Below are 72,089 nucleotides of genomic sequence, written 5' to 3'. Positions count from 1 at the left end.
GTGGTCGCAACCATCGAATCATGCCGGCTCGCTATCAGGCCAACCGCCTTAAGCTACGGCATCCAGGAATTCACTCACACACACACACACTCCCCCCGCTCTCAGGTCGCAACCTTCGAGTCATACCGGCTCACTGCCAGGCCACAGCCTACAGCTACGGTATCCAGGGAGTCTCACGCGCCCACTCCCCCCGCTCTCGGGTCGCAACCCTCGAGACATACCGGCTCACTGCCGAGCCGCGGCTCACAGCTACGGTATCCAGGGAGCCTCACATATCCCGCTCTTGGGTCGTCACCCTCAAGCGCGCTCTCGGATCGTTATCCGAAGCAACATACCACTCCCACTCTCTGGCCACAAAGTCCATCGAGCTATCGGTATCACGTGAGTTAGGCTCGCACGGCCTTGAGCAAAAACAAACACTGATGCCAACGAGTATCTCCCGACTAGATCTACCTCACATTTCCACAAAACATTCCCATTTTAGAAACTTTCTATTTATGGAAACCTTCCTTTTGTGGAAACTTTCTATTTATGGAAACTTTCCAAAAATAGAAACCCGAGCTATTTCTCTTTTCCCATGACAACAACAGTCAAACATAAAGAAAAATACTCATCTTATTAATCTCAAAAATGTCATAATCGTTACAATCTCAACGAAATTACATCAGAAAAACCAAAAATACAACAACCGGAGCCAACAACCCGCATCCCGAGCACCACCTCATCTTGATACTTAGTCGCACAACCAACCACCCCAAAGCGACCAAATATCAAGAGAGATGGGCTGGAATACTCCGTACCCGCTCCAGCCACGGACTACAACTCGGACCCGGCTAGACAAGCTCAAGTCGCGGTCTGCTTCTCAAACCACTTCTTAAACCTTGCCTTCATCCTCGCCTCGGGCTCCCAAGTCTGCTCCTCTACTCCGTCACAGTCCCACAGGACTCTCATCAAAGGAATCTTCTTCTTCCGAAGTTCCTTGACTCTCCTCTCGAGCACCCTCACTGGTCTCGCCTCTAAAGTCATGTTAGGCTGAAGATCCTCAGGAATCTTAGCCAACAACTGATCACCCTCGTGAAGACACTTCGTCAGCATCGACACATGAAATACCTTGTGGAACGCACGCATAACCTCAGGCAACTCCAGCCGGTATGCCACTGGTCCCACCCGCTCAACCACTCTGAACGGTCCCATGTACCTCGGACTCAACTTAGTCTCTGTCAATGACCTGTTCGGACCCCGCAACATGGCCATCTTGAGGTACACTCTATCACCAACCTGAAACTCAAGATCCTTTCTCCTCTTATCAGCATAACTCTTCTGCCGATCCTGAGCCTCCTTCATGTTCAGCCTCAAAACCCGAATCTTCTCCGAGGTCTCCTGAACAAAATCTGCACCAAATATGCTCCTCTCCCCCACCTGAGTCCAACATAATGGTGTACGACACGGCCTCCCATACAAGGCCTCATAAGGAGCCATCCCAATACTAGCCTGGTAGCTGTTGTTATAAGCAAACTCCACCAAACTCAAGTGATCTGCCCAATGACCACCCCAATCCAGCACACACGTCTTCAATAAATCCTCCAAAATCTGGATCGTCCTCTCTGACTGACCGTCCGTCTGAGGATGGTAGGCTGTACTCATATGCATCTTCGTGCCCATCTCCGCCTGAAATGCCTTCCAGAACACTGAAGTGAACTTGGAATCTCTATCAGACACAATACTAGCAGGCACCCCGTGCAATCTGACTATCTCCCTCACGTACTTCTTGGCCAAAACCGCTGCTCCATCAGTTTTCTTGATGGCCAGAAAATGCGCGGACTTAGTCAAACGGTCCACAATGACCCAAATAGCATCAAACGTCCTCGACACGGGTAAACCTACCACGAAGTCCATCGTGATCAAATCCCACTTCCACTCTGGAATGGGTAAACTCTGTAACAAATCACCAGGAACCTGATGCTCCGCCTTCACCAGCTGGCAAGTATCACACTTCGCCACCCAATCAGCTACGTCCTTCTTCATCCCGACCCAGTGATAGTACCGCTTGAGGTCACGGTACATCTTGGTCGCTCCTGGATGAATAGAGAACTTGCTCGAATGAGCCTCTCTCAGTATCTCCTGCCTCAAATCCTCACCCTTGGGCACACAGATCCGACCATGCACAAGGATAGTACCATTGGCAGAAACCTGATACTCTGCACCCGCAGCCTTAGAGGCATTCACCAGCCCCTCATCACTCTCCTGAGCTAACCTCACTCTGCTCAACAAATCTGCTCTATCAACTGCCTCCAAACCCAAAGGTTCCTGTGAGATAGCACACAAACTCAATGCACTAATCTCACCTACCAACACCTCCATATCCTGCTCCTGAGCCGAAGCCACCCGCTTCCGACTCAAGGCATCTGCAACCAGATTAGCTTTACCAGGATGGTAGGCTATGTCCAAATCATAATCCGCTACTAACTCCATCCAACGCCTCTGCCTCAAATTCAGCTCAGGCTGAGTAAAAATGTACTTCAGACTCTTGTGATCTGTAAATACCTGTACCTTCCCACCATACAGATAGGATCTCCAAATCTTAAGAGCAAAGATCACTGCTGCCATCTCCAAATCATGAGTAGGATAATTAGCTTCATGCTTCCGCAACTGCCGCGAAGCATAAGCTATAACCTTCCCCTGCTGCATAAGTACACAACCCAACCCCACTCTAGAAGCATCTGTATACACAACATAAAGCTCGTCCTGCTCAGGCAATGCTAACACCGGCGTGGTAGTCAACATCTGCTTGAGACTTGCAAAACTTGCCTCACACTCTGGTGACCACACAAACGGGACATCCTTCCCTGTAAGCTTAGTCATCGGCTGAGCCATACTCGCAAAACCCCGAACAAACCTCCTGTAGTAACCTGCTAACCCCAGGAAACTCCGAATCTCAGTGGCACTCTGCGGCCTCGGCCACTCCCTGATGGACTGAATCTTCTCTGGATCCACTGAAACTCCCTCAGCTGAAACAATATGACCCAAGAACCCCATCTCACGCTGCCAGAAACTGCACTTACTCAGCTTAGCAAACAACTTCTGCTCCCGCAGCTTCTCAAACACTGCTCTCAGATGTACTGCATGCTCCTCAGGACTCTTAGAATATACCAGGATGTCGTCGATGAAAATGATGACTGACACGTCCAAAAACTCCTGGAACACGCTGTTCATCAATCTCATAAACGCAGCTGGCGCGTTTGTCAACCCAAACGGCATCACCACAAACTCATAGTGCCCATATCTCGTCCTGAAGGCTGTCTTCCTCACATCTGCCTCATGAATAGGAATCTGATGGTAACCTGAAGCCAAGTCGATCTTGGAGAACCAAGTAGCACCCCTCAACTGATCCAACAACTCATCAATCCTCGGGAGAGGGTACTTGTTCTTCACAGTAACTCGGTTCAAACCCCGGTAGTCAATACACAACCGAAAACTCCCATCCTTCTTCTTAACAAACAACACCGGAGCTCCCCACGGTGAACAACTAGGACGGATAAAACCCTTGCCCAACAAATCCTCCAGCTGCTTCTTCAGCTCTGCCATCTCTGCTGGAGCCATCCTGTAAGGAGCCTTGGATAACGGCATCGTCCCCGGTTCCAGCTCAATGGTAAAAGGATCCGACCGAGATGGTGGTAATCCCTGCAATGACTGGAACACATCCTCAAAGTCCTCCACAACCGGAATACCGCTAACCGTAGACTTCCCCACTGACTCTGGCATAGATATAGTAACCAGATAGGCCTCACGGCCCTTCTCGATCATCTTCCCTGCCTGAACGGCTGAGATCACGAGACTCCCCGAAGTCGGTCTAATACCCTGAAAAACCAACTTCCCTCCTGGACGCTCAAACTCCACTCTACCCCGATAGCAATCCAAATGCACCTTATACCGATGCAACCAATCCATACCAAGAATGACGTCATACAACTCCAGTGGGCTGATAAGCAAATCCGCTGGCCACGACTCTCCTGCGATCTGAATATCAACTCCTCCAGCTCGTCCAATAACCCTCAGGAACTTGCCTCCAGCAACTCTGACCACTCCTGATCGCTCTCCAGAATCCCCTCTGATCCCCGCACTCACGGCACACTCCGGAGTAATGAAGCTATGAGAAGCTCCAGAATCAAACATAACATGGGACTTAAACCCGCCCACCAACAAGGTCCCTACACAAACCTCATGTGTTGAGAACCTAACACTTGACCACAAACAAAAACAAATATAATCTGAACAATTGAATTGACTAAGTTCAAATCTCAGAAGTTATACCTGTGATCGCTCCTACACTAGTGCCACCGGGCTCCTGAGTCGAGTACACCTGAGTCGTTGGCTCAATCCAACCCACCGGCTGCACACCCTGCTGCACCCCTGGCTAAGCTCCAGCCTGCAACACTGCTACCGCCCTCTGCTGCAACTTGGGACAACGAGGCTTGATATGCCCCGTCTCTCTGCAGTAGTAACACACCCGAGTATCTGTCCGCGGCTCCGTCACCACCCGCTGCTCTGTCACTGCCCGCTGCTCACCTCTCTGTGGACAGCTAGACACCTTGTGGTCCCTACTACCACACCCAAAGCACTTCGCACCCCCGTGCCTCGATCTCTGTATAACATCAAACTTCCTCTTCTGCCCCTGCGCAGGCTTGCCGCCCTTGCTAGGAACAGAAAGCGGCTGAGACTGCTGTGGCTGTACCGAAGAACTGACCAAAACCACCTGTGACCTCAAGTCATCCTCTATCCCAGCTGCAACCTCAACCAGCTCTGCTCTCGTAGCATAGCTCCTCACTCTGCACCGAGTCCTCAAATCATCCCGCAGAGCCAACAAAAACCTCCGCACCTGAGCCGCCTCTGGCTCCCATGCCCTGCCTGCATACCCCACAAGCCGACTGAACTCTGCATCCAGCTCCCGCACTGTACGGTTCCCCTGAGTCAAACCCAAGAACCGTGCCTCCATACGATCAAGAGCCTCCTGAGGAAAATACTTGGAGTTAAACTCCCCCACAAAATCTCCCCAAGACATACCCCTCTGCACCCTCCGTGCTGTCACCGACCTCCACCACACACGAGCATCTCCTGACAAGTAAAACACTGCCAGATCCACCCTGTACCGGTCGGGACACCTAAGCGAAAGGAAAATATCCTCCATCCGCTCTCTCCACTCATCCGCTACACTCGGATCGGTACCTCCTGAGAAATACCCTGCTCCCACATACCGCAGCTGCTCCATCATCCGCACATACTGAGCATCCACAACCTCGGCCCCCGGCTGCACACCTGCCTGCAAACCCGCCACAGGCTGCACCGCTGGACCCTGCCCACCACCCACGGGCGGCACTACCAGATCCTGCCCACCGACCACTGGCGGCACAACTGCTGGAAGTCGCTGCAGAACCTAAGCTAGCAAGTCCATCAAGACATCCTCCCTGCCTGGAGCACCTCCCGCTGCAACCCCCACACCCGGGGCAACACCGTGACCGACACCGGGCCCATCCGCCCTGCCGTCACCCAAACCAGCCTGGTCTCCAGACACACTAGGATGAACCTGTGACTCCGCCACCTCCTCACTGGCCATGCTCTGGGTCACACTCACACTGGCCTCAGGAACCTGACCTCGTCCCCGACCCCGACCACGACCACGCCCACGACCACGACCGCGACCAACAGCATCCTCACCCCTAACCATCTGTATCATCCAAGAACAGAAGGCTAAGCAAACAATAATTCTATTACACAAGAAACACAACTTACCGTGGAATCACAACACATGCTCGAAGAGGATGTTCTAGGACTTCATGCCACACACAATTGCCAATCACACAATCAATTATAGCATGTAATCCTAAACATCAACAGCAAAAGCACAATGAACCCTAGACCTAGAACCATAAGGGCTCTGATACCAAAATGAAACAACCCTTTCCGTTTTTTTTTTAATACCTTAATTTACTAGTGGTCCCATACCCACTAACATCCTAACATCAACCAATAACCACGGATAACCAAATAAAACAGTTTCCATTCAATCCAATAGAATTCCAACTTTAATAACCCAATACTCAATAGCAACATAATCCAAATAAAGAAATAACCAAAAGCTAACATCCTACAATGTTCCACTGACTTAATCTAGCAACCTAACAACAGCTAGAACACAATCAATCAAGCCTCTAGAACATCCTCCCCCTCATCGCCTTTGATTCCACGATCACACTTTTCCTTTACCTGCACACCACAAACAACAATTGAGATGCGTAAGTATTATCATAAATACTTAGTGAGGCCATCCTCCCATCTACTAGGTTATACACACAAGCAAATGAGACCCTCAAGTTTAAGCAAAACAAACAACACACAACAATACATCGAACCAGGAAAAACAAGTCTCGGATAAGACTAGTGTCGACCGATGCCAAACGATGTCGATCGATGCTACAACAAAGGTGTCGACCGATGCCAAACAGTGTCGACCGATGCCCCTCAAAATGGTGTCAACCGATGCTCTTGAGTGTCGATCGATGCCTCCTCTGCAATCACGATCTGCGCGAATCCGAAAGTCGAACTCTCCTCCCAAATCATCTCGAATCCATCTCAAACTCAACCAAACGACTCGGAAATCACTGGGAATCACAAAAGCAACGAACCCAAGCAACAAAACAACACAAACAGCAAAGAAACACACAAAACAAGAGAGATCTCATGCTTAGATCAACCATGGTCAAGCACTCACCTCAAGAACAGGAAGATTGGATTGAGAAACGTGGAAAACAACACCTCCAGAAGCTCCCCCTTCGTTTCCAGCAACAGATAACCCTCCTACAGCTTCAGATCTCTCCAAAAACTCCAAGAACAAGCCCAGAAAATCCCAGAAACGTTTTCCTCTCTTTTCTCTCTTTATTTTCACTCAACGGCGACAAATGAGACTTTCTGAAACCCTTCTTTCGTCCCAGACACTTAACACACGATTAGGGTTTTAAATCAAACCAAACCGAACCAATTCGGCAATTAAATCAAACCCGACCAAACCGGAAAAACATGGTGTCGATCGATGCCACCAAGGGTGTCGATCGACACCCACACCAAAAATACACAAATTGGTTCGCGGGCGTTACAAGGGATTTCCCATGGCGTTATATATATGGGCCTTGAGTGCTGTTCCAATTTTTGGTGATACATTTGCGAGAAGATGTAATTTTTCCAGAACATTCTATCCACTGATTCTCAACTGGCAATCAAGTCGTTTTGCAAGGTTTGATGATATTGTTGAAGCTATTAAGACAGCAACTTGTATAAGGTTTGAATTCTATTAAAAGTGTAGTTTTGATTATTCATTGGTTATCTATATTTGATGAGTTTTGTTTTGATGGATTTTGATTATTTTTGTAGGTTGAAGTCAAAACAATAATTGGAGATCCACAAGAATATAAGCATTTGGTTGATAAAGATGACAATGATTTTGAAGAAGTTATTGTCTTGGTTATGAAAGGCTATAGGTTGAAGAAAGAAGAATAGTCTTCTAGATTAGTTGATATTTACTATGCTTTGGGAGAGTTGGGTGACAAAATGGGGGAAAAATTGCCAGTCTTTGAGAAACAAGAGAAAATGGAGAAAAATTTGTCAGATTCAGAAAAACTTGACATAATCCTCTTTATGTTAGATGACTTCAACAAAAGACTAGAAGCCATTGAAGAAGCTGTCAAAACCACATCAGGGGAAGATAAGGATAAAGGAGTAAGATTACAAGATCGCACCTTTTCGCATATATTGGACACTAAACTCTTTAAACTGAGGTCCTTTTTTTTCTTTTCCCTTTGCAGTCTCACGAAGATGAAGATGGACAGAATAAAAATGAAGAGGTTATAAATGAAGAGGTCAGTATCTATTTTAAAAGTTTTTCTGTTTAAAAAGTGTTTTTAACGGATTTACAGCATAACACTGATTAAAGGGCAACCATAGTGACTTAAACCTTTTAAAACCCTTTTGAAACAGAATGTAAAACCTTAAAAATGATGTTGTTATATGATCTTTTGTTTTGTGGCAGGCTGGCAAACAAAATGTTGATGGAGATATTGCTAGAGAAGATTTCGTAGAAAGCCAGTCTGCAGATTCTGTCCGTCCGTCAAACACACAAGATGGGAGCTACGCTGCAGATGATGAAAACACTCAAAAAATTGGTGGTGATGATGGTAATTACTTTGAAGAAACACCAAAGGTACATATATCTAGTATTTTTATAAGTTCTCAAATATCCTTTTAAAAGCCTGTTGTAAACCACAATTGTTATCATCTTTGAAGGATAAATCTCCTTCTCCACGCCCTTCTACACCAAAATTTAATCTTCTTTCTGAAGAAGATGAGGTTAGTGAAAAAGATAAAAGCATGGATAAAGAGAAGGGAGCAAGCAGTAAGAAGAGAGTTTTGAGAGAGAGAAAACAGGTAAATCATTAATTTTTTATATAGTTGTTATGAGTATTTTAAAAGATTTCATCAAGTAAACCAAGAAAATGATGAACTGCAGAGAAAGTGTAAGCAAAGCAATGATGGTGATGATGATGTTATGAACAGAAAAGAGGTTAGTAACTAGTTGTAGAAATTGTTATACATTTTATTAAATGTTTTACAAAAAATTGTGATTATCTTGAGGCACTACAGAGGAAGAAGCGTAAACCAAGTGACAATCCAGATGCTGATATTCAAGCTAGAGAAGGGGTATGTATCTAACTTAATTATTTCTATGAGATATTTAAAATGTTTTCCAGTGTATCGATATAAAGTGCGAAATTAAGCCACAGAAAAAGAAGAGTAAATCTGATGATGTTGGTGGTGTGCAAAGAAAAAGTGAACGAAATACAATTCCTTCTATTCACACTCAGCCGCCTTACACGGCCGAGAAGAAGAAGGACCCAATACTTTATCCTTTTTCCAAAGTTGATAAGACCCGGTTAGAAGTATTTAGTGAATGGAAGAATTCAAGGAAAACAATGTAAGTTTTAGTTTCTAGCAACAAAAGTAAAAGTTCAAATTAGTCTTTTAACAGATGTATTCATGGTTTTGTAAGTATTCATGGTTATTCTGTTTATTTTTGGATGTAGGCAACTAACAATTCTGGGTAAAAAAGTTGATGCCAAGTGGTTCACAACACTAGAGACGCCAGGGAAGTCGTTAACAACAATGGTATGATTACAAAGCTTAAGGTTTTACAAATGTGTTGTTAACGTTTCATGGGGTTTTAAAAAGGTTTTAAAAATGTTTTAAAGAGTTTTAAAAGGGTTTAAAAGGTCTTAAAAGGGTTTAAAAGGTTTTAAAAGGAATTAAAATATGTCTTCTAAGCGTTTTCAAAGATTTACAATGTGTTTAAATTGGTTTACAAGATGATGTGTGACCGGGTCTGAACTTGTTTATATGAAATATTTGAAAACAAGACTTGTTCTAATCTGTTTTTTGTTGTTGTTTAGCATGTTGATACAGTTGTGAAGTTGTTAAGCAGAAGAGAAGAAAGTCATCCGCACTTCTTTAAAAGCAAAGCATTGACATTGGCTGAAACTTCTTTTTTTGAGAGAGATTGATGAATATTACTCAATATTCGTTGACAACAAAGACGAATATGAGTTCCCTGAAGAAGGATTCAGTCAACTCTTCAAGGAAGCACCTACAAACAAAATACTGGCGCCAATGTTGGTTAAGGAAAGGCTTTGGATGCCATTGATGATCAATTTGGAGAAGAAGGAGTTGATTATCTACAACTTAGGCAAGCATTTCTACACCAACAAAATTAAAGACAAACAGGTGGGTGCATATGCTGTTGCAATGCCTTATATTGCCCAGAAGAAGTTTGGGATGAAAAATGATACAAAGAAATCTCCATTCAGAATCAGTATTATAAATTGCATACCTCAGGTAAATACTGTTGAGCTTGTTTTCTAGTTTTTTGATATGGTCTCTGTAAATACTTTGGACTCTTCACTTTGTTTTTTCTTGATAGGTTGATAAGATTGAAGATAGTGGTATCTTCATGCTGAAGACAATCGAATGTTTGGCTATGAGCATAACAACACATGGCAATCTTAAAAATGAGTCAATTGGTGATTTACGGAAGAAAATGGCGGTTGATATCTTTGCAGGTCAGTGTAGGTTTTTACATGGTTATTTAAACTGGTTTTAGATGGGTTAATAACTTTTGTATTGCAATGTATTTTAAATGGTTCTAACATCAATTATATTATATTTGCAGAATTACAAAATGACTAGGATAATGGAAGTTTGCATCTTGCTGGTATATGAACGTGATCGCAGGAATGGTGCTTTAGCTTATTGCATCAAGAACAATATTTTAGTTTTTTTACTGTGACACTATTCTAAAAATATGTTAAGTTACTCCTTTTATATATATACTTCGTTTAAGTTTTAGGTATTTACAATGAAGTTTAAAACGTTGTTTATCATTTCCGAATCCTTTTAAAAACATTTTAAAACTCTTGTAAAATCCTATAAAATTTATTGAAATACCCAAAAAAACTCTTTTAATCCTTTTAAAATACGTTTTAAAACACTTGTAAATCCTTTAAATTCATTGAAATACCCAAAACAAACCCTTTTAACCTTTTAAAATCCGTTTCAAAACGCTTGTAAAAACTTTTAAATGGTTTTAATACTATATATTTTAAATGATTTTACAATGTTTTTGTATAATAAGGGTGAAAGCCCTAGGCCTAGGCCCAATAGTAAAAATATAACCTTCACTCCCCCCCTGTATCAATTGTCCCTAAAAGCAAGGGGTTCTCTTTCAAAAAGTACAGTTTTCCGTCTGGGAGGTTGAAAGTCGCGAAATTCACTCAAATCTGTATTTGCTTAAATTGGGTTCTCAATTTTGTCGGATTGCAGACACGAAATCGTCGGATTGAAAGTAGGAGTCGGCTGATTGGGTACGCGAGGACTTCAAATTGCAATTTCTCTTTGTCGAATTACGGACTCTTCTTCTCCCTCGTTTTTCCTCTCAGTCCTGTATTCGAATTCGTCGTCTCTTCTTCTCCCATTTGTAAGTTTGGTTTGGAATTTAATTTTGACTTCAATTTCTAGTTCAATATGAAATTTTATGATGTTTTGGTGAACTCGGAATACGAAGGTTGGAAATTTATCAATGTCTTTAAAAAGTTTTAAATTGGTTTTAAAATAGGATTTATAAGGGATCTTGGGTGCATGTCTTGAATATGTTCTCTGTAAACAATGTTGACAGGTTTTGCGATATGAGTAATTTTGAAGATTCTGCGAAGAAACTGTGCTTTCCAAAAAGATTAATCACGCCAGGCACAGAGGGAGATACATTAGAAAGAGTTACTAAATATTCTTCAGAGCAAGCTGTTTTGGCGACTGTAAAGAATGCATTAAAAAGAAAAGAGTTCCAGAAGTTAGAGAAGTCTTTCTTGGGTCCAGTTATAGAATTTGTTAATCGGGAAAATATCAACTTCTCGAGTCAACTGGTCCACCACTTACTGCAGAGGAGGATTTTGTCTGCGAAAAACGAGCTCTGGTTTGCATTTGATGATCAACCTATGCGATTTTCGCTAAGGGAATTCGTCATTACAACAGGCCTTCCCGTAGGCACTGTTCCATCAGGTACTGTTACATCGAAAAAAGATTTGTGGATGAATGATAAAATGACCTGCAAACGTCTTCTTGGTACTTTGAAAGTTAAAGGAAAAGACATGAAAGCTGAGGAAAGAATTAGATTAGGTGCTTTGATACTAGTGGAGGGGATATTGATAGCTCAAAATCCAGCGGTTCAAATTCCCTTAAAGAATTTGCTGAGAGCCAGTGTTTTGAGAATTTCTGTAAGTATCCTTGGGGTGAAATTGCTTACGAATCATTAGTGAGAGATGTGAAACAAATGACTGTGGGAACGTTGGCAAAGAAACAGTATGGAATGGCTGGCTTTCCATTTGCAATCCAAATCTGGTTGTTATCTTCAGTTCGACAGCTAGGGGAACATTTTGGTGTTAGGGAAAGCATTTCAAGCCAAAATCAACATCTCCCACTGATCTTGCAATGGCAAAAGACATCTTCCCCAAAATTCAATGAAATAAAATTTGTTTTCGAGTCTTGCAAGGTACCATTACTTCTATAGAACTATTTTTTTTTGTTTTCCAACAGTTTTAAAACACATTGTAAACCCTTTTAAAAAAATGTTAGTAATGTAATTTAGATTTACAATGTGTTTTAAACTGGTTTACAAGACTTTACAACGGATTTACAAGGGATTTCTAGAGTTATAAAAGAGTTTTAAAAGGTTTTACAATATCTATATAAGACTTTTGATATATAATATGAATCGATTTTTCTTTGCAGTTTGAAGTGAAAACAATTGTTGGTGATCCCGATGAATATAGCCATTTGGTTATGCCACCGAATGATGAAGACAAGGATTTTGACGAAGTTGTTAAACTTGTAATCCAAGGCTATAGGATGACTAAGGAGGAATGGATTCAAGGATTTATTCAAGTTGAAAAGGGAGAACAAAATCAAAAAAAGCGTGTGAGAGAAGCTGCAGGGCCATTCTTGAATCAAACTAACAAAAAAAAAGAATATCTTTTAGTGAGAAAATTGACATGATTTTAAAAACATGTCAACTTACTCACAAAAGATTAGTGAGACTGGAGAATCATGTGGGGATCACTACTGCTGCTGCAACACCACAATGGGAATCAAGGGCATTTCAAGAAGAGGAAGTACCAGCCTCGGCAACTGCATTTCAAGAAGAGGAAGTACCAGCCTCTGCAACTGCTTCCCAAAAAGAGGAAGTACCAGCCTCTGCAACTGCTTTCCAAGAAGAGGAAGTACAAGCCTCTGCCACTTCTTTTCAAGAAGAGGAAGTACGAGCCTCTGCCCCCGATTTTGAAGAAGAGGAAGTACCACCTTCTCCAAGTAAATTTGTAAGTGAAAAAAAAACTTAGTTCCTTTTAAAATCATTTTAAAAGTGTTTTAAAGAGTTTTTAACAAAATCATATAATCGTTTTCAAAGGTTTTGCTAGTGTTTTAAATAGTATTAACAAAATTTACAACATTTCTAGGTATCTAAAGAAGATAATCAAGATTATCAACATGAGAAACATACTGACTTGAGAGGGGACCCAAGTGTTATTCCTGAAGAAAATACCCAGGATACTAATGAAAATGATCCACAAGAAGAGGATATGAATAATGATAAGGTATGTGTTACTTGAATATGATCGACAAATTTTAAAAACCTTGTAAAAACATATTTGAAAATAATTTACATATGGTTAAAAAACAATATCATTATTTATGCAGGATGAGAAGCCTAACAGTGCTGGTGATGTATACTCAAGCCAAGAAGAAGCGTACACTATTATATCGGATGACGAAGAGTGTATTAATATTTCAGATACTGAAGAAGACCCAAGCCAAGAAGAAGCTCCCACTCAACAAGAAGATCCAAGCCAACAAGAAGCTCCCACTCAACAAGAAGACCCAAGCCAAGAAGAAGCTCCCACTCAACAAGAAGACCCAAGCCAACAAGAAGCTCCCACTCAACAAGAAGACCCAAGCCAAGAAGAAGCTCCCACTCAACAAGAAGAACCAAGCCAACAACAATATCACACCAGCCAGGAAATGGGCAGTTGTAAGTTGTTGAAGTCTTTATTATAAATGATTTTCCCTGTTGAAAATGACATATAATATTTTGTTTCTTATGTTTGTATTAGTGCAAACACCTACTACGCAGGAGAACAATATAAGTGACGAAGAATTGAAACAAATCGAGGAAGTTATAACTTCTTGGTCGAAGAGCGAGGACCTCAAAACTATGCTTTCGTCAATTGATAAAGTAAGTTTGAAAAAATCATATACTTGTTATCATAGGCGTTAAACATTAATAAAATTTGGATGTTCTACATTGTAGTATCTTTGGCAAGGGAATAAGTGGGAAAAAGTCTATGCCATGGATTTGATGACTAAAGAAGATGTAAAAAAAGTAACAAGGAGGGCAATATTAATTCTTCATCCTGACAAAATTCCTAAAGATGTTACTCCACAAATGAGATACCTTGGTACCAGAATGTTTTCAAAATTAAAGGTTAGTGAACCTCGACTTTTGTTATTTAAAGATTTTATGCACATTTTACTGTTATTTAATATTAACTTATATTTTTGTTTTCTTTTGCAGGAGTACAAGGACAAATACTTAGGGTAAGGAAATTGGCATCTTGCTGGACGCATCAAGAAGAAATAATGAATGGCAAAGTATTTCAATGTTTAGATTTTTAAAAATTGTCTTTTTAATGTTATGTTATTTCTTTTCGCTTGTAAAACTTTTTAAATGGTGTTAATCCTATAAACAGTTTAGTTATACATGAGTAGTTTGTTTAAACTTGCCTAATATACGAGGTTATTGCTTAAAAAACTGTTTTTAAAAAGGGTTTTAAAACCTTTTAAAAAACCTTTTAAAACCATTGAAACTCTTTTAAAAACCATTTAGAAATTATTGCTGGTATATAAACGTGATCACATCAAGAAGAATATTGAATAGAATAGTATTTCAATGTTTTAGTTTGCAAGTATATTTAAAAAAATGTCCTTTTAATGTAAAGTTATTTCTTTCGCTTGTAAAACCTTTTAAATGGTGTTAATCCTATAAATGGTGTTAAACTGTTTATAGGTTTTAAAAGGTTTTAAAAACCTTTTAAAATCTTTTAAAAGGTTAAATCTTCTAAAACGGGTTAATATTATTTTATGCTTCAAAAGGTTTTAAAAGGCTTTAAGAGAGCTTTAAAGTGTTAAAAACCTTTTAAAACCTTTTTAGATGGTTTTAAAACCTTTTAAACGGGCATATAAATCTTTCAAATCTTTTAAACTTTTAAGATTATATCTCGTTTTTAGAAATTTAAAAGGTTTTACAAATGGTTTATAATGATATATATCAATTTAGTTTGCTTTTTTAAAAGCTTTACAAGTTTTTTCTAATATTAAAAAAATAAACTCTGAATAAAAAATATTTTTTAAAATAGAGTTTACAAGAGCAGAGACTGAAATATTTTATTACAAAGAACAAAAACAAGATAAATTATTCAAGAGTTCTTAAAAATAGATATGAACTATCTCAGTTTCCTCTCCCAGCATATTCATTAGTCATCTCTCTAGCCATGGCTTCAAACCTTCTCCTATCAGATTTGTAGAGGTTAGCAAGATATTCAATGGTCTGTTCCTCATCATTGACCTCTGGTTCAATCAACTTCTCCACTAATTCCTTGAAAACCTTAACAATGGACATGGGAGTCCAACAGTCGCGCCTCAAACGTTTTAGGTGAATGCCTCCCCTATCTGCTACATTTGGGTGGCAAATTCTTGTGATGAAAACAACCTGCATAATCAAGAAATTTTATTTAAAAAACTATTGAGTTGCTGCAAAAAAGGAGTACTAATAATCATGCTTGCTAAAATAAAAATAGATACCTTGGGGGGACTTCTTGGGTAATCAGGTGGAAAAGTAAGCCTAAGTTTAAACACTCCCCCTTCATAAGGAGTATTCACCGGTCCGATTAGAGTAGCCTCCCAACGGAAAATGTCGTCATCAACAGTTACTAAAAAAAAGGCAAACACTCAATCTCTTTTATCCTTAACAGTAAAACAAATCTACTCTGAAGATGTATGTGTTTACCTGCTGTGATGTTTGGTGAAAGATCCCTGTTCAGACATCTCAGATCAGTCCTTATAAGGCTTGAAGGAGAACGACGGGCCATTTCTGCAAATTGAGGAAGAATGTAAATAGATTTTCTGAATCTGGGAGATGATTTAGGAGACAAAGGTTTGATTTTTCGAATCTGAGAGATGATTGAGGAGTTATCGTGAGACAAAATGTATATATAATAGGTGAAGCGTCGCTTTGGTTTACAAAAAGAACCCCTTCAACGCTTAATTAAAACCGAACCAAAGCGACGCTTCGCTTAATACCCCTTCAATAAATTAACCCTTCGAAATCTTATCCATTAAAATCTTACCCCTTCGTGTGTTTCCAATTGACTCTTCGCATATTACCCCTTCAATCGTCTTCTACAAAAAAAACTTAAGCGATTCGAAATCAAAATTCGAAATCGTCTCTATCTCTTCAAATCATCTAAAATCGTTGGAGGGTTTTGATTACGAAGAAGTGAAGGAGACTGAAGGTGAAATCAGAAGAAATTTAGGGTTTTTGCAGTGAGAGAGAAGAGAGAGAGAGATGAAGAAGAGTAAGAGGAAGGGGAAGGGGAAGGGGAAGAGAGAGAGAGTGTGGCGACTTGCTTTTTACAAGAGTTTATATATATGTTTTTTAATCGTTGTAGGGTTTTACAAGAGTATATATGGATTTCAACATGTTTTAAAAGGTTATTAACATGTTTTAAAAGGTTTTACAAGTTGTTTTAAAAGGTATATATATATATGGTTTTTAATCGGTGTAGGGTTTTACAAGAGTATATATGGTTTTTAACATGTTTTAAAAGATTTTACAAGTTGTTTGTAAATGATTTTAAAACAGTACGACTTGCTATTTTAAAAGGCAGTACAAGTTGTTTATAATGATTTAAAACTGTAAAATCTGAAAAAAAAATTCTGAGAAAATGGAGTTTACAACACCACAGACTGAAAATATTTTATTAAAAAGAACAAATTCAAGTTGAATTAAAGAGAGAGAGAGAGTTAGATAGCTGCAACACAACTAGATTTGTTGTGTCCACACTGACCGCACCTACTGCATTTGTATTGTTTTGAATTTGTCTTATCCTTTCCATACTCCCATGAACTAGCTATTCTCTTTTTCTTTCGCCTGCCACTAGGTATACGAGTAGAAGGTGGCCGAATAGAAGTACTAACACTCTCTGGAATCTCCCAATACTCCATATCACCTACTGGGTGAATGCTCTCTGAATATGCTAAACGCCATCTGTAAAATAAAAAAGAGGAAGATAAGACTAATATAACTTTGATAAACCTTTGAAAAACCTTGTAAAACCTTGTAAAACCTTTTTTAAACTGTTTATAAACCTTTTAAATAACTTGTAAAACCTTTTAAAACCTTTTAAAACATTGTAAAAACCTGTCGGATCCGTTACTTTAGCAACCTTTTAAAGACCTTATTAAAAAAGAGAGTTATAACCTTTCAGTGGAATGATAATCATCAACAAACATGTTTTCATTGAGATTGACATGTTTGGCAGCAGCAATTCCATGTGCACAAGGGAATTTGTCAATATCAAACATACAGCATGTGCATTTCCTTGTGTCCAAATTCACCATATATGTCTTTAAAGCTGCTTTAACCTCAAAGATATTTTCATTTACTTGACTAACTTCAAGCCAGCGGGTAGTATTATTATAAGATTCATTCATCTTATTTCCAACTTTTGTAGTAACAGCATATGGATGTCGACAGCTCTCCTCACGTCGTTCATTAAACCACCTAGTCAAAATAGACCTGATTGTATCAAACAGGCAGACAATTGGATACTCACGAGTCTCTTTTAACCTGGAGTTAATGGACTCGGCACAATTAGATGTCATAATGTTGTACCGGTTTGAAGGAGAATATGCACGTGACCATTTCCTAATATCAGCTTGCCAAAGATATTCTCCAAGATCCGGATCACCATTGGAAATTTGAGTGAACAAATAATCAAAATCATACTGAGTGTAAGCTCTTGAAGCATCATGAACAACTGGAAGAAGAGAAGCCGAAGCTCTAAATCGTGTTTCCAGGTTCTTTTGCAAGTGGAAAGTGCAGATCCCGTGATGAGCATGTACATAATTTACTGATAGCGCAGTTGCAATTGAAGAAGCCCGATCAGACACAAAAACTAGATCCTCTTCATCAGGAATAATAGTCTTCAAACACCGCAAAAACCAATCCCATGATGCATCATTCTCAGAATCAACAACAGCAAAAGCAATAGGATACAACTGAAAATTACCATCCTGAGCTGATGCAGCAAGCAAAGTCCCTTTATATTTTGATTTCAAATGGGCGCCATCAATAGAAATAACTTTTCTCATCAACTTAAAACCTCTAACTGATGCACCAAAAGCCAGAAAACCATATCTAAACTTATTATCAGAATCAGCTTTGATGTAAGTGATAGTACCTGGATTCTTCTTTTCTATCATGTGAAACCAACTCGGTAAAACCTCATAACTATCAGCAGGTATACCCCTAGCAAGTTCTGATGCATGTTCTTGAGCTCTCCATGCTTTTGAGTATGAGACACCAACTCCATGGTCATTCCTAAAAATTTCCATGAGCTGTTTGGGTCTGAGAGGAAGCTTTCCTCCTGCAAAATGGTTACTAACCAAACCAGCCAAAGTCCTTGCAGATGCTTGACGATGACTAACATTCCTTAAAGCAGAGTCACAGCTGTGCTGACTAATATACTTTCGAATAACAAAGCTATCTGATGCTTTAGCCTTAGTTGCACGTAGCCTCCAACTACATTTTTCATCAATACACTTAAGAACATACCTCTTGTTGTCTGACTTAAAAGTATGAAACTCAAAACTATGCTTGACTGCATAAATCCGCATCTGACTTCTCATTTCTGTTTTTTCTTTGAATAACTTTCCACAAAACAGTGAATCAACATCGATTAGACCAGTTGAGTGTGAAGAACCAGATGGAAACCCAACAGAGGTTGTCATGTTACGAGGAACACCCTCGACATATGGATTTGGTATTGGTTGATCCTGAAAGTACAAATCAATGGTTATTTAAAAGATTTTACAAGTTATTTAAAAGGTTTTACAAGTTATTTAAAAGGTTTTACAAGTTATTTCAAAGGATTTAATAAGGTTTACAACCGTTTTCAAAAGGTTTTTTAAAGTGTTTAAAATGTAAGTTACCTGAGTATGAGTAGAAGTAAAATCACCAGAATTGCCAGTATATTGACTTGAAGAAGCAACAGGAGAACAATAAAAACGAGGAACACCCTCGACATATGGATTTGGTATTGGTTGACCCTGAAAGTACAAATCAATGGTTATTTAAAAGGTTTTACAAGTTATTTAAAAGGTTTTACAAGTTATTTCAAAGGATTTAATAAGGTTTACAACCTTTTTCAAAAGGTTTTTTAAAGTGTTTAAATGTAAGTTACCTGAGAATGAGTAGCAGTAAAATCATCAGAAGTGCCAGTATATTGACTTGAAGAAGCAGCAGGAGGATCACTCTCGACATATGGATTTGGTATTGGTTGACCCTGAAAGTACAAATCAATGGTTTTTTAAAAGATTTTACAAGTGATTTCAGAGGATTTAATAAGGTTTACAGTTTTTAATAAGGTTTACAACTGTTTTCAAAGGTTTTAAAAACGGGTTGAAAAGGCAGTAAATTACCTGAGTATGAGTATAAACATCAATAGCATTCCCAACTAACAGATTTGAGCTTGTTTGATCCTGAAAGGATTTGTAAAGTATTTAAAACGTTTTACAAGTGTTTTCAAAGAATTTTATAAGGTTTTGTAAGCAATAAATAATTTAAAATTACCTGAGTAACAGCAGTAACACTCTCAATAAAAGGAGTAGAGCTAGGTTGACCCTGATAAAGAAACATTCCTCAAATCAGTTACTTTTCTAAAACAATATTAGAAAGAACAAGAGAATGAGTTTACTAAAAATACCTGCTCTACAATCTCACAAAAATCCTCAACAGTAACACATAGATGAAGAACTCCTCCACTTTGTGCATATTTGAGTTTAAAAGCTTCAAGCTGCCTATCATTTCTAATAAAGATAGGAATACTACCTATAGTAGAAGACTTAGCAGGCAATGAATAACTAAGCTTTAAACATTGTGCCTGAATATCAATGTCAAAATCTTCTAATAGAATTTTTACCAACTCACTAAATCTAGTATTCTCATCAATGTTAATCAAAGAAGCTCCCCTTTCATTATCCATCTCAAATTCCCAATGAATGTTGTTGTTCAACTTCCACAAACCACATACTGAATACAATTCAATCATTTGTACACCCAAACAAATCCTGACAAAACAAACCAATAAAACTACATTAAAAGAAGAGAGATCCGAACAACTATATCAAAGAATAACAGTAGATGTCCAAAGATCTAATAAAGGACATTATTATCACGAACAGATCTAAAAGAGCAAGTGTTAAGACCTAAAAAAATTCTGACATCAAATTTGAAATCGAAACAACAATCTAATAGCTAACACAAAATTGAAATTGAAATCAAAACAAAAATACAGAAACAAGCTTACACGATGGGAGAAGAAGACTTTATTATCACGAACAGATGTAAAAGAGCAAGTGATTAAGACCTAAAAAAATTCAATTTATAACGGCGGAGGAGAGATTTGCTTTATATCTCCTAAAAATTCAATTGCTCAATACGATGGGAGAAACACTTACACGAAGGGGGTAGAAGAGACGACGAACTAAAAGAGAGAACTAAGACGACGGGAGAAACAGTGATAACGGCGGACGAGAGATCCGACCGGAGAAGGAGAGATGTCTCCGGAGAAGAAGAGACGAAGACGAAGACGATGGGAGAAACAATGATAACGGCGGAGGAGAGATCCGACCGGAGAAGGAGAGATGTCTCCGGAGAAGAAGAGACGATGAGGAAGACGAAGAAGGTCGACGACGAAGGTATAATAAGATTGTCGGTATAATTATAAAACAAGGGCAAAAATGTGTTTAAAAAATAATGGAAGGGTATAATTAAAAATGATCATCAAAGGGAGTATTATTAAAAAGGGGTATCAAAAAAAGGGCATTAGTAACAAATTCTCATAATTTTAGTATTGGTTCTATATTCTAAACCCGCCATGCTAGGCGGATCAGACAACATATTCAAAGATTTTTAACCCGCAAAAACTCATCATATGAAACCCGTGAAAGTAAAAATTATTTTTAAATACGTAATACAAAATTACAAAAAATCTGTGAGCAAGCAATATCTTTTATATTTTATTATTATTCTTTGAATAAGATATCAAATTGAATGGTAAATATGTTTGTTACCTTTTAAAATCATACCGTTAGTTTTTTTGAATGATATATTTTATATTTGATTTTGAACATTTATTTTAGGGGGAAATCAATGCGTTGAGATCAAAAATCTCAGCCACAGATCCTCCTCCAAGATCGGAAATCAATTTGTTTCTTGGTTAGACTGATTGTTTAGGAAATTTGTGTATGGAGAAAATATTGTTTTGTAAAATTGGAAACTTAATATTAATTAAATCAATTATAAAATTAATACTTAATATTAAAGGAAGTGGTTCCAATTGTTTTTGAAATTTATTTAGGACTGGAAATCTTATTTTCAAAAATAGAAACTTAATATTAATTAATTAAATGAAAAACAAATTAATAATTAATGCTAATGGCAGTCTTGTAAATAGGTGGCAACTTCAGGATTTATTTGCTAAATGTACTTGAAAAATGTATATATAGATACATTTTTCTCAAAATTATTACTACAAAATTTTTACGTTCAAAAAATCACAAACTTTAAATAACAAAGCATAATTAACCTAAAGCATGATTTTTGGGTCTTTACAATGATAAAATTTTGGGGTTTTGTTTAGTATTTTTATTATTAAGGTTTAGAATTTAATTTTTAATATTAAATATTAGTTTTAATTCTGTGGTATTTACGAGAAAAAACAATATTTGTGATATTTTTAGTCAAAAAAAAACCAAGTGATGATATTTTTGGAACAAAATCTCATTTTAATGGTACTTTTTGATAATTTCCCAAAAAAAAAAAAGTATATAATATCAAAAATATGAACAACATAAAAAAAAAATTCCCTCTTTTGGGCTTAGTACCCTCTTTTCTGATAGAGTATCTCAATCTATAGAAAAACGAGGTTTTGGCTGGAAAAACACTTTTCCTTTGTTCGAAACACACCGTTTTTACTCGTTTTTATCTTATTTGGGTAAAACCTTTCTGGTCGGCTAGGGTTTGTTCTTCTTTTCTATCAGAGTTTGAATAGTCTTGCCGGAGTGTCTACTTCCTTTTGCTTCAGCCTCCGCGAGGCTTGGCGGGTTCTCTCTCTCTGCTCCTCTTCTCTTTCTCTTTCCTCCTCCTCGGCGTGTTGATCTTCTTCCTCAACTGCTCTCTCAACCACCTTCTCAGCCTTCTCCGAAGCTGGTCTCTTCCCCCTTACAATTGCGGCTCTACTCCTTGATCGAGAGGTTTGGACCTTACCTTGTTCTTCTCCTACAGCATCAGAATCGACCTCCATAGGGTCGGTAAGTGTCTTTTCGGATGTAGACAGGTCCCTACGTCGAGGAGAACGGCGGACAGCACTCGCCATTGGACTCGGTGAGCGAACTCGGTGGCCTACTCGATCGGTTACACGAGCATCAGGTCGGGTGGTGGATCGAGTTGTGCATTGGGTTGGGGAGGCTAAACGTCCACCCAACGGTTGGGAATGTGGAATGTTTCCTCTCCCTTGTGATTCTCGAACTTCGGCAGCGTTTCCTCCGGTTGTAGCAGCGGCGGAGGTGGATCTTCTTCCCTTCCTTTGGTAGGTTCTAGCGGTTGGCTCCATGTCGATTCCTTTAGAAGAAAAAGAAAGTCTAGTTCTTGAGGTTAATAGGGTTAGCCTCCAAAGAAAATCGAATAAACTTGGAATTGAGAGAGAAGAATAGAAACTTTATGTAAAACGAAAAGTTTAAGGGTTTAGGAGAGTCTTATCAGTGATGAAGAGGGAGAAGGATTCGACTCCCTTAAATAGGCTAGGGTTTCGGTTGGTGGGCTTCACCGAGAGTGGGCTTCCTTGCTGCATTCGGACTTCACTCGCTACCCGAGCAGGGACACGATCAGGCGAGTCGAGGGTTTACCAATTCCCTCTTTCCAATTTTTGTATTTTTTTTTTTTTTTTTTTTTTTTTTTTTTTTTTTTATAAAATTGCAAAAAGAGAAAAATTAAATAAAAGCAAATAAAGCAAATAAACAAAAATTAAAGGATACCTTTGGGACTTCCTCCCAAGTGAGCTTGTTTAAAGTCACTAAGCTTGACTCTTCATGCTCCTTAAGCATGGGATCCATGTGGAAAAGGTTCTGGAATCCTCTCCACTACAGCAGGCTGGTTCAAAAGGTCTTCCAGATTTTGTCCAGGTTCCATGGCAAATGTGGTTTTGACCTCTTCAAGATGTAGCACTTTCCTTTGTTTGGTCTTGGTGAAAAAAGCTTGACCATCAATGGTTGGCCTCTTAACCCCTTTCTTCACATCAAACTCCATCTTGAAGTGCTCACCATGCTCTATCTTGATCTTGCCTTGTTTCACTTCGATCACAGCACCAACTGTTGCCAAGAATGGTCTTCCTAGAATCAGTGGATCATCTGGCAAGGTGAAAGAGAAAGGATCTTCAAGTTTTTCCTCAATTCTCACCTCCGGATCCAAGCAAACTCCACTTCTCAGAATCTCAAATCTGATCTCCTTGACAGCTTCCTTAACCTCATCCTCCAATCTAGCTGCTTCCTTTGCAGCTTCCTGCTGAAGCTCATGTGGGGGTAAGAGCTTAGGTGGTGGAGCTTTACGCTTAGCCATTCCTCTGTAAGCGCCTCCAACTAGATGTCAAGTGCAGCATTGAACCTTTCCTCAAACTCCCTTCCTTCCAGTGCAGATGGTTGAGGCTGATCTCCCTTCTCAACATCTACTCGATGCATCATCCGATCAACACCATCGTGTAGGTTATCGGGTTCCACTTCGGGTTGTTCTTCAGTTTGTGATTCTCGAACTAGTGCTCGATCATCAACTCGATCAGTCTCTTCGGGTGAAGGCTCGGGTTCATACTCAGATATATAGTATTTGGCCTCATTTTTCATTGAGTTCTCCACATCCTCCCCATCTTAATCAACACTGCCCCCAATGAGGTAATCCTCATAATCATCATCTAGGAAAATGGCCTGAGTAGTCACATAATCCTTGGGTTTTGAACAGTTTTACCTGGGAGTTGATTGATCTTTGGTGCGGGTTGGTTGTTATGGTGGCCTTCTAGGTATCAAACCTTTGTGTTGAGTGATTTGTACTTGGCATTGAGGTCATTGTATCATGAGTCGATCTTGTTACTCATCTCTGCGAACCGTTTCGCGATGTTCATATAAGCTGTAGCCTGTTGCTGAATCATTTGCTGAATAAGACCTCGTAACTCAGCTTCTTGTGATTGGTTTGGTGGACCTTGCTGTTGTTGAAATCCAGGTGGTTGGTTGTAGGTCCCTGTGTATTGCTGCTTAGGTGCATAGCCTTGGTTATACTAGACAAAAGGCTTTTGTTGGGTCTGGTTCCCTTGAACTGCAGATGGGTAGGTTTGATCCTAAGGATTCGCAACATTCGGGTTCCGATAAGACAGATTCGGATTCGGCTTGAAGTTGTTGTACCCTCTATTGTAACCTCCTTGGTTGTTGTTGTAGTTAACATCCTCTAGCTGCATAGTCTCCCCATCTTGTTGTTGAAACTGCTCTTCCTCTGATATAGCATGTACATGCTTTTGCTGGTTGAGGAGCTGATCGAGCTTGTCGTTGAGGACTTTCATGTCCCTCTTATACTTGGCATCTTCCTCTCCTGTAGATCGCATCCTCATTATAGTTGCCATCAGATTGAGCCAACTTCTGAACTAGGTCCCAACCTTCATCAACATTCTTGTTGAGGAAGTTACCATTACTTGCGGTGTCCAGCAACATCCGTATCTTGGGGACTACTCCTCTGTATAGTGTGCTCAGCAATGAAGCATTACTAAAGCCGTGATGTGGACATCGAGTAGTGTACCCCTTGAAACGTTCCCAAGCTTCGTTGAACGTTTCATTGTTCTTCTGTACAAAGCCGGAAATCTCATTTTGCAGCCTTGCGGTTCTGGAGTTGGAGAAGAATTTGGCGAGGAATGCCTTCTTGCACGCTTCCCAAGTGGTGATGGACTCCTTAGGGAGCGATTTCTCCCAGATGTGTGCTTTATCTCCCAAAGAGAATGGGAAAAGTCTGAGCTTGAATCCATCTTCACTGACTCCATTTATCTTAGTGAGGCTACAGAGCCTATCAAATTCATCCAGATGATCCAATGGGTCCTCCATTGGCAGTCCATGAAACTTGTTGCTCTGTATCATCTAGATGAGACTACTCTTGATCTCAAAATTGTTGTTCTGCACAGCTGGTGGCACAATGTCATTCCTCTGAGTGTGAGTAGTCGGAGCATCTCCTGCTCCTATGTTGGTCCTTGCTTGAGGAGCTGGTGGACCGTTCTGATTATTCATCGTCTCCTCAATGATTGCTGGTTCTGGTTGAACTTGCTGTTGTCTGAGTAGCCGAGGTCTGTCGATGTTGTTGATGAAAGGACTCATGTTCTGGCTACCTCTGGATTGTGTTTGGATGCACAGGTAAGTATCCGAGTGTGTACACGAGGATCAACTCGATCCAGGTGATCGAGTGACGGGTCAGGTGGGTGCTCGGGTTGTACTTGAGATTCAAAACAAACAATAGCGAAAGCAAACAAGTCAGTATCCGAAACAAATATAAACAAACGAACTTGATCTAGCATGTCCTGAAATCCTAAACGTAGAAAAATTAAAACAACCAAATGGCAACGGCGCCAAATTGATAGACAGGTTTTCACCCAGGGTATCAATCCCCTATGCAGTTGTAGTACAAAGGGTTATAAATCCAAATGGTTGTTTATTGCTAGCAGGAAGGATATGATCAGTACAATACAAGTCAGGCCAAGCAATTAAGGTTTGGGTTCTAACAGTCCTAAAATAAACAAAGTAAAAGAATATAAACAAGTAATCCACACGACCTAAGCACTCGATGCAAGCAATCGAGTACAGGATCGAGTGGGGGTGATCGAGTATCCAAATAAGTTATGAACAGCTTGAGGTATTACTCCATGCAGGTTATCGAGTACCTGATCGGGTAAGTGGTCGAGTAAGTAAAGAAAATGTAAACAAATAAAATACGAAAGTTCCTAAAGATGGGGGTAATCGAATCCTAAGTGTTCTAGACCAGTACAGATGCCTTACATGCCTCAAGCTAGACAATGACCCTCTAAAACCTTGTCACCACACTTTCGCACTAGCAACAATCAACCTTGAACATACTACCACATTGTCGCACTAGCAATATGAACAAGCAGGCATTAAGAACAATTCGTTTTTGTCAGTAGACTTAAACTCATCTGATTTTGTCACTCAGAGCTAAGTAAACCTCTAGCATTGACCTAATCAAGCATTTTATCTACTCCTTTCGGCCTGTAGCATTATAAACGCCCTAGATCTAATCTCAACCTTTCGGTCTGTTGACAGCATTAAGAACATCAACCTAGAAGGAAATCTATCAATCATAACAATCAACTAAAGCATCCTAACCAATCAAGAACACCTAATCATCTATCCTATCCCTAGAAACTTTGCTACACTACTCGGACATAGAAACAAATGAAAAGGCAATCAAAATAAACGAAAATGACATTGTATTAAAAGATAGAGTAGAGTAGAAAAAGTATGGGATACAGATCTAAGAAAACTACAAAATAAAAGTGCAAAAACAAGAAGAAAATGTTGAGTCGCTCAGTTCTCTCACAGAAGCTCTCGCTCTCTGATTTGAGGGTCTGCGACGTGCTAGTTTGCGAGCTAGGGAAAGAGGGGGTTTATATATGGAAACCGATTTGCCTAGCTTCCCAGACTTGCCCGATGGTCTACTCGATGGGGTACACGAGGGTGAAGTTGGGTAACTCCTCGGGTGGATCTTCGGGTTGCTCTTCGCGATCTTGGATCCTCTTCGATCGTGTTGGGGTTCGGACTTGTTCTTGTAGCTGGATGGCTCCTTCGGGTACATGCTCGAGTTGTCCTTGTTTTTTCCCCATTTTTGGCTCTTTAGCACATGTTTTCATCCAAAATATGCAAATGCAGAAATGCAACACTTTAAATGCTCTAAAAGTTGATTCTTACAGTAAATGACCTAAAAATGCTAAGTTAGATGTATGAACAATGCAAAATATGGATAAAAAAGGATGCTAAAACATATAAATTAAAGTGTTATCAGACCCCCCGAACTTAAATCTTGCTAGTCCTCTAGCAAGGAAGTAAGAGGGTACTGTTTGAAAGTGGGGACTCATAACCTTAAGATGCTAACCGAAGGATTCAAGCTATAGTCCTTAAAGATAGTTTAAAGGTGCTAAGATCAATCAACATACTTACAAATATTTTTCTATGCTTATTACCATGCATCGATCTAGCTCAACCTCCAACTAAAGATAAGGAACATCAGATAGAACCAAATACAGACTACTCGGTTTAAAACTGCTGAAACCCATCTTGTTATGATGCTGACTGAAGCTCCCAAATCGCACAAGCATTTGTCAAAAGTTTGAAATCCTATCGAACATGGCAAAGTAAAACAGCCGGGATCTTCCAATTTCTCCTTGATTCGTAGTTCAGGATCTAAGCACACTCCACTCCTCAATATTGCATTCCCAATCTCCTTGACAGCTTCCTTAACCTCAATCTCCAGCTGAGCTGTCTCCTTGATGATTTCCTCTCGAAGTTCATGTGGTGGCAAGAGCTTAGGAGGTGGAGCTTTTTGCTTGGACATACGCTCTGTGACTGCCTCTAATAGGATGTCAAGAGCAGCCTTGAACCTTTCCTCTAATTCCCCTTCCTCTGCTGCAAGCAGTTGAGGTTGATCTGTCATCTGAATATCTACCCGATGTATCATCCGATCACCATCATCGGGTGTGTCATCGGGTTCTGCCTCGAGTGGTTCTTCGGTTTGTGAATTTCAAACTAGTGCTCGATTATCAACTCGATCAGTCTCCTCGGGTGAAGGCTCGGGTTCATACTCGGATATGTAGTAATGAGACTCATTCATCCCATAATGATCCATATCCTCCCCATCTTGAACATCGTCGTCCTCAGTGAGGTAGTCCTCATAATCATCATCAAGGAAGATGGCTTGCGAAGTGGCATAATCCTTTGGGTTCTTAACAACTTTACCTGGAAGCTGGTTGATTTTTGAGGTGGTTGGTTGTTGTGGTGGCCCTCTAGGTACCTCAGCTTAGTGTTAAGGGAATCATACTTGGCATTCAAGTCATTATATCCAAAATTGATCTTGTTTCTCATTTCCGTGAATCGTTTTGCATTGTCCATAGCAGCCGATGCTTGGTTTTGTGTCATCTGTTGAATTAGGCCTCATAGGTCAGCTTCTTGGGATTGGTTCTGTGGGCCTTATTGTTGTTGGAATCCAGGTGGTGCAATTGGTTGGTGGTAGTTACCGGAATACTGCTGCTTAGGAGCATAGCCTTAATTGTATTGGACAAAAGGCTTTTGCTGGACCTGGTTCCCTTGTACTGCTGATGGGTAGATTTGGTCTTGAGGATTGGCAACATTTGGGTTACGGTAGGACAGATTCGGATTCGGTTTGTAGTTGTTGTACCCTTTGTAACCTCCTTGGTTGTTGATGTAGTTCACATCCTCTAGCTGAGCATTCTCCCCATTTTTGTTGCAAAAACTGCTCTCCCTCTGATATTGCATGGACATTGATAAGCGGGATTTTCACCCAGGGTATCAATTCCCTATGTAGTTGTAGTACAAAGGGTTATCAATCCAAATGGTTGTTTATGCTAGCAGGAAGGATGCAATCAGAACAATGCAAGTCAAGCTAAGCAATTAAGGGTTTTGTCTAATAGTCCTAAAATAACAAAAGAAAAGAATATAAAGAAAGAACCACACGACCTAAGCACTCGATGCAAGCATTCGAGTAAAGGATCGGGTGGGGTGATCAAGTAAGCAAATGAAGTATGAACAACTCGAGGGGTTACTCGAAGCAGGTGATCGTGTACCTGTTTGGGTAAGGGATCGAGTGATGAATGAAAATGCAAGCAATTAAGATACGAAAGCTTCTAAGGATGGGGTAATCGAATCCTAAGTATTCTTGACCAGTACAGATGTCTTACATGCCTCAAGCAAACATTTCCTAGACAATGAACCTCTAAAATCTTGTTAAAACACTCTCGTGATAGAAACAATCAACCTTGATCACTCTCCTACCCAACTCTCGTTGGAGAAACATGACCAAGCATGCATTAAGATCCGATTCATTATTGCAGTAAACCCCTTACTCATCTAATCTCTTAGGCTAAGTGAGTAAACCTCTAGCATTGGTTGATTCAAGCATCTCATCTACACCTCTTGGTGGTAAAACACCTTAGATCTAATCTCACCCTCTCGGTTTCTTGACAACATTAAGAACACCAATCTAGAAAGAAATCTATTAAACATATACAATCAAACGAAGACATCCTAACTGATCAAGAACACAAAATCATCTATCCCATCCCTAGAAACTTTACTACACTACTCAGAAATCATAGCAAGAAACATAAAAGCATATATGAACAAAAATTGCATTGTATTAAACGATAGAGTAGAAGATAGAGAGTACAAGATAGAAATCTAAAGAAATGATAAAAAGTTATGAAATAAAATCTAATAAAAAGTGAAAAGTGTTTTGAGTTGCTCAGTTCTCTCACAGAAGCTCTCGCTCTCTGGTTTGAGGGTCTGCGGTGTGCTCGTTTGCGAGGAAGGAGAGGAGGGGTTTATATATGGAAACCCTTTGACCTATCTTCCCAGTCCTGCCCGAGGGTCTACTCGATGGGGTACACGAAGATAAGGTCGGGTTACTCCTCGGGTATATCTTTGGGTTGTTCTTCCAGTTCTTGGATCCTCCACGATCGTGTTGGGGTTCAGACTGTTCTTGCAGCTCGATGGCTCCTTTGGGTACATGCTCGAGTTTGTCCTTGTTTTCCCCCATTTTAGGCTCTTAAGCACTTGTTTTCATCCAAAGTATGCAAATGCAAAAATGCAACACCCTAAATGGTCTAAAAGTGAATTCCTATAGTTAATGACCTAAAAATTCTAAGTTAAGAGTATAAACAATGCAAAATATGGACAAAAAAGGATGCAAAAAACATGTAAATTAGAGAGTTATCAGACATGCTGCTGCTGGTTGAGGAGCTTATCTAGCTTGTCATTGAGGGATTTCATGTCTCTCTTGTACTTGGCATCATCCTCTCCAGTAGATCGCACAGTGCGATCATATTCCTCATTGTAGTGCCCATTAGATTGAGCCAAGTTCTCCACTAGATCCCAACCTTCATCGACATCCTTGTTTAGGAAGTTACCATTGCTTGCGGTGTCCAGCAACATCCTGATCTTAGGGACTATACCTCGGTACAGAGTACTTAGCAATAATGCATTGTTGAAGCCATGATGAGGGCATCTGCTTGTGTATCCCTTGAAACATTCCCAAGCTTCACTGAACGTCTCATTGCTTTTCTAAACAAAGCTAGATATGCCATTTTGCAGCCTTACGGTTCTAGAGTTGGAGAAGAATTTGGCTAGAAACGCTTTTTTGCATGCTTCCTAGGTGGTGATGGATTCCTTGGAGAGTGATTTCTCCCAGATGTGTGTTTTGTCTCCCAAAGAGAATGGGAAAAGCCGGAGTTTGAATCCATCTTCACTAACTCCATTGATCTTGGTTAGGCTACAGAGCTTATCAAACTCATCCAGATGGTCCAATGGGTCCTCCATTGGCAATCCATGAAACTTGTTGCTTTGTATCATCTGGATGAGACTAGTCTTTATCTCAAAGTTATTGTTCTGAACTGCAGGTGGCACAATGCCATGTCTTTGAGTGTGAGTAGATGGAGCGTCTCCTGCTCCTATGTTGGTCCTCTCTTGAGGAGCTGGTGGACCATTCTGATTGTTCATTGTCTCCTCAATTGTTGGTGGTTGTGGTTGCTGGACTTGTTGTTGATGGAGTAACCTTGGTATGTCGATGTTGTCGATGAAAAGACTCAAGTGTTGGCTACCCTTTGATCGTGTTTGCATGCAAAATCAGTGAACCGAGTGAGTACACGACGGTCAACCCGATCCAGGTGATCGAGTGACTGGTCGAGTGGGTGCTCGGGTTGTACCTGAAATGCAAAACAAACAAACACGAAAGTAAACAAGTCAGCACCGAACAAAAGTGTATAATAGAACTTGATCAAGCATGTGCTGAAATCTTAAACGTAGCAAAGAAAATTCAACCAAATGGCAACAGCGCCAAATTGATAACAGGATTTTCACCCAGGGTATCAATTCCCTATGTAGTTGTAGTACAAAGGGTTATCAATCCAAATGGTTGTTATGCTAGCAGATGAGATATGATCAGAACTATGCAAGTCAAGCCAAGCAATAAATAGTTTTGATCTAACAATCCTAAAATGATTAAGAGAAACTAATATAAACAAGAACCACACGACCTAAGCACTCGATGCAAGCAATCGAGTACAGAATCTGGTGGGGTGATCGAGTAAACAAAGAAACTATGAACAACTCGAAGATGTACACGAAGCTGGTGATCGAGTACCAGTTCGGGTAAAGTGTTGAGTGATGAATAAAAATGTAAACAATCAAGATGCGAAAGCTCCTAAGGATGGGGTAATCGACTCCTTAGTGTTCCTGACCAGTATGGATATCCTACATGCCTCAAACAAATATTCCCTAGACAATGAATCTCTAAAATCTTGTTAAAACACTCACGTGATAGAAACAATCAACCTTGATCACTTCCTTACCCAACTCTCGTTGGAGAAACATGACCAAGCAGGCAATACAAACTAATTCATTATTGTCAATAAACTCTTTACACATCTAATCTCTTAAGCTAAATGAGTAAATCTCTAGCACTGATTAATTCAAGCATTTCATCTATATCTCTCGATGGTAAAACACCCTAGATCTAATCTCAACCTCTCGGTCTGTTGATAGCATTAAGAACACCAATCTAGAAAGGAATTTATAAAACATAAACAACCAAGTTAAGACATCCTAACCGATCAAGAACACATAATTGTCTATCCCATCCCTAGAAACTTTGTTTTACTACTCAGATCTCATTGTAGAAAACATAAAAGTATAGATAAACGAAAATTGCATTGTATTGAAATATAAAATAGAAGTGAAGAGTACAGAGTAGAAATCTAAAAGGATAGCAAAAAGATGTAAAATAAATCCTAATAGACCGATTTTATATCACCCTTCAATTCGAATTAGCAAAAGCAATGTCTCCTTGCATAATATGGATTCCAAACATTCATAATCTTGATGTAAATGAGTCGAGTTACTTAGCCCTCGGTCTATTGGTGAACTCGCTCTCCAGGGGTTGTGAAGTCGCTCAAGATCTCTCTCAGAAGCTCTCGCTCTCTGGTTTGAGTGTTTGCGGCGTGCTAGGGCGAGAGGAAGAAGAGGGGGTTTATATATGGAAACTCCTTTAACCTAGCTTCCTAGTCCTACCAGAGGGTCAGCTCGATGAGGTGCACAAGGATGAGGTCGGGTTACTCCTCGGGTAGGTCTTCGGGCTGTTATTCCTTCTCTTGAATCCTCCTTGATCGGGTTGGGGTTCATATTGTTCTTCCTGCTCAATAGCTCCTTCGGGTTCATGCTCGGATTTGACCTTGTTTCTCCCCATTTTAGGCTCTAAAGCACCTGTTTTCATCCAAAGTATGGAAATGCAAGAATGCAACACCCTAAATAGCCTAAATGCGAATTCCTACAGTTAATGACCTAAAAATGCTAAGGTTAGGGTATAATCAATGCAAAATATGGACAAAAAATGATGCTTAAAACATGTAAATTAGAGAGTTATCAAGGCAATAAGTGGACCACTCGCAGTTGCCGAAAGACTTATGACCAGAGGGATACACCTAGACTCGAGATGCCAAATTTGCGGAATGGAGGGAGAATCCATAAATCATTTGTTGTTCATCTGTCCTGTAGCTCGACAGGTTTGGGCACTATCTGATATACGCTCTCCAGAATCGGGTTTTATTGAAAACTCTCTCTATCAAAACCTATACTATGTGTTGATGCAAGCAAAAAAGGCCACATGTGAAGGAAATGTGAGGCTTACAATCCCTTGGATCCTTTGGACTCTTTGGAAAAACCGCAACAATTTAGTCTTTGAAGGTTGGGCCTTTCTGATCCCTTAAATGATAGAGAAGATAAAGGAAGACTCGGCGCACTGATTCCTAGCAAAGATACTTAAAAAGGAAGACGCCCAAAGAGAAGTTTCTCATGACAAAATCTCAAAACCTCCCTGGCGACCACCGGATAGATCATGGCTTAAATGCAACTTCGCCTACTCCTGGGATAGAGACAAGAATCTTGGAGGAGCGTCCTGGGTTCTCAGAAATTTCAAAGGTACGGTTTTGCTCCATTCTAGGAAAGCTTTTAGTAGAATGGATACAAATCTGGAGACGGAATTGGAATGTTGGCTATGGGTACTCGAAAATCTCAGAAGCCTTAAGATTAGGCGAGTTATATTAGCAGTTGAGGCTACAGACTTGCTGCAGGCCATACAAAGACCAGAAGCTTGTCCATCTTTTAAATTCCACTCTGAAACTTTGCTTTTGGCTTTAAAATTGTTACCATTTTGGAAAATACAAAAAAAAAGGATAGAAGCGCTAACACAGGAGCATCCTTGATTGCTCAAAGCGTTACTAAAGAGGATCGGTTACAATCATATATAGCAGTTGGGCACCCACGGTGGTTGCATGAGCTTTTCACTCAAGAGAGTTTCATTACTCCTTTGTAATGTCTTTTTGAATTCTCTTGTTTAGCTGTGTTGATTGTTTAGGATCCTTAATTTTTTGGACATGTACTAATTAAGGGCTTTGTACCTTGTAAAAACTCTCAGAAGCTTAATATATGGAAAAAAAAAAATGTCAAAAATATGAACTGTACAAAATTGGTAAAAGATTGATATCATATAAATAAAAGTAAATAAACTTAGTGTTGGATCGCCTCAAACCATAACTGGAGAAAAATTATTGAAGCATTTAGTCGAACTAATCGCTCAGATCGATGATTTTGCTGCTGAGCTACGATTGTGTGCTTCGCCATCGCTGTTCAAATCAACTCGTTGTCAGGCTTAACTAGATATCGAACTCATATGTTCATGTTCGTGATTGAAAATGGTTGGGGGCTTTGCAACAGATTGCTGCTCCATTTCGTTCGTTCGAGAGTACATACGAGGTACATGTTTCTGGTCTTTCCACAACCGTCGTGAGTTTGTGACGTCACTTTATGTGGTTTTACAAAGTTTTGACTCTGAGACAGTAACTTGATGTTGAAGACAATAAGATGATATCAACATGAGTCTGTATCTATGTATAATAGGAACCTACAATTGGTTGGTGTGGTTCTTCTCTGATAAGTTGTATGTTTTATATGAATAATATGGACGATGAGCCATTGAATATTCTATATTGGCTTTAAGTTTAGCATTATAGCATTAGAGTTGTATCCTATATATATATCCTCTTTTTAATAAAACAGAAGTAAACGACTCCAAATTGATAGACCATATAATATTAATATAGGTTATGACTGAGATTAATTATTTGATCGGTTATATGAATTAATTATTAGATAGGTTATATAGATTTAGGATTATGATTCTCTTAAAAAGGATATCCCAAAGAATAAAATAAAATCTCAAAGAATATTTAACAAACCATATATAGACAAAAAAATCTCAGAAATTAATAGAAATTAATCACTATTCGGTAGATTACAAGTAATTTCTGATTATACTAAAAAATAAAATCTTACCTAACTTTATCAGAAAATTTTGACTGAGTAGCGGATCAAAATTTGAATATTTAAATTCATTTCATATATATTTTTGTTGAATTGTATAGTTTTATATACTATAATAAACTTTTAAAATAATTTAATTTGGAATCTTTTAAAATAGCTTAATTTGATATTTTTAAAAATATCATAAATATATAATAGATCAAAAAATTAAAAATTATAAACACTCTAATGTGATTTGTTGTAGCATGGGTCAATAATATGTCACTATAATATAAACAAATTCAGAAATATGATTTCTTGCTAGAGCACGGGTTAAAATTTTAAAAGTATATTTTCTCGGATTAAATTTAAGTTTGGAATAATGTTGTTTGGTAGGCTTTCTCAGTCACGATGATTTTGATAAACATACGATACATATTTGCTCTTAAAATTAATATGCGCTATACTATAGGTTAAATTATAGAATTAAAAATCAAAATACAATATATAATTTTAAACACGTAACAAATCAAATAATATTAACAAACAAGAATTACTTTTTTTATCACACAACTTACGCGTTATACCGCGGGTCAAAATCTAGATATACTAAAATATATCTTACAGAATATATGTTATTTTCATAAGTTATATTTAGTAAATGATTTCATATCATAATATTCAATCCAAAAAAATTATTTTAAAACAAATAAAATAATAACATATGCGATGTTTTAAACAAAAATTACCAAAAAAAAAAAAAAATTCAATTGTGCTCTAATATATATACACATACAAGAAGTATACTACCGTATCAACATATGTCGTAGTAGTATACTATCATATCTACATTTTTAAACTATCTATCACTCCTCCTGTACTCTCGTTAGTCTTTAATTAGCTCTCATAAGATATACAAACTCTAGTTGATATACAATATTCAATGTACTCTCGTTAGTCTTCAATGGTTCATGGTCTATATTATCTATAATACGTTTGGGCTTTGAGGTATTATAGATAGCTAGATTAGGACCCGTCCGATGTGTAGATTTAGAGTTTTTAAAATAAAATAAAATTTAACAATTAATATAAAGTAAATATTTTTAGTAAGTAAAAACTATTTATAAAGGTAAATAGATATACCGAAATGTCCAGCGTGATATTTGGTATAAAAGGTGCGACTTTGCGGTTGATACTATTAATCACGTTTTTTGAATGCTCTTGCTTGTGTGAAGTTTGGGATTTATCTCCGACTCCAGTCTCATCAGAGGGTTTTTCATATGATTCAGTGTACTTGAATTTGTATTTTATTTTTTGGAGGGATGCCTCTCAACAGGGTGATCCTGATCAACTTCTTCAATTACCATGAATTTTATGGGCTATCTTGAAGGCACTACAAGAAAACAGGCAGTTAGCGACTACACTTAGCGACTATATATGTAGTCACCAAATTTGCCGACTGAATTGCGACTATATGATGACTTCTCTGCGACTGATACAAATTAGTCGCAATATCGTCGTCAAATTACGACCAAGTTCGTAGTCGTAACTGTGGTCGTCAACTGACGACTATTTTATGACTAAGTTGTTCCTTGAAATATTTAGTGGTAAATTAGTCGTTAATTTAGCGACTACTCCGCGACTGCTAGTAGTAGTCGCTAAATTAGCGACTACTCAGCGACGGAGAGTAGTAGTCGCTAAATTAGCGACTAATAGGTGACTCCTTTGGCTTGTTTTTCATTTAAAAACTCAAACAGCAAATTTTTCTACCACATGGTCAACTAAGTGATAATCTATTAGTGAAAACCAAAGGAAAATTAAATGACATGTTACCTTGAGTAGGTACGATCAAACATCAATATTAGAAATTGTGAAATTTACAACTTTATATCGAAATAACATTGAAACTGAGACCCAATATAATATATTCAAAACAAATTAAAGAGAGAGACAAAGCTTCCTTAAAATCTTAAAATGTTGTGGGACAATTTAATATTGTGCGAAAATAATTATTTGGGCAGTTTGTAAATTTTTTTTTTGTAAATTGTGAGTTTGCCACAAATTCTTTTGCTAAACGTTTTTAATTGTTTTTTTTCTCTTTTAAATTTGTTCTTTTTATGTAAAATAAAAAGTGATGAATGAATTATGTTTTTATGTTTCTATGGATAGATATATGTTTTATGTAATTAAATGTTTATTTTTTTAATTAACAACAACATTTTATAAAATTAACAATTTAAAAAAAATTGGGCTAGGCCCAAACCATTTATCCGAATGGGCTAGGCCCAAATCCATTTATCTTTTCTTCTTCGACCTAACCCTAAACACTCACTCTCTTCTCTCATTCATTCTTCTTTATTGACGAAACCCTAAAGCCGCCTCAGTCTCTCTTCTCTCTTCTCAGTCGCTCTTCTCAGTCTCTCTTCTTTGTTTTCTCTCTTCTCAGTCTCTCTTTTCGACTATATCCTCAGTCACACGATGCCTAATCGAGGAAAAAAGAGAAAACTTGATCGTAATGTTTCTCAGATTCCCGGAAGGTCAAGAGTACGACCGACCAATCTTCCCAGTCAATACGACTTCACGCCGGCAGTCCAAGCTCCTCCTCCGCGGCAGACACCTGAAGAAGTCCCTATTTTGCCTCGACAACCAACGCAATCCCAGATCCGGGACTATCCTCCGCCTCAACAACTATTTCAGGGCTCCTCTAGTCGCCAACCTCAACCTCCAGTACGCCGGTCTCCTTCAGAAGAAGTTAACTACAATCCAGCGACTCATGCAAATCTTCAAGATGACTCACCGCCTTCTCCAGTCCAACGGTCTCAGTCTCGTAGTCATCCATCTCAAGTTCAACGCTCTCAGACTCGTAGTCATCCATCATCTCAAGGCAACAACTTCGAAGAAGAAACTGATGCGGTGTTGCCGGAACTCCAGGAGGACGTGGCTCGGGCTCTAAATGCCCTGCTTCTGGTGCCAAACAGGGATCAGTTCACCACGGTCCTCTCTCCCACACCCTTACCAAACACCCAATGGTATGATTTGAATCTTCTCATGTATTGTAATGGTGTTTTGTGAATGTTAGAAGAGAAATCATGTGAGTCAATGTTTTGTGAGTGTGCGTATGCGTATTGTTCATGTGTATGGAGCTTTTAGTTCATGTGAGTCAATGTTTTGCAATGATGTTTTTTTTGTCTTGGTCAGTCAATGTTTTCTGAATGTGCGTATGCGTATTGTTCATGTGTATGGAGCTTTTAGTTTTAGTTCAGTGTTTTGCAATGATGTTTTTTTGTCTTGGTCAGTCAATGTTTTGTGAATGTGCGTATGCGTAGAAAGATGTGTATGGAGCTTTTAGTTCATTTTAGTTCATGTGAGTCAATGTTTTGTAATGGTGTTTTTTGGTTCATGTGTATGGAGCTTTTAAGTAACCTACTTACTTGTTTTATTGGTTCATGTGTATGGAGGTTTACTCGTGACAAAGGATCGAAACTTGTTCGGAAGATTACTAAAATTCTTCTAAACAAATTCGAAGGTCCCTTCTACAGCTGGACATGTGTGCCACGGGACAAACAAGAGAGATACTTCGTTGAGTTCGCGGTAAGGCTTTATGTCACATAGCTTTACATGTCTTCTTTTCACTCACAATAAGCCTTGTACATAGCTTTACATGTCTTCTTTTCACTCACAATAGCTAATTTTTTTCCTAGAAAACCCACACCTGGGATCCTTTGATAACCGGGACTGTTCAAGCTTATTTTGAGGACATCTGTCAAAAGCGGATCAAAGACATGGTTAGCACTGTGAGGACTAGTCGAGTGCAACCAAACTGGATTGGGGACACTCTCTGGACGTCGATGGAGGAATACTGGGACACTGAAGAAGCACAACAAAAGAGTAAAACCTACTCTGATGCCCGTATGTCTGACCGTAATGGCCTAGGTCCTCATGTCCACCTCTCAGGGCCAAAGTCGTATCGAGAGCTTCAAGATGAAATGGTTAAGTAGCTATTATTTTTGCCACTTTCAATTATTACTTAGGTGTTTTTTTTAAAGTTAATCTAACTTGTTGCTTTGCTAACTTTGCAGGAACTTGAATTGGGAAGAGAAGTCCGACTTGGTGAGGTTTTTATCAAGGCACATACAAAGCCCGATGGTACATATGTTGATCGGAAGGCAGAAAAGATCGCAGAAACATATGAGAAGACTGTTCAAGACAGGTTGTCTCAGCTCGAAGCAGAGTCTATTGCTGTGTCAGATGGAGAATCACGGCCACGGGACCTCACAACAGAAGAATATACAGAAATTTTCCTTCAGGTTATTTTTTTAAAAACCAATACACATTTATAGTCTTGGAGTTTTATTTGTCATTCTCTAATCTTAAATTTTGTCTTATTTTCAAGTCCACTGAGAAGGATTCAAGAGGAACACCTTATGGAGTTGGAAGCCTCAAGGACTGCCTTATCAATGGAAAGCATAAGCAAGCAAGTGGCTCTTCTACCTTTGTGGCTCTCGAAGAACAGTTGAAGGAAGCTAAACGCATGATTGAAGAACAGGCTGCTCAACTGAAGCGGCGTGATGAAGAAATTGCTGCGCTTGAAGCTGAGCAATCCAAAGTTATTGCTGCCCAGAAGGACAAGATTGACCAATTTTCCATCGTGGAGGAGTTTCTAAGGGAATGTGATCCGAGGTTTCAGTCCTTTGTTGCAAGCCATTCACCTAAAGAGACAACCACAGAACCAACTCCAACTCCATCAACATCTGCTTAGTAGGTTTCTCTGTTTTAACTCCCTTTTGGATGAACTCAATATCTCTCTCTTTTGGATGAACTCAATCTCTCTCTCTTTTGGTTGAACTCTATCTCTCTCTTTTGGTTGAACTCTATCTCTTTCTTTTCAGATTGTTTTTATGACTTTAACATGTAACATGTACTTTTGGCCACTTACACTATATTTCGATATTAAGTCTTTCCAAATTTGAATCTTTCAGTTTAAATTGGTATTCGAATCTTTCAGTTTAAATTAGTATATTCTGATTCTGAAATTCTGAAATTATGAAATCAACATCAGTCGCTTTGTAGTCGTATCATAGAAATTCTGAAATCAACATCAGTGGCCAAATAGTCGTGTTGTAGTTTCCAAATAGTCACTAAGGCAAGTGACTATATAGCGACTACTAAACACTCAGTCAGTACTTAGTCGCCAATTTATCACCACAATTATACGACTAAAAACCGACAAAGTAAGAAGACCACTTGTATGTGCTAATTAATCACACTATAGTCGTATAACAGACACTACTTTAACGACTACGGACCGACTACTTTATGACCATATGACGACTATAGCTTTTGGTCGTAAAGTAGTCGCTGAAAGACGACTATGTATACGACTACATTAATTAGCGACTCTCGATCTCCGACTGCTTGCGTTAGTCGCTATTTAGTCGTAACCTCAGTTTTTACGACTACAAAGCGACTAATAGTGTAGTCGCTAACCGCCTGTTTTCTTGTAGTGAGGTCATAAATAAAAAAGTTTTTCAAAGTTTAGACATCGAGACGAATCATATAATTGTTCAGGGCTTTGGGCGATAAGTTAGCCTGCAAAGAGGCGCTCTCTTTTACGGCGGTCATGTCAGCTCCATCTCTGTCTTCGGATGTCCAGGTTTCTTCACCTTGTTGTCAGATTGATAGTTTTTGGAAAGAAACTAATATGCATTCAGGATTGAGCTGGTGGTGTTGCGTTGGTGAGGAGCGAACCTTTGTTGTTGGGGGAAAGTGTCTAAGACGGAGCCCCTCCCCTCTGCATTCGGAGTTAGAAGCGTTGTTGTGGGCTATGGAGCGGATACGTGTTGCAAAGATCGCTTGTCAACGTTTCGAGACTGATTGTGCTGAGTTACTCACTATGGTGCATCTCCTGAATATTGGTCGTCCTTCTCCAACCTTCTCACTATTCACCATCTCTTGGATCCCGCGTGCGTCAAATACGAAGGCGAATTTTCTTGCCCTTGTTTTGTGTTATCTTATCTATGAAGTTTCTTTTATAAACCCTTTCCCTCCGGCTTGGACAACTAACCGATAAATTTCCTTTTAATTTATTGTTTGGTTGAAAAAAAATAGATATACTTTTAGTTAAAGAAAATAGTTGTAGATGAGTTCAAAGATATAAAAATTAGATTAAACTTAACAAAGAATATATATTTAATTTTTTCGTAGTAAAAACAATGTATAAAAGTAAAGAGATAAACTTTTAGTTATAGAAAATATTTTTTTTTTTGCTATAATGCACTAATATATATCCATTTACAAATCTACTATCTACATTACCACTCAAAGTGTATTTGTACAAACAAATATACTCTTTTGTCTTTTATATGTCTTTTATACTACTATCAAAAAATTTTCTTTATGGACACATTAAATAATCTATTATATGTCTCTTCACTTTAACAATTTTATAGCTACAAAAACACATATGTTAATCTTACATACTCCTCCTATCTTATATATAATAATAACAATCTTTTTGAATAAATTATTTGATTGGTGAAAAAATATGAGACTATCTATTTTTTTTTTACTTCAACAATGTTTTTCTTTATGGAAAGGTGAGTATTTACATTTTTTAGAAACAATAATTAATTGTATAATTTTCACAATCATTTTTTTATCCTATATCGAATTAATACTTTTTCTTGTAAAATTAGCAACTTCAAAATAAAATAATAAGTTTGTCCAATAAAAAAATATAAATAAACAATATTATAATTTTGAATTTTATGATATATATATATATAATTTGTCTTATAATTAGATTTTAAATAAAATTAGGTTTTTTTTTCTCTATTTTATTTTTGTAAAAGCCTTTTTATGGTAGGTTTTGAATTTTTACATGTTTATTTTTTGAAATTTTAATAAATTTAAAATTGACATGTGTCAACATCTTAATGATAAAATTGACATGGGTTGAAAGGACTGACCTTTTTTTTAATAAATAATAAATAATATATATATATATATATATATATATATATATATATATAAATAAACTACAACAAGTGGTCACATACCCACTATCCACCTAACCACATTCATAATCAACTGCGGAATAATAAAACTAATATCTAATAATAAGCCAATAACAATCCAATATCATAGCATAGGCAATATCCAAATACCAAACAACAAGAAACATGAAACCAGCAATGTTTCTATTGACTCAACTCTAGCAACCTAGCAATGCCAGACAAGATCCAATCGAGTCCCTAGAACATCGTCCTCTTCATTGCCTGGATCCCACGGTCACACTTTGCCTTTACCTGCACCACAAACACAAATTGAGATGCATGAGTATTTGATAAACACTCAGTGAGGCAATCCTCCCATCTACTAGGCTATACACACAAGCAACAATGATTCCAATGTTCCACACAAACAACAAACAAAACAAACAAACCAGGAAATCAGAGATCGTCTCGCTGGAAGGGAGGTGTCGACCGACACCAGCCAAGTGTCGTCTGACACTACCCCACAGTGTCGATCGATGCCCAATTTGCTGGTGTCGACCGACACCAAGTGGTGTCGATCGACACTCCTTCTGCAACTGCGATCCGCACGAAGTCGAGAGTCGAATCTCGCTCCCAAATCTCCTCCAAATTGTCCAATACTCGAAACCAAGCCTTATACATCCGTAAGAACCTGTATCAACTATTCCCAGCAAGAAAAACACACAAACAAGCAACAAACAAGCAAGAACAAGGAAATCAAAGGCTTAGATTAGCCATGGTCATGCACTCACCTCTTTGCAGGAAGATTCAGACCAAAAGCAACAAACCCAACACTCTCAGCAACCTTCTAACACGTTCCTAGCCTTGGATCTTCAATCCCACAGCAAGATCTCACCAAAAACACCTTGATATCTCACAAACTCTCTCAAGAACCTTTAAGAACTATTTTCTTCTTTTCTCTTTCTCTCAAGCGGCGTAAAACAACAAAAACACGACCCTAGGTCGTTTCCTCTCTTTTAAACCTCGGTTCAATGGTTTCCTTATATATATATATATATATATATATTGATATGTTGACCCGTGGTTGAACCGGGTTGATCCACTGACCCGGTGACCCGGTGACCTCTCCGGTTCACTTTCCGGTTCGGGTTTCAAAACATTGTCTTTTAGCCACTTATGTCGTTTTTGGAAGAAGAGAAAGAGGAGAAAAATTCTAAAAAGGTCATGAGAGGTTTCTATGAGATTCTGGAGATTTCTAAGTCGGGTTAAGGTGTTTTTGGAACATGGAGAAGGAGATATGAGCGAGGGTGTCGATTAGGGGTCGTTGGAAGGCTTTTAGCTCGCTGTTCTTTGTCAGATCTATTTGTTTTAAAGGTGAGTGCAGGACCGTGACTTATCTAAGAGATTAGATGTGTATTTTTGGGTGTTGCTTGCTTATATTTTGTCAATGCTACTTTTAAAATCTAACGTCTAATTTTAGTAGTAAAAATAGTTATTCATCAATAATATTTACCAAATAATGTACCAAAATTTTCTCCAAAACACTAACAAATGAAATGAATGTAACAAGAAATAATCAAATTAAAATACAAATTTGAACTTAAAATTATATCCTTTCATTTTCTGTAAATGTATATTACAATTCTTAAAAATTCCAAAATTTAAAATATTTCTTTTAAAACCAAACAAAAGGTATGTTGCCATAAATTGTATCATTTTATCTATATTTTCTCTACCACGTTAAAACTTATTCGACGTTCAAAGATTCTACGGGTGAAACATATTTTTACACGAAATAAACAAATTTTTGATTAAAAAAAACTTTAATCACATATTATGTCTGACACAAACGGATATTGTAACATCCACTTTCTAAAATTGGGATGTAGAGAAAATCAAAGGATGGAATTTTAATTATTTTAGTTTAATTAAATTCTGGTTTAATCTAATTAAACCAAAAACCCTTAATTCTCCTTCTTATTGTCGACGCTTCCTCCTCTTCTTTTGTGCTTTTGTCGACATTGTCATCAGAGTGAGGGAGAGAAAGAGAGATAAGTCTTGGTGATTTCGTGTAAAGGAGAAAGAGAAGGAGATCAAGCTTTTTTCTTACAGTTAAGAGAGAAACAGAACTGTCAGAGTTTGGGAGAAGGAGGATCCGACTGCTCAAACCACTTTGAAAGGTACTGATGTTTGGTAGGATTGTAGCTAAGAGATTTTCATACACTCTCCTTTTTACAGAAGTGGATTGTAGCTAATATTCTAGGAGATATTGGCCGTTTCGTGGGGTGTTTCTTCTCATTCGCGGATTGAGACCAGCGGGTATTTTGGGATCGATTTTGGTTTCATCTGAGATCTGATCGTCCTATAATTTTGTGAAAAGTTTCTGGACGTGTATAAATTGCTTTTCACCGGAGGGATTATAAAGTTAACGGTTCGTTTTGATTTCGTGGTTTCACTTGTGAGGTTGTTCTTTTCTAATTTTTCAGCCAGTTTGTTTCAATGTTTGTTTGTTGTTGTGATTGGTTGTCGGAGCGAGTTTGGTTGTTCTTGGATATTGGAGGGCTTCTATTTTGGTTGTAGTTATTTTCGTGAATCACTTGTTAAGGTGAGTGCGTGACCATGAGCTTATCTAAACGATTGGGTTGTATGACTTGTTTTGTGTGATAATGTGTAGGTGTGGTGAAAGTGTTATTGGTTGTTCTGTTTAATGGTTGGTTTGTTATATTTTATTTGTAGTTGTACTCTTAATTTGCTTGTGTGTATAGCTCGTAGATGGGAGGATCGCCTCAATGGGTATTTCTGGTAATACTCACGCATCTCATTGTGTTTGTGGTGCAGGTAGAGGCAAAGTGTGACCGTGGGATCATAGCAATGAAGAGGAGGATGTTCTAGGGACTTAATTGTTATGTTTTGGTTTATGCTAGGTTGCTAGAATTGGAATGATGGTGTTAGAACCATGGTTTAAATTGCTAGTTTTTGGTCTATAATTCTGGTTTTTTATTGGTTTATTATTATTGGTATTTCCGCTGTTTATTTGGTGATTTGAGTTCTGCATATTTAAATAAATATTTTTGAGTTATTTATTTATTATTTATTATTATTATTATTGTTATTATTATTATTTAGTATTTTTAATAAAACGGGTTGGGTCGTTTCAGTTTGGTATCAGAGCCCTTACGGTTCTAGGTTTGGGTTCACAAGGCTTTGTGCAGTAGATGTTTGGGATTTTGATGTTCATATATTTACCATGTTTTTCCTTAGTTTATTCACATCTTTTGCATCTTTTGCTAGCCATTTTCACCATTATTGCATAGCTTTAGGACTAATCATGCATTAGAGTTTAGTTGCATTGCATTTGCATCTTTTCATGCATAATCAGGTGATTTTGGAGCTTAAGGAGCATGGAAGCAATGCTGAGGAGAAGTGAAGCAATCATGAAGGAAAAGCAAGAGAGTTAAGGCTGAAGAACCAAGGTCCAGAGTCCAACTCGACCGCACACTCGACCATACACTCGACCGTGTGCTGAGGAGGACTCGACCGAGTGGAGGATGCACGAGAGAAGCCAGCTCGACCTGCCACTCGACCGAGCACAGGTCGAGTTGACCGAGCCGTTGACTATTTTGTCTTTTAGTATTTTTAGGGCTTCCACTCTCTCTCCTATATAAAGCCTTGTACCTGTAGCCACCAAAAGAGTCCAGCTTTTTAGATATTCTCTAAACCTAGTTTTTACTCTTTTGGGAATTATTCCTTTTGCACTTTTATTTTTCTTATATCTTGTACTTGTTTTTAAGGAGAAAAGACTAAATTCTTCAATATTGTTGGTTCCATAACTTTCTTAATATTGAGAATTCGAGTTTGATTCTTTCTCCAATATTATAGATCTTTGTTTCATCTTTCTTACTGATGCAAGTTTTGTATTTTTCTGGGTTTTTGACTTTGTTCATCATGTGTTCTTGTGAGTAGTTCTCTAGGATCTTGAGGATGGGTTAGGCTGGATTGATCTTGTGGTTTGTTTGATTTGGTCAAGCTTGATTGTTGTAGATCTCTTCTAGACTAGATGTTCTTAATGCTGATCCTATATCTGAGAAGGTAGGGTTTGATTTCAAGCATCTTAGCATCACACCAATGTTTAAGAAGCATAGATAAGGCTAGATCTAGAGCTTACCATTAGGCTTGCTAAGAGATTAGAGGTCTTGTTTGGTTTGAGATGTATTGCTTAATGCCTGCTTGTGTAGACTCTTTACTATGTGAGAACAAGTCTAGAGATGCATAGGTTTGATTGTTTCTTGCCATGAGAGTGGATGAAACTTGTCTTAGAATTATATGTCTAGAGATTAGCTCATAGTTTGCTTGAGATTTGTTGACCAAGTTAGATAACCACAATGATTAGTTTAGCCCATGAATCCCTCCTCAAGACCTTCTTTGTTTATTGATTTTTAAGTCTTAATCCTGTTGCTTGCTTGTTGTTTGATTCGTTTCTGCATTGCTCTGTTTTTATTGTGTTGCTCTATTTTTGCGTTTAGTCCAGCTCGACCCTGCACTCGTTCTACACTCGATCGAGTGCTTGCTCAAAATCTTCCCCAGAACTTTGGTTTATGATTTGTAGTTGTCCTGTCTTATCTCTAGTCTCATTCTATTTGCATTTCTGTTGCATTTACTTATTGTCCTGTTTATTATTGTCTTGCATTAGTTCATTATTGTAGTTTCTATTTCTGTTCTAGCTTCATTTTAGTCATAATCATTCTGTTCCATTTACATTTAGCATCTAGTTCTTGTAGTTTTACTTTCTGCACTTTGCATTTCCATCATAGGATTGTTAGTGACAAACATCCTTTATAATTTGGCTTGACTTAGTCTGATATGCATGTCTTAATTGTTCACAAACACTCAGATAGGATTGTCACCTCTTATACTGCAACTGCATAAGGGGAATTGAAACACCTTACCATCCATTCATTCATATCTCACCATTACAATCATCACATTCATCCATCCACACCACACATACAAAATCTAGATTCAATTTGGCGCCGTTGCCCATTTGAGAGTGTTTTTGTGACATTTAGGATCAATATTAGTCTAAGATTAAATTCATTTATCCACTTGTTCGCTACTAATCTCGTTTCTTCTCCTGCTTGTATGTGATTGAGTTTCAGGTACCAGCTCGACCATCAACTCGACCACCACTCGACCGAGTTGTGATCGAGCACTTGATCGAGTCAGACAGCGTATCTAAATAGACTTCTCTTCCCAGTTGACTCGACCACCCTCTCGAGCCTGTGCTCGACCGAGTGTCAGTTCGAGTCAATCATCATGTTTCACAGCAGTATGTTCCATTCTGTACCATGGCAACATCAACCAGGATTCCAGGCTCAATGGTGTCACACTCCAATGTTTCAGACCTACCAAGCCCAAGAACCTGACTTAAGCACTATGATACAACAAATGTTGCTTGGGCAAGCCAATAAGCAGATTGAGGAAGCAAGGCAGTTTGGAGAGCTGACCCAAAAGTTAAATTCTTATTCTAATGACCTGAGTAACAAGCTTGAGAGTCTGACCTCTACATTCCAGTACATGGAGAGCTCCATTGCCTCTACTTTAGCTCCTAAGCCAAACCAACTTCCTGAAGAAGCTATTCAAAACCCAAGGGAGTTTACAGCTAAAGTTATTAATCTCTATGACGAAGAAGTCACTGAGGACAGTGAGGTTCAAGCTGGGGAGGATTGGTCATTTCTTGAAGCTCAGAGTGAAGATTGTGCAAAGCAGACTGAATCTGTCACTGCACTGACCAGGTGCTCGAGCCAACACTCGACCGAGTGCCTGATCGAGTGGTCGTCCGAGCTGAGGACACAGAAGCTGTTAAGCCTGCTAAGTACATTCCTCCTGCTTACAAACCACCTCTACCATTCCCAGGACGTTTCAAGGCACAGAAGCTGAAGGAACTAAGGGAAATCATTGAGAGAAAGGAAATGATGGCTTTGCAACAAGAGAAAGTAATGGCCATTCAACAAGATGTTGTTATTGAGGAGAAGGAGGAAGATAGAGGACCTCCTTTGGAAAAATATGCTCACAATCCTGCACTCAAGGACATGCTTCTTGAATTATCCAAGCAGAAGGCTCAAGACCAAGACATGAAGGATTTGAAAGAGATTGGGAAAGCTGTTATCCCAACCAAGCTTAAGGATCCAGGCTCATTCAACCTACCTTGCTCCATCAGTTATATGCACTTCAACAAGTGTCTATGTGACCTAGGAGCTTCAGTGAGCTTAATGCCATACTCAGTGGCTGAGAAGTTGGGATATGAATATTTTAAGCCTTGCAATCTCTATATTGGGCTAGCAGATGGATCCAAGAGGGATGTGCTTGGAGTGATTGAAGATCTCCCAGTAAAGATAGGGAAGGCTAGAATCCCAACTGACTTTGTGATCATGAACATGGACCAAAAGCCAGAAGATCCTCTCATCTTGGGAAGACCATTCTTAGCCACAGCTGGGGCTGTAATTGATGTTAAGATGGGAACCATCAAGCTCCACCTTGCTAAAGACTTCACTATGAAGTTTGACATCAAGAATTCAACACATCAACCTACTATTGAAGGTCAGCACTTTGTGGTAGAGGAAAAAGCTAGTTGTGAAGTTTTTGAGGATGGAGAGGACCCTAGGATTAAAGGTTCAGCCCAAGCCAAGACTGTCCAAGAACTAAAGGGTTCAGTTCAAGTGCTAACTGGTTTAGTGAAGGAACTTCAAGCTAAGCTCAACAAGAGGTCTTTGACGAAGGCAAGACCAAGACTCAAGTTTAAGAAGAAACATGGTTAAATTGTTAAGGAAGTAGTGATCAAGAAGGAACACCAAGGTTATCAAGTAGAACCAGGGGGGATTTCATCACCTCCTTGGTCTCCAAACAAAGCTTGAAGAGCTACAGAAGTCAAGCTTAGTGACTCTAAACAAGCTCACTAGGGAGGAAGTCCCTAAGGTATCTCTGTATATATTGCTTAGGATTTTGGTATTTTGACTTTTGTTTTGGTGTTTTCATGGTCAGTGAAGCAAGGGAGTCTAAACAGAAGAAGAGAGGGACACACGCGGTCCAGCTCGACCCCCCCCCACTCGAGCATGCACTCGACCGAGTGCAGGTCGATCGCCGTCGTCGAGCTGCCCCAATCTCCATCTCCAAGTCACCAACAAGACCCCAACTACTCCTTTGACAGCATGCAAGAGGATGTGGACAACTTCTTCCACAACCCTTGAGGTACCACTATCACCTTCACTTGTAAATACCATTGCATCTCATATTATGTTTTTTTTTTTTATCTTGAATCCTCTTATAAATTTCTTTCACACAGAGGACTATGTGATTTAAGTTTGGGGGAGGGTTTGAAATAGCATTTGACATTGTGTTTTGTGTTCTTATTTCAAATTTTTAGCATCCTCATATTAGTATTTGCATAGCATCTAAGGCATAGAAAAACCCTAAAAATTTTGAAAACTTTTTGCAAAAATCTTTATAAAAAAAAAAGAGTGTTCATGTAGTTTGCATTGCATATTAGGATCTTGTTTAGCATGTTTCATATAGGATTGTGTAATATTTACATTAGGGATCTATGATGAGTTTTTCTTGTTAGCTTGTTTATTCACTAGACGAGGATCAATGCCCAAGTTAATAGTACTTTGATGCTAGTTGAGTAGTTAGAAGCATAAGATTGAACCAAGCCTTGCGTTCCTGCATTGCATTTAGTCTATATTGAAGCATGTTGTGACTTGATACCATTTCCTATTTATAAGAACCTAATATTGAATTTTAATTATCAATGTGTGCATTGCTTTAAACTCATGGATACCATATACATATTTGGATCATCTTTCTCCTTTTTACCACTCTTGTTGATCCAAGTAGCTGATAAAACCTTTAAAATCAGTTCCCCTACTGATGTTCATATATTTTACCTTGTTTTCCCTTAATATATTCACATCTTTTGTATCTTTTGCTATCCATTTTGACCATTATTGTGTAGCTTTAGGACCAATCATGCATTAGAGTTTAGTTGCATTGCATTTGCATCTTTTCATGCATAAACAGGTGATTTTGGAGCTTAAGGATCATGGAAGCAATGCTGAGGAGAAGTGAAGCAATCATGAAGGGAAGGCAAGAGAATTAAGGCTGAAACAACAAGGTTCGGAGTCCTACTCGACCGCACACTTGACCAGACACTCGACCGTGTGCTGAGGAGGACTCGACCGAGTGGAGAATGCACGAGAGAAGCCAGCTCGACCTGCCACTCGACCGAGCACAGGTCGAGTTGACCGAGCCATTGACTATTTTGTCTTTTAGTATTTTTAGGGCTTCCACTCCCTCTCCTATATAAAGCCTTGTACCTGCGGCCACCAAAAGAGTACAGCTTTTTAGATATTCTCTAAACCTAGTTTTTACCTTTTTGGGAATTATTCTTTTTGCACTTTTATTTTTCTTAGATCTTGTACTTGTTTTAAGAGAGAAAAGATTAGATTCTTGTATTTTGTTGGTTTCATAACTTTCAAGATATAAAGATTTTGAGTTTTATTTCTTCATCAATATTGTAGATCTCTATTTTATCTTTCTAATAATGCAAGTTTCAATATTTTCTGGGTTTATGATTTTTGTGTTCATCATGTGTTCTTGTGAGTAGTGCTTAGGATCTTGAGGATGGGTTAGGCTGAGCTGTGTTTGAGGTTTGTTTGCTTTGGTCAAGCTTGATCGTGGTAGAATCTCTTCTAGGCTAGATGTTCTTAATGCTGATCCTGAACTGAGAGGTTAGGGTTTGATTTCAAGCATCTTAGCATCACACCAATGTTTAAGGAGCATATATAAGGCTAGATCTAGAGCTTACCATTAGGCTTGCTAAGAGATTAGAGGTCTTGTTTGGTTTGAGATGTATTGCTTAATGCCTGCTTGTGTAGATTCTTTACTTTGTGAGAACAAGTCTAGAGATGAATAGGTTTGATTGATTCTTGCCATGAGAGTGGAGGAAACTTGTCTTAGATTTATATGTCAAAGTTTGCTTGAGATTTGTTGGCCAAAGTGTGATAACCTCATTCATTAGTCCAGCCCATGAATCCCTCCTCAAGGCCTTTTTTGTTTATTGATTTTAAAGTCTTAATCCTGTTGCTTGCTTGTTGTTTGATTCGTTTTTGCATTGCTCTGTTTTTATTGTGTTGCTCTGTTTCCCGGATTTATCCAGCTCGATCGTGCACTCGGTCTACACTCGATCGAGTGCTTGCTCGAGTTCATCCCCAGAACTCTTGTTTATGATCTTTAGTTGTCTTGTCTTATCTCTAGTTTCATTCTGGTTGCATTTCTATTGCATTTACTCAGTGTCCTGTTCATTATTGTCTTGCATTAGTTCATTAGCATAGTTTCTATTTCTGCTCTTGTTTCATAACTAATGCAATCATTCTGTTCTATTTGCATTTAGCTCTTAGTTCTTGTAGTTTTACTTTCTACATTTTACATTTTCATCTTAGGATTGTTAGTGACAAACAATCTTTACATTTGACTTGACTTAGTCTCATATACATATCTTAATTGCTCACAAACACTCATTTAGGATTGACACCTCTTATACTGCAACTGCATAAGGGGAACTGAAACACCTTACCATCCATCCATTCATATCTCATTGCATACATTCATCATCATTCACCAATCAACCAAAACCTTGTTTCAATTTGGCGCCGTTGCCCATTTGAGTGTGTTTTTGTGACATTTAGGATCCATATTAGTCTAAGATTAAGTTCGTTTATACACTTGTGAAGTTTCTGGACTCGAATCTTCTATTGTTGGGTTGTCTTGAGTTTCTGGTACCCACTCGACCAACCACTCGACCACCACTCGATCGAGCAGTGATCAAGCACTTGATCGAGTCAGAAGCCGTGTACATTTGGACACCACTTCCCAGTCGACTCAACCACCCACACGAGCCTGAGCTCAATTGTGAACCTGTTCGAGTCTGTACTCGCGTTTGTTGATGCACACAAGGTCTAAGGGGAAAGACAATCTTCAAAGGCCTATTGACAACATCCATAGGAAGCAAAAGGGTTTGGCAAATCAGAGAAGAAGAGTAGTTCAAGTTCAGCAAGAGGGTCCAATGATCATGGAGCAACAAGCTAACCATGAGCAGAGACCTAGGCACATTGGTGCTGGAGATGCACCCAACACCCATAACCAAAGGGCTGGTATTGTGCCTCCAACAGTGCCAAACAACAACTTTGAGATCAAGAGTGGACTGATCTCCATGATTCAAGCCAACAAGTTCCATGGGTTGCCAATGGAGGATCCACTAGATCATCTTGATGAGTTTGACATAATCTGTGGTCTTACAAAGATCAATGGAGTGAGTGAAGATGGATTCAAGTTGAGCCTCTTCCCATTCTCACTTGGAGACAAGGCACACCTTTGGGAGAAGACTTTCCTACTGGAGCAATAACCACATGGGATGCTTGCAAAAAGGCTTTCTTGGCCAAATTCTTCTCCAATGCAAGGACAGCTAGGTTGAGAAATGAAATTTCTGGGTTTGCTCAAAGGAATAATGAGAGCTTTTGTGAAGCTTGGGAGAGGTTCAAAGGATTTCAGACTCAATGTCCTCATCATGGCTTCAGCAATGAGTCACTCTTGAGTACCTTGTATAGAGGAGTGCTTCCCAAGATAAGGATGCTTCTTGACACAGCTTCCAATGGCAACTTCCTCAACAAGAATGTGGAAGAAGGCTGGGAATTAGTTGAGAACCTTGCTCAGTCAGATGGCAACTATAATGAAGACTATGACAGAACCATAAGGTCATCATCAACTGATCAAGAGGACAAGTACAAGAAGGACTTGAAGATGATCAATGAGAAGCTTGACAAGATCCTTCTTACCCAACAAAAGTCTATTCACTTCATTGGTGAAGAAGAGGTTCCAATTCAAGAGGGGGAGACTGAATTTGCTGAGTTGTGCTACATGCAAAACCAGGGAGGATTCAAAAGCTACAACCAAGGGGGTTTCAAGAACAACAATCTCTCTTATAGGAGTACCAATGTGGCTAACCCTCAAGACCAAGTGTATCCACCTCAACAGCCTCAACAGCAACAAAACTATGTCCCCAAACAACAACATCAAGTGTTCCAGCCTCATTTGTGTCCCCCACCAGGGTTTCAGACTAACCAAGGCCAAGAACAAGAATTAAGAGCCATGATGCAGCAGTTGTTGATTGGGCAAACACAAGGAGAGATTGAGGAAGCCAAACAGTTTGCTGAGGTGAATCAAAGGCTCACATCCCAGTATAATGATCTTAACATGAAGTTTGAAGGTCTCAACTCTAGAGTGAAGTATATGGAGAACAACATTGCCTCTACTTCTGCTCCTAAACCCAACCAACTCCCTGGAAAAGCTGTTCAAAATCCAAAGGAGTTCACTGCAAAAGCCATCCATATCTCTGATGAGGAAGTCACTGAGGACAGTGATGTTCAAGATGGGGAGGATTGGTCAGTTATTGAAGCTTTGAGTGAAGTTTGTGCAGAGAAATCTGAATCCGCCATTGCACTCGACCGGGTACTTGAGCCAGCACTCGACCAAGTGCCTGATCGAGTGGTCGATCAAGCTGAAGGATCAGGAGCTGTTAAACCTGCTAAGTACATTCCTCCTGCTTACAAACCACCTCTACCATTCCCAGGACGTTTCAAAGCACAAAGGATCAAGGAATTAAGGGAAATCATTGAGAGAAAAGAAATGTTGGCTAAGCAACAAGAGGAAGTAAGGGTTTTGAAAGAAGAAGTTGTGGTTGAGAAACAAGAGGAAGTGATGGCTATTCAAGAGATCATCATTGCTTACCAAGAAGAGGAGAGAGGAGCTGCCTTGAAACAGTATGAACCTTATCCTCTCTATAGAGATTTTTTGCTTGATTTGTCAAAGAAGAAGGCTCAAACTCAAGATGAAAAGGATCTTGAGAACCTTGGAGGAGTGATCATCCCAATTAAGCTTAAGGATCCAGGGTCATTCTATCTTCCTTGCACAATCAGTTACCTTCACTACAACCAATGCCTTTGTGATTTGGGAGCTTCAACTAGTGTGATGCCATACTCCATAGCTCAAAAGCTTGGGAGAACAGATTTCAAATCCACCAATCTCCATGTATGCCTAGCTGATGGGTCAAACAGAGAAGTAGTTGGAAGGTTGGAGAATGTCCCATTCAAGATAGGGAAGGCAAGGGTTCATACAGATTTTGTGGTATTGGAGATGGACAAAGAACCTGAAGATCCTATCATCCTTGAGAGGCCATTCTTAGCCACTATTGGAGCAGTCATTGATGTCAATGAAGGTCTTGTGACTTTGAACATTGCTGAGGGTATAGTTATGAAGTTCAACATCTATAACCCAACCAACCTTCCTACCATTGATGATCAGCCTTTTACTATCAAGGACAAAGGTGGTCAAGAAGGTCTAAGTGATAAGGCAACTCCAAAGGCTGAGCTAGCACTTCAAGAGGATTCTGTGGAAAAGCTTAAGAGGTCAGTTCAAGAGCTGACTAGTATGGTTGAGGATCTCCAAGTTAAGCTGAACAAGAGGTCTTTGAGGAAAGCAAGACCAAGGCTCAAAATCAAGAAGAAGTATGGTCTGTGTGCTAAGGGTGAGGTTATCAAGGATCAACTTCACAGTGACCAAGAGGTTCCAGGGAGGATTTCATCACCTCCTTGGTATCTAGACCAAGTTTAAGAAGGAAACCAAAAGTCAAGCTTAGTGACTCTAAACAAGCTCACTAGAGAGGAAGTCCCTAAGGTATCCTTTGTAAATATGCTTTATTTTCTTAGTAGTTTTGATTTGTTTTCTTTTATGATTGTGTTGGACAAGCCTTTTAGTGAAAATGTAGATGGGTAAGGAGAGATTTGGGCTTGGAGAAAGGGAAACGCAAGCCCACTCGACCAGGCCATGAGAGGTACTCGACCGAGTTGGAAAAGAATTAAGGCCCATTTGATCTTCAAATCGCTAGAACGATCGAGTGGAGGGAAGAACAAGAAGCAAATTTTGAATTTTCAAACTTTGGTCAAGGGAGCTCGAGCACGTGTTGGTCGAGTGTGGGGTCGAGTGGCAGCAAAAAGTAGGTCAAAGATTCCCAATTCAAGTTTGAATGGTATGGACGCTCCACCCTTGTCTCCTTGTCCCCTTAGCTTCTTTATATAGACCTTGCACGAAATTATACCTCACACACTCTCTCATTTGCTAAAAACAACTAAATTCAAGTTTTAAAATCTCTCTCAAAGTTCATCTTTTGCTCAATCTTTGTTCTTTCAAGTTTTTGGGTCACTAACCTATTAACTTTGAGCTTTGAGTCTATTCCTTTCAGTTCCTTTTGAAAATGTCTTCTAAGATCACCAGGAAGTCTCAACAAACCGCTGCAAGCTCCATGGAACGTCGTGATGCTGACCTTGAATCAAGAGGAGAATCTGGGAGAACTACTCGACGCCCCACTCGGTCATGCACTCAACCGAGTGGCGGTTCGAGCAGCCGGTCGAGCCAGATACCGTGTCCAAGGAGAGAGTCAGTTGAGAAAGATCCTGAGAGGACTGAAAGTGAGGAAGAAAGGGAGCCAACTCTCGATGAGTTTATGAGGAGACACAAGGCCAAAGGGAAGAGGCCAGCAGTTGAGGTTGAGCAAGAGGAGAGTGAAAATGAGAGTGAGGAAGAAAGTGAAGAAGAAGAGTTAAGGGATGATGGAGAGGCAGAATCTTGTGGGTTATCAAAGAGACAACTTTATGATGCTTTCATGAGAATGGAGTTCCTGGGGACTAGGTATCCACACAAGGAAACCATGGAGAAGCTAGCCATTGATGAGGATGTGGAGTATCTCTTTGAGAAAAGCAACCTTACCAAGTTCATGGGGCTTTGCATGGAGGGCTACAAAGAAGAAAGTTGTGAGTTCCTAGCCACTGTCAAGCTGACCACATAAGCAAGGAAAGATGCTGAGTTTGGAGCTGGTCACATTGCTTTCACAATCAAGGGGAAGAGGTATGATCTTTCAATGAAGAAGATAGCAAACGTGTTTGGATTTGAGGTTGGGAGCAATAGGAATTTGATGATTCCAAGAGAAGAACTCTTTGCTGTGTGGGAAACCATTGGGGACAACAAACTCTACTCATCCTCCAACTCCAAAAGCTCAAGGATAAGGAGCCCAGTCCTAAGGTACTTCCACAAAGCTCTTGCCAATACCTTCTTTGCAAGGAAGGAAACTGGGAACATCAATGAGGGGGAGCTAAAGATGATTGACTTGGCTCTCAATGGAATCATCTTTCAAGCAAGAAATGGTACCATCATTCTTGGGAGCACTGTGGAGACTGACCTAGCAATGGTGCTCATTGACTACATGGTTCACTTGAGAAGTTGGGTAGGCAAGTTGGAGAACAAAGGGTCAAGAGGAGCACTAACCATTGGAGGCATCATTACTCCAATCCTACAAGCTGCTAAGGTTCCACTAAGAGGAGAAAGGGTCTCACCAAGATGGATTGACTCAAGCTACCTCACCTCTACTCTCATCCTAGCCAAGGAGATGCATCAAGGGAATCACATATTCAACTTTGAGCTTCCAACACTTGGGAAAAAGCAATTCATCTTGCCTAACCAAGAGCTCACCACCATTCAAGAAGGAGCCAACATTGACTTTTGGCCAGCTGAGGAGCACTGGTTTGATGGAGTAGTTCAACCTAGAGTTGAGGAAGCTGGGAATGCACAAGTGGCTGATGGGGAGGAGCAGCTTTATTTTGAGGATTATGAGCCCAACCCAAGGGATAGTAGAGGAGTGAGGGAGAACACCAAGAGGTTGACTCTTTTGCAAAAATGGAACAAGTGGCATGGGAAGAGGTTTGATAAGCTGAAGAAGAAGGTGACCAACATGGCTAAGTCGATCAAGGGCTTAAAGAAGGAGATTGCTGAGTTGAAGAGTGGGAATTCTTCACCTACACCATCAAGCCCTTTGAGGAAAAGTAGCTCAACTAGAGCACTTTCAAGAGTTGCAAACCATTTGGAACCAGCTAGGGCTTCAATGTATGAGCCAAATCAGAGGAAGAGGAGCTCAAGTACCCGAGAACATCGGTCTTCGAGACACTCGACCGGGTCACTCGAGCGCCCACTCGACCGAGCACTACCAACGTACTCGACTGAGTACTAGCCCAAATCACCCTATGGCTTCCAACCTCCAGCTGCTTATCCAGGTTATCCAAGTTACCCTCCCATCCCACCTCAATACTACATGGATCCAGCTCTCTACCAGCAGTTTTGCCAGCAGCAAGGTCAACATTTTGACACACGCAGTCCAGCTCGACCCCCTCACTTGGACACGCACTCGACCGAGTCACGGTCGATCGCCATCGTCGAGCTGCCCCAAACTCCATCTCCAAGTCACCAACAAGACCCCAACTACTCCTATGACAGCATGCAGATGGATGTGGACAACTTCTTCCACAATCCCTAAGGTAACACCATCACCTTCACTTGTACATATCATTGCATTTCATAGTTGTGTTTTGTTTTTAATATTGAATCCTCTTACAAATTTCTTTCACAGAGGGGACTGTGTGATTTAAGTTTGGGGGAGGGTTTGAGATAGCATTTGATGTTGTGTTTTGTGTTCTTATTTCAAATTTTTAGCATCTTCATATTAGTATTTGCATAAGCATCTAAGGCATAGAAAAACCCTAAAAATTTGAAAAATTTTAGCAAAAAAATCTTTATAAAAAAAAAGAGTGTTCATGTAGTTTGCATTGCATATTAGGATCTTGTTTAGCATGTTTCATGTAGGATTGTATAATATTTGCATTAGGGATCTATGATGAGTTTTTCCTTGTTGACTTGCTTATTCACTAGACTAGGATCAATGCCCAAGTTAATAATACTTTGATGCTAGTTGAGTAGTTAGAATCATAAGATTGAACCAAGCCTTGAATTCCTGCATTGCATTTGGTCTAAATTGAAGCATGTTGAGATTTGAAACCATTTCCTACTAATAAGAGCCTAATATTGACTTATAATTATCAATGTGTGCATTGCTTTAAACTCATGGATACCATATACATACTTGGATCATCTTTCTCCTTTTACCACTCTTGTTGATCCAAGTAGCTGATTTCCTCATTAAGAATCAGTTCCCTTACCCTTAACCAAACCTTTCTTTCAAGCCATGTTTATTCTTGAGTATGTGAGGTCTATTTTTGGGATTGAGCTTGGTAGAAAGTGTTAGGTTTGAACTGATAAGAGTAAGACCTTGTGTAGTTCTAGTTTGCATTTTTCAAACTAGATAGGACTAGGTGGTTCATTTGTTGGGTTTGGGACTTGGCTGTTATAAAAAGAAAAGAAAGAAAAGAGAAAAAAAAAGGGTAGAGTCTTTAAGAGGAGATTGAATTTAAACAAAGTCTAGTGAAAGGATGGGAAGTAAAATATTGTTGAAAATGGTTCAAGCTAAAGAAAGGAAAAGAAAGAAAAGGAAAGTCTAGCAAAATGCTTGTATGTCTTAAGGAAAAGAAGAAAAGAGAACCATAGCAAATAAGTAAGAATCCCCCATCCCACTAGATAGATCAAATAAGAAACCTCTCCTAAGACTTCAAAACCAAAAAGAGAAAAGGGTGAAAGAGAAAAGAAGAAGTAAAGGGTAGCACTAGGATCATTTAGGTTTAGATTGCTAGGATAAACACTTTGGGTGCCTTTGCGTGGACAAGGTTTTATTCTTGTATGTGTCTAGGTGTTCTTACCTTTAGCATTCTTCTAAAACTCAATCCATTTTCATGAGAGAACCTTGATATTGATAAGCCCCACTCTAAAAAGAGACCATCATTGTCTCAAAACCTTTATCCCCAAGCCAAATGAGTTTAAGCATTGCATAGAATTGATTCATGTTCTTGATTAATGAATGTTAAAGGAAATGGTTGATTTGAATGCATGTTGATGTCTAAGGCTTAAATCAGTAAAGGTTGTGATATGCTTGTCTAAAGTCTTTAAGTACAGCTCATTCAACTTGCATCATAGTATTAGTAACTTGGACATTGATTCTAGATGGTCTATTTGCAAGCTTTAGGAGCTGAGATCCCACTTTCAAACCTCACTTACCTTCTTATGTCTTGCTTATTTGCTTGAGGGCAAGCAAAGACTAAGTTTGGGGGTGTTGATGTTCATATATTTTACCTTGTTTTCCCTTAATATATTCACATCTTTTGTATCTTTTGCCATCCATTTTGACCATTATTATGTAGCTTTAGGACCAATCATGCATTAGAGTTTGTTGCATTGCATTTGCATCTTTTCATGCATAAACAGGTGATTTTGGAGCTTAAGGAGCATGGAAGCAATGCTGAGGAGAAGTGAAGCAATCATGAAGGGAAGGCAAGAGAATTAAGGCTGAAACAACAAGGTCCGGAGTCCAACTCGACCGCACACTCGACTAGACACTCGACCGTGTGCTGAGGAGGACTCGACCGAATGGAGAATGCACGAGAGAAGCCAGCTCGACCTGCCACTCGACCGAGCACAGGTCGAGTTGACCGAGCCGTTGACTATTTTGTCTTTTAGTATTTTTAGGGCTTCCACTCCCTCTCCTATATAAAGCCTTGTACCTGCAGCCACCAAAAGAGTCCAGCTTTTTAGATATTCTCTAAACCTAGTTTTTATCCTTTTGGGAATTATTCTTTTTGCACTTTTATTTTTCTTAGATCTTGTACTTGTTTTAAGAGAGAAAAGACTAGATTCTTGTATTTTGTTGGTTTCATAACTTTCAAGATATAAAGATTTCGAGTTTTATTTCTTCATCAATATTGTAGATCTTTGTTTTATCTTTCTAATAATGCAAGTTTCAATATTTTCTGGGTTTATGATTTTTGTGTTCATCATATGTTCTTGTGAGTAGTGCTTAGGATCTTGAGGATGGGTTAGGCTGGGCTGTGTTTGAGGCTTGTTTGCTTTGGTCAAGCTTGATTGTGGTAGAATCTCTTGTAGGCTAGATGTTCTTAATGCTGATCCTGAACTGAGAGGTTAGGGTTTGATTTCAAGCATCTTAGCATCACACCAATGTTTAAGGAGCATAGATAAGGCTAGATCTAGAGCTTACCATTAGGCTTGCTAAGAGATTAGAGGTCTTGTTTGGTTTGAGATGTATTGCTTAATGCCTGCTTGTGTAGATTCTTTACTTTGTGAGAACAAGTCTAGAGATGCATAGGTTTGATTGTTTCTTGCCATGAGAGTGGAGGAAACTTGTCTTAGATTTATATGTCTAGAGATTAGCTCAAAGTTTGCTTGAGATTTGTTGGTCAAAGTGTGATAACCTCATTCATTAGTCCAGCCCATGAATTCCTCCTCATGGCCTTCTTTGTTTATTGATTTTAAAGTCTTAATCTTGTTGCTTGCTTGTTGTTTGATTCGTTTTTGCATTGCTCTGTTTTTATTGTGTTGCTCTGTTTCCCGGATTTATCCAGCTCGACCCTGCACTCGATCTTCACTCGATCGAGTACTTGCTCGAGTTCATCCCCAGAACTCTTGTTTATGATCTGTAGTTGTCTTGTCTTATCTCTAGTTTCATTCTGGTTGCATTTCTATTGCATTTACTCAGTGTGCTGTTCATTATTGTCTTGCATTAGTTCATTAGCATAGTTTCTATTTCTGTTCTTGTTTCATAACTACTGCAATCATTCTGTTCTATTTGCATTTAGCTCTTAGTTCTTGTAGTTTTACTTTCTACATTTTACATTTTCATCTTAGGATTGTTAGTGACAAACAATCTTTACATTTGGCTTGACTTAGTCTCATATACATATCTTAATTGCTCACAAACACTCATTTAGGATTGACACCTCTTATACTGCAACTGCATAAGGGGAATTGAAACACCTTACCATCCATCCATTCATATCTCATTGCATACATTCATCATCATTCACCAAACAACCAAAACCTTGTTTCAGCTACCCTTTAACCAACCCTTCTTTCAAGCCATGTTTATTCTTGTGTGTGTGAGGCCTATTTTTGGGATTGAGCTTGGTAGAAAGTGTTAGGTTTGAACTGACAAGAGTAAAACCTTTTGTAGTTCTAGTTTGCATTTTTCAAACTAGATAGGACTAGGTGGTTCACTTGTTGGGTTTGGGACTTGGCTGTTTTGAAAGGAAAAGAGGAAAAAGAGAAAGAAAAAGGGTAGAGTCTTTAAGAGGAGGATGTGTTTAAGCAAAGTCTAGTGAAAGGATGGGAAGTAAAAAATTGTTGTAGATGGTTCTAGTTAAAGAAAAGAAAAGAAAGAAAAGAAAAGTCTAGCAAAAAGCTTGTATGTCTTAAGAATAAGAAGAAAAGAGAACCATAGCAAAGAAGTAAGAATCCCCCATCCCACTAGAAAGATCAAATAAGAAACCTCTCCTAAGACTTGAAAACCAAAAGAGAAAAGGGTGAAAGAGAAAAGAAGAAGTTAAAGGGTAGCACTAGGATCATTTGGGTTTAGATTGATAGGATAAACACTTTGGGTACATTTGGGTAGACAAGGTTTTGTTCTTGTATGTGTCTAAGTGTTCTTACCTTTAGCATTCTTCTAAAGCTCAATCCATTTTATGAGAGAACCTTGATATTGACAAGCCCCACTCTAAAAAGAGACCATCATTGTCTCAAAACCTTTATCTCCAAGCCAAATGAGTTTTAAGCATTGCATAGAATTGATTCATGTTCTTGATTAATGAATGTTAAAGGAAATGGTTGATTTGAATGCATGTGGATATCCTAGGCTCAAATCAGTAAAGGTTGTGATATGCTTATCTAAAGTCATTAAGTACAGCTCATTCAACTTGCATCATAGTACTAGTAACTTGGACATTGATTCTAGATGGTCTATTTGCAAGCTTTAGGAGCTGAGATCCCACTTTCAGACCTCACCTACCTTCTTATGTCTTCTTTATTTGCTTGAGGGCAAGCAAAGACTAAGTTTGGGGGTGTTGATGTTCATATATTTTACCATGTTTTCCCTTAGTTTATTCACATCTTTTGCATCTTTTGCTAGCCATTTTCACCAATATTGCATAGCTTTAGGACTAATCATACATTAGAGTTTAGTTGCATTGCATTTGCATCTTTTCATGCATAATCAGGTGATTTTGGAGCTTAAGGAGCAATGCTGAGGAGAAGTGAAGAAATCATGAAGGAAAAGCAAGAGAGTTAAGGCTGAAGAACCAAGGTCTAGAGTCCAACTCGACCGCACACTCCACCAGACACTCGACCGTGTACTGAGGAGGACTCGACCGAGTGGAGGATGCACGAGAGAAGCCAGCTCGACCTGCCACTCGACCGAGCACAGGTCGAGTTGACCGAGCCGTTGACTGTTTTGTCTTTTAGTATTTTTAGGGCTTCCACTCCCTCTCCTATATAAAGCCTTGTACCTGCAGCCACCAAAAGAGTCCAAGTTTTTAGATATTCTCTAAACCTAGTTTTTACCCTTTTGGGAATTATTCCTTTTGCACTTTTATTTTTTTTAGATCTTGTACTTGTTTTTAAGGAGAAAATACTAAATTCTTCAATATTGTTGGTTTCATAACTTTCTTAATATTGAGAATTCGAGTTTGATTCTTTCTCCAATATTATAGATCTTTGTTTCATCTTTCTAATGATGCAAGTTTCGTGTTTTTCTGGGTTTTTTACTTTGGTCATCATGTGTTCTTGTGAGTAGTTCTCTAGGATCTTAAGGATGGGTTAGGCTGGATTGATCTTGTGGTTTGTTTGATTTGGTCAAGCTTGATTGTTGTAGATCTCTTCTAGGCTAGATGTTATTAATGCTGATCCTATATCTGAGAAGGTAGGGTTTGATTTCAAGCATCTTAGCATCACACCAATGTTTAAGAAGCATAGATAAGGCTAGATCTAGAGCTTACCATTAGGCTTGCTAAGAGATTAGAGGTCTTGTTTGGTTTGAGATGTATTGCTTAATGCATGCTTGTGTAGACTCTTTACTATGTGAGAACAAGTTTAGAGATGCATAGGTTTGATTGTTTCTTGCCATGAGAGTGGATGAAACTTGTCTTAGATTTATATGTCTAGAGATTAGCTCATAGTTTGCTTGAGATTTGTTGACCAAGTTAGATAACCACAATACTTAGTTCAGCCCATGAATCCCTCCTCAAGACCTTCTTTGTTTATTGATTTTTAAGTCTTAATCATGTTGCTTGCTTGTTATTTGATTCGTTTCTGCATTGCTCTGTTTTTATTGTGTTGCTCTGTTTTTGCGTTTAGTCCAGCTCGACCCTACACTCGATCTACACTTGTTCGAGTGCTTGCTCGAGTTCTTCCCCAGAACTTTGGTTTATGATTTGTAGTTATCCTGTCTTATCTCTAGTCTCATTCTATTTGCATTTCTGTTGCATTTACTTATTGTCCTGTTCATTATTGTCTTGCATTAGTTCATTATTGTAGTTTCTATTTCTGTTCTAGCTTCATTTTAGTCATAATCATTCTGTTCCATTTACATTTAGCATCTAGTTCTTGTAGTTTTACTTTCTGCACTTTGCATTTCCATCATAGGATTGTTAGTGACAAACATCTTTTACAATTTGGCTTGACTTAGTCTCATATGCATGTCTTAATTGTTCACAAACACTCAGATAGGATTGACACCTCTTATACTGCAACTGCATAAGGGGAATTGAAACACCTTACCATCCATTCATTCATATCTCACCATTACAATCATCACGTTCATCCATCCACACCACACATACAAAATCTAGTTTCAGATTTGCATGCTTTGATTGATTATGTGAGTTAGTAAATTGTGTGTTGCATGGAGTCCTAGAACATCCTCTTCGAGCCTACTGTGTGATTCCACGGTGAATTATTTTGTTTTTGTGTTCTAAATAAATTGTTTGCTTAGTCTTCTGTTCATGGTAGTGCAGATGGCTAAAGATGATGATGTTGCTAGTCGGGGACGCGAACGTGGTCGTGGATGCGGACGTGATCATGGTAAGGGCAGAGGCCCACTGGTTAGTGATATTGTGGACCAGAGTGTGACATCTGAGGGTGTTAGCGAGTCACAGGGTGTCCAGGAGGATTCCATGAGTGTGGTCGGAGGGGGCGGTATTGGTGCTCGAGTGGTCGGAGATGCTAGGGTCCCGGGTGTGGGAGTTCCAGCAGGTGGAATCCCTAGAGTTGATGTTACGGTTTTGCTAGCACGAGTGTTGGAGCGGTTGCCAGCAGTGGTACTGGCTCAGGCTCAGGTAGTACCACCAGTGGTGGCGGAGGAGCGGAGCTAGTGGCTATGGATGCGGGAGCTCATGGACGTTATTTTCTATGCTGAGGGAGATGTGTGGCATTGACACTGCGCGGTTTTCGGGTGGTACAGATCCTACTGCTGCAGATGCGTGGAGGACGAGTGTGGAACGTAACTTCCAGATACTCAGATATCATGAGGAGTTTTGGGTGGACATAGACGTCCATAATTTGATTGGTGATGCTCAGGTGTGGTGGAGGTCAGTGGCTGCTTGGAGAGTGCAGAGGGAGATGACATGGGCGACTTCTAGGAGGAGTTCAACCTCAAGTACTTTCCAAGAGAGGCATTGGACCGGATGGAGGTGCAGTTCCTTTAATTATCTCTGGGGACGCGGTCAGTGCGGGAGCTGGACTTAGAGTTCAGTCGACTTCTGTCTTATAGGGGTCGGGCTATGGAGTCTGAGAAGGCCCAGATCATGAGGTTTATGAGGGCTCTTCGTGATGACTTGAGGGTCCATTGCAGAGGACGGATTTATACTACGGGTGCAGAGCTGGTTGAGACTGCAGCAGAGATTGAGGAGGATATCCGGGCACAGGCAGTGACGATTAGTCTAGCAGTGCAGCCTAGGAAGGCTCATCATCATGAAGGTTCTAGCAAGGGCGGCAAGCCTGTGCAGGGAACCATGAGGAAGTGGGAGGCTACGCAGAGACTGAGTGGTGCAGGGTGCTTTGGTTATGGGAGCATGGATCACAAGGTAGCTAGCTGTCGCCAAAGGAGTGCTCCTACGGCAGCGGTGCGTGTATGCTATCATTGCAGGGAGCCTGGGCACATCAAGCCCAAGTGTCCCAAGTTGCAGCAGATGGCAGTGGCAGCGGTGCAGCATGTGGTGCACCCTGCAGTGGAGCAGGTGGCACAGATTGAGCAGGCGCCACGGGTGTACACGACGGTTGAGCCTGGTGGAACCAGTGTCGGGGCGATCACAGGTATAATTTCTGGTACTTAATCTTTGTGAATTTCAGTAAGTTCAGATTTTCTGTTTTTCAGTGATAAAGTGTTAGGTTCTCAACACATGAGGTTTGTGTAGGGACCTTGTTGGTGGGCAGGTTTAAGTCCCATGTTATGTTTGATTCTGGAGCTTCTCGTAGCTTCATTACTCTGGAGTGTGCAGAGAGTGCTGATATCCGAGGGGATCCCGAGAAGCGTACATGAGTTGTCAGAGTTGCGGGAGGCAAGTTTCTGAGGGTCATTGGACGAGCTAGGGGAGTTGATATTCAGATCGCAGGAGAGTCGTGGCCAGCGGATTTGCTTATTAGTCTAGTGGAGTTGTATGATGTTATTCTTTGGATGGATTGGTTGCATCGGCATCTGGTAAATCTTGATTGCATCGGGGTAGAGTGGAGTTTGAGCATCCAGGAGGGAAGCTGGTTTTTCAGGTAATTAGACCGACTTCAGGGAGTCTCGTGATCTCGGCCATGCAGGCTGGGAAGATGATCGAGAAGGGCCGTGAGGCTTATTTGGTTACTATATTGATGCTAGAGTCAGTAGGGCAATCTATGGTTAGCGGTATTCAGGTTGTGGAGGAATTTGAGGATGTGTTTCAGTCATTGCAGGGATTACCTCCATCTCGGTCTGATTCTTTCACGATTGAACTGGAACCGGGGACGACGTCGTTATCCTAGGCTCCTTACAGAATGACTCCATCAGAGATGTCAGAGCTGAAGAAGCAGCTAGAGGATTTATTGAGCAAGGGATTCATCCGTCCTAGTGTATCACCGTGGGGAGCGCCGGTGTTATTCGTTAAGAAGAAGGATGGAAGTTTCCGTTTGTGTATAAACTATCGGGGTTTAAACCGGGTCACTGTGAAAAACAAGTACCCTCTTCCCAGGATCGATGAGTTGTTGGATCAGTTGAGAGGTGCTACTTGGTTCTCAAAGATAGATCTGGTGTTGGGTTATCATCAGATACCGATAGATGAGGCAGATGTGAGGAAGACTGCATTCAGGACGAGGTATGGGCATTATGAATTTGTGGTGATGCCTTTTGGGTTGACTAACGCGACAACAGCGTTTATGAGGTTGATGAACAGCGTGTTTTAGGATTTTTTAGACGTGCCTTTCATCATTTTTATCGACGACATCCTGGTATATTCTAAGAGTCTTGAGGAACATCCAGTGCATTTGAGGGCAGTTCTGGAGAAGCTGCGGGAGCAAAAGTTGTTTGCCAAGTTAAGCAAGTGCAGTTTATTGCAGCATGAGATGGGTATTATGGGTCATATTGTTTCTATAGATGGAGTTTCTGTAGATCCTGAGAAGATTCAGGCTATCAGAGATGGGCCTAGACCGTAGAATGCAACAGAGATCAGGAGTTTCCTTTGTTTGGCAGGTTACTACAGGAGATTTGTGCAGGGCTTTGCAAGCCTGAAAGATATATTGACTACTACGCCAGTATTGGCTTTGCCTGAGCAGGGAGAACCCTATGTGGTTTATACAGATGAATCCAGAGTTGGTTTGGGGTGTGTGTTGATGCAGCATAGGAAGGTGATTGCCTATGCTTTGTGGCAGTTGCGGAAGCATGAGGACAACTATCCAACTCATGATTTAGAGATGGCTGCTGTAGTTTTTACCCTGAAGATTTGGAGATCCTATCTTTATGGTGCAAAAGTACAAGTGTTTACAGATCATAAGAACCTGAAGTATATATTCACTCAGCCTGAGCTGAACTTGAGGCAGAGGCGGTGGATGAAGCTGGTGGTGGATTATGATTTGGAGATAGCCTATCAACCTGGTAAGGCTAACTTGGTTGTAGATGCTCTGAGTTGAAAGAGGGTAGCTTTGGCTCAGGAGCAGGAGATGGAGTCTCTAGTAGGAGAGATCAGTGCATTAAGGTTGTGTGCTGTTTCTCATGAGCAGTTGGGTTTGGAAGCGGCTGATAGAGCAGATCTTCTGAGCAGAGTGCGGTTGGCTCTGGAAAAGGATTTGGGGCAGGTGAACGCCTCTAAGGATGTTGATTCAGAGTATCAGGTCTTGGCTAATGGTACTATATTGGTGCATGGGCGGATTTGTGTGTCCAAGGATGAGGACTTGAGGCAGAAGATCCTGAGAGAGGCTCATGCGAGCATGTTTTCTATTCATCCAGGAGCGACTAAGATGTACCGTGATCTTAAGAGGTACTATCACTAGGTTGAGATGAAGAAGGATGTAGCTAGTTGGGTCGCGAGGTGCGATGTGTGTTAACTAGTGAAGGCTGAGCATCAGGTTCCAGGCGGGTTGTTGAAGAGTCTTCCCATTCCTTATTGGAAATGAGATATGATCACGATGAACTTTGTGGTAGGTTTGCCAGTGTCTCGAACATTTGATGCTATTTGGGTCATTGTGGACTGGTTGACTGATCAAAGGTCAATTAAAACCTAATGTGTACTCCACCACGATCTAGGTATCATTGTAACACTTCAGGATCGAATCCACAGAGACCAAACTATTGCACTAAGAAATTATCAAGATCAAATATAGCTAAGACAATGGAAAAGTTTGTGAATCAAGTAACTATCTAAAAAGGAAAGTAAACAAGTGTTTTTAAAGAAATAGAGAAATATTGGGCGCATGGAATCTTTAGGGATATAATTCTCGGACTAAGGTGGAAGATGGGGTGCATTAGACACCGTTCTAGAACTCAAATCACGGTTGTAAAGCTAACCTACTTCCACAGAATTAACTATCTACGCAATGAATTCACTAAACCCTAAACCATCGTTTGGATCTAGCAAACCAAGCAATCAATAAAAGTTTAAGTTTGATCTGTTCACAAGGTGCTTCAACTTCAACTTCCGTTGGCTAAGGTCCACCTTGCTCACCTAAGTTCTTTTCCAACAACTCAACAACACTTTTGGTGCCACGATAAATTAAACCTATAATCATAAACTAGGTAGCTAATCTAGTTTAGGCTTTAAGAACAACAATAGATGAAGAACAAAATAGATCAATCCCAAAATCTAACAACCTATGTTAAAGAATCATAAACCCCTTTGAAACCCAAAATCCAATAGATAAACTACTCAGACATGGACATCAAAGAACAACAAATCAAAGATGGAGAAAACATAATTGAATTGCAATTGAATAGAAAATAGGGTTTAGAAATCTTCTCCAAAGTGTCAAAAAGGATTAGAGATATTCTCCCTTGCTCTCAATACATAATAGTCTCAGAAAATAAAGCTTATGTCTCTGGTGGCCGAGCCTCTAACTTAATATCAAAATAAAACCCTAAAAGTCGGTTTAAAACGAATAAGGAAAACTTGCTTCGGGTACGGGACTGGTCGATCCCGAATAAGGATCGGCCGATCCTCGATGCTTTTTCAGTGTTTGCTCCATCTGCTTGCTAGTCCGATCAGTCTTCACCAAATTTGCTCCAGATGCTTGTTTTCATCTCCAAAACACTCAGTTTCCTTCCAAAGTAGCCTAGAACCTGTACAGACTCACAAAAGACTAAAAGGACTCTAAAAGCACACTTGGTCCTAACAAAAGACTCAAAACAAATGTAAAAACTATAGTTAAAACCCTATAAAATACAGACACATCAATTCCCCCGGACTTGAATCTTTGCTTGTCCTCAAGCAAGAACAAACAAAAACTCAGGAACAGAGAAAAAGGTTTGAAAGTGGAAACTCACATATTCTTGGGAACCTCTTCTTTACACTCTTCATCACATCAAATAAAGAACTACTTTTTGTACTCCGCCCATGATTAGGATCAACACTCCCTACTCTGAACTCCACAACCTTAAAGAACCTTCAGCATTCCCATTGTTGTCTCTCTAAATCAGATTAGTTAAAATGTGCAGTCTCGCCGAGGGAATATCGATCACTGAACTTATTGACTCATTCAACTTTTTAATGCCCAAGACTTCCTTCATATGCTCCATTTCCTCTCTCATTTCTCACTTCCAAAGGATTGATCTCTCCCTAATTTTCCAGGGTATCATTGTATTTTTTTTATCAATCCTTTGCTCCTTTCTTGCAGACAGGTTTCCATGAATTCAGAAGGATGCACAAGTTTACGCACAACCCTCGGTTCACTTCTTTATTACCTATATCCTCTTCTTCTTCTTTCTTTCTTTCTTCACTTTTTTTTATTGAGTATTGAAGGGAAGAGAGGGGGGAAGCATACTTTGTGAGGAGATGCATGTCTTGTATTGCTTAAGGGAGGAGTCTTGTACGATGTATACCAAGTCCCAAGGCAAGAAGTTAAATCCAGTTAAGTCCTTTCAAAGCCAGAGACAACGTCGGATCAACTTAATGCTCTCTTCGGTGAGGGTCTTTTGGGGCGTGTTGATTCTGCTCATGTTCATTCCAAGCTTCATTCTAAAATCAAAAGTACTAAAGCAATCATAAGAGTGTTAGTTCAAAAAAGCAATCATAAGAGTGTTAGTTCAAAGCAAAGACTCCTAGAAATGGTCATAGTTCCCCAACATTTTTGACTCAATAAGAAATAAGAAAATGACTCAAAGAAAAGAAAAATCAAAAGGTAACCACCAAAGAAAACAACATCAGTAACTTGGATACATCCCTCCCCTGGACCTACTTCACACTGTCCCGGTGTGAAAGCAAAGCAAAGAAAAGAACGAATCCAACAAAGCAAATAAGAAAAATGAAAAAGAAAAAGTAAGGAAAAGAAACAAAAACCGGTGAGCTCACATCTGGTGTTGGAGTGGTGTTGGCAAGGGTGGGGACCAATCGGTCTCAGGGTGGGATCGACCGATCTGCAACATTATTGAACTTAGAGACACCCGCAGAAAACCACCGAGATTGATCGATCTGTAAGGAGGACTGATCGATCCTAAGCTCCTGGAAGAGAAACATTTTGCATCTTCTGTGTTTCGTACCTGTTCCTGAAAATACTCAACTCCGGACGTGATTTCACCGTAATAAATTCTAAAAACAAAACAGAAATCCTAAGACAAGTTAAAAAAATAAAAGCGTAAGCCAGCACAAACCCCATTGGTTGCCTCCCATAAGCGCTTGTTTAAGGTCTATAGCTTGACCGCTCAACACAAAATGTTAAGCATGAGTATTAAAAGGCTGAGCCAATGGTCCTTTAGTCCTTCTTTGTTAATGCAGTAAACAATATGTGTCAAGTAACACATAATTATCCATGGCAAAGCGATAAAATACACATAAAGGAAGTTTACTACAAATGTAGCATATACTTTGAAATATTCTTTGATGGTTGGATGCTCATGAGGATCAAATGCATTTAATGGAAATATAAAGTCAATTTCAAGTTCAAACGAGGTTTTCAAAAAATAATTAACTTCATCACCATTAATTTCATCAAACACAATATCCTCATTCATATAATCAACCTCAGGGTCATTTCTTTCATGCAAAATTGTATCAATATCAAGAACACACCCTAAGTAAGATTCTTCAGGAAGAGAGCTAGATACATCAGGCATTGAAAACTCAAACTCGAGATCATGAACATTCAAAGCACAATGATATTCAATATCAAAGCACCTTTTATCATAATCCCTAGCAAGTTTTTCTGCTCTTACAATGTCTAGACATTGAGACTCACATATCAAATCATAGCATTCATCAATGAACAATGGCGTATCCAAACTAGAAGTCACATCTACAATGCATGGCATGTGAATATCCTCAAAATCATGAATTTCAAGGGTGTAAACGCATGTACCTTCTAGTTGGCTTGGTGGAACCCAATATATTACCTTTTCGCAAGCATGAGCTTCCCTAATCTCTATGAAAGTGGGCTCCCTCCCTTCAAGTACTGCTCGATGTGAGATGAGATTCAACTGGATCATTGCTGCTAAGTTCCTCCTTGTCGTTGTTGGATGCTTCATGTAAAGCTCATCCAACTAAACTTTTTGATCCGGTGTAAGAACACTTTCATCGAACGGTGGCTCCACATCGAACGGAATGTCTTCATCAAATGTGATCTCCTCTTCCTGTGGCCAATCATCGTAATCCATGGCCCCAAAATGTTTTTTCATTTTTTTTTTAATTATCTACAAAAAAAGAGAAAATAATAATAATTAGTAAAAAAAATGAAATCTTAGACTATACTCAATTCTAAAATCTCAAAGGCAATCGTTTTGGTCCCCGGCAACGGTGCCAAATTGATCAAAGGTCAATTAAAACCTAATGTTTACTTCACCACGATCTAGTGGTATCGTTGTAACACTTCAGGATCGAATCCACAGAGACCAAACAATTGCACTAAGAAATTATCAAGATCAAATATAGCTAAGGCAATGGAAAAGTTTGTGAATCAAGTAACTATCTAAAACGGAAAGTAAACAAGTGTTTTTAAGGCAATAGAGAAATATTGGGTGCAGGGAATCTTTAGGGATATAAATCTCGGACTAAGGTGGAAGACGGGGTGCATTAGACACCGTTCTATAACTCAAATCACGGTTTTAAAGCTAACCTACTTCCACAGCGTTAACTATCTATTCAATGAATTCACTAAACCCTAAACCATCGTTTGGATCTAGCAAACGAAGCAAGCAATAAAAGTTTAAGTTTGTTCTGTTCACAAGGTGCCTCAACTTCAACTTCCGTTGGCTAAGGTCCACCTTGCTCACCTAAGTTCTTTTCCAGCAACTCAACAATACTTTTGGTGCCACGATGTATTAAACCTAAAATCATAAACTAGGTAGCTAATCTAGTTTAGGCTTTAAGAACAATAATAGATGAAGAACAATATAGATCAATCCCAAAATCTAACAACCTATGTTAAAGAATCCTACACCCTTTTGAAACCCAAAACCCAATAGATAAACTACTCAGACTTGGAGATAAAAGAATAGCAAATCAAAGATGAAGAAAACATAATTGAATTGCAATTGAATGGAAAATAGGGTTTAGAAATCTTCTCCAAAGTGTCAAAAAGGATTAGAGATATTCTCCCTTGCTCTCAATACATAATAGTCTCAGAAAATAAAGCTTATGTCTCTGGTGGTCGAGCCTCTAACTTAAATATCAAAATAAAACCCTAAAAGTCGGTTTAAAACGAATAAGGAAAACTTGCTTCGGGTACGGGACTGGTCGATCCCGAATGAGGATCAGCCGATCCTCGAATCCTCGAAGCTTTTTCAGTGTTTGCTCCATCTGCTTGCTAGTCCGATCAGTCTTCACCAAATTTGCTCCTGATGCTTGTTTTCATCTCCAAAATACTCAGTTTCCTTCCAAAGTAGCCTAGAACCTGTAC

At 39.4% G+C, this 72,089-nt stretch overlaps 3 protein-coding genes, 3 non-coding genes and 1 pseudogene across 6 annotated transcripts in view; 4 read left to right on the top strand and 3 right to left on the bottom strand.

Annotated features, from left to right (window-relative positions):
- Positions 1-7,548, top strand: part of LOC104773890 (uncharacterized) — a 10,160-nt gene extending 2,612 nt beyond the window's left edge. Inside the window, exons 3-4 of the mRNA XM_087496815.1 lie at positions 7,148-7,326; positions 7,424-7,548. Of these exons, the coding sequence (XP_087352941.1) occupies positions 7,148-7,326; positions 7,424-7,548 (304 nt within the window). The remainder of the gene's footprint in view (positions 1-7,147; positions 7,327-7,423) is intronic.
- A 7,600-nt stretch (positions 7,549-15,148) lies between these two features.
- LOC147924518 (ubiquitin-conjugating enzyme E2-16 kDa pseudogene) lies at positions 15,149-15,788 on the bottom strand (annotated as a pseudogene).
- Positions 15,789-16,722: 934 nt separating this feature from the next.
- On the bottom strand, positions 16,723-18,711 carry LOC147924517 (uncharacterized). Its single transcript, XM_087496814.1, has 2 exons — positions 17,180-18,711; positions 16,723-16,966 (listed from the first exon to the last, which is right to left on the bottom strand). The coding sequence occupies exons 1-2, from the start codon at positions 18,709-18,711 to the stop codon at positions 16,723-16,725; spliced, it is 1,776 nt and encodes a 591-aa protein (XP_087352940.1).
- A 6,073-nt stretch (positions 18,712-24,784) lies between these two features.
- On the top strand, positions 24,785-24,891 carry LOC147924516 (small nucleolar RNA R71). The gene has a single exon (XR_015587858.1). It is a non-coding gene; the product is annotated as a small nucleolar RNA R71 (small nucleolar RNA).
- A 5,401-nt stretch (positions 24,892-30,292) lies between these two features.
- On the top strand, positions 30,293-30,399 carry LOC147924515 (small nucleolar RNA R71). The gene has a single exon (XR_015587895.1). It is a non-coding gene; the product is annotated as a small nucleolar RNA R71 (small nucleolar RNA).
- Positions 30,400-38,363: 7,964 nt separating this feature from the next.
- Positions 38,364-39,559, top strand: LOC104759767 (uncharacterized). Its single transcript, XM_010482653.2, has 3 exons — positions 38,364-38,645; positions 38,736-38,963; positions 39,050-39,559. The coding sequence occupies exons 1-3, from the start codon at positions 38,439-38,441 to the stop codon at positions 39,413-39,415; spliced, it is 801 nt and encodes a 266-aa protein (XP_010480955.2). The 5' UTR covers positions 38,364-38,438; the 3' UTR covers positions 39,416-39,559.
- A 12,610-nt stretch (positions 39,560-52,169) lies between these two features.
- LOC147924514 (small nucleolar RNA R71) lies at positions 52,170-52,276 on the bottom strand. The gene has a single exon (XR_015587825.1). It is a non-coding gene; the product is annotated as a small nucleolar RNA R71 (small nucleolar RNA).
- Positions 52,277-72,089: the final 19,813 nt, after the last annotated feature.

This window comes from Camelina sativa, chromosome 17, assembly GCF_030686135.1.
Source record: "Camelina sativa cultivar CO46 ecotype springtype chromosome 17, ASM3068613v1".
Lineage (NCBI taxonomy): Eukaryota > Viridiplantae > Streptophyta > Magnoliopsida > Brassicales > Brassicaceae > Camelina > Camelina sativa.
This window is presented reverse-complemented; position numbering and strand designations above follow the sequence as displayed.

Bases quoted from the DNA above. Each gene is read 5' to 3' on its own strand.
- LOC147924517 (XM_087496814.1), bottom strand. From the start codon at position 18,711: ATGACAACCTCTGTTGGGTTTCCATCTGGTTCTTCACACTCAACTGGT. The intron at 16,967-17,179 runs GTTATAACTCTC...TTTATTTTACAG, and splicing joins GATTATCATTCCACTGAAAG to ATGGCGTTTAGCATATTCAG.
- LOC104759767 (XM_010482653.2), top strand. From the start codon at position 38,439: ATGGTTAGCACTGTGAGGACTAGTCGAGTGCAACCAAACTGGATTGGG. The intron at 38,646-38,735 runs GTTAAGTAGCTA...CTAACTTTGCAG, and splicing joins GAGAGCTTCAAGATGAAATG to GAACTTGAATTGGGAAGAGA. The intron at 38,964-39,049 runs GTTATTTTTTTA...CTTATTTTCAAG, and splicing joins ATACAGAAATTTTCCTTCAG to TCCACTGAGAAGGATTCAAG.